This window comes from Salvia splendens, chromosome 5 (genome assembly GCF_004379255.2).
Source record: "Salvia splendens isolate huo1 chromosome 5, SspV2, whole genome shotgun sequence".
NCBI lineage: Eukaryota > Viridiplantae > Streptophyta > Magnoliopsida > Lamiales > Lamiaceae > Salvia > Salvia splendens.
In genome coordinates, this window is record NC_056036.1 from 16,917,203 (window position 1) to 16,988,278 (window position 71,076).

At 39.0% G+C, this 71,076-nt stretch overlaps 6 protein-coding genes, 1 non-coding gene and 1 pseudogene across 8 annotated transcripts; 6 read left to right on the forward strand and 2 right to left on the reverse strand.

Annotated features, from left to right (window-relative positions):
• Positions 1-8,090: 8,090 nt before the first annotated feature.
• LOC121803914 (mitochondrial outer membrane protein porin 4-like) lies at positions 8,091-10,726 on the forward strand. Its single transcript, XM_042203488.1, has 4 exons — positions 8,091-8,209; positions 8,280-8,331; positions 9,858-9,968; positions 10,115-10,726. The coding sequence occupies exons 1-4, from the start codon at positions 8,091-8,093 to the stop codon at positions 10,253-10,255; spliced, it is 423 nt and encodes a 140-aa protein (XP_042059422.1). The 3' UTR covers positions 10,256-10,726.
• Positions 10,727-11,442: 716 nt separating this feature from the next.
• Positions 11,443-12,622, forward strand: LOC121804881 (protein YIP4a-like). Its single transcript, XM_042204584.1, has 3 exons — positions 11,443-11,793; positions 12,067-12,141; positions 12,239-12,622. Exons 1-3 carry the CDS (start codon positions 11,443-11,445, stop codon positions 12,497-12,499), a joined length of 687 nt encoding a protein of 228 aa, XP_042060518.1. The 3' UTR covers positions 12,500-12,622.
• Positions 12,623-18,308: 5,686 nt separating this feature from the next.
• On the forward strand, positions 18,309-21,488 carry LOC121803915. Its single transcript, XM_042203489.1, has one exon. The coding sequence runs from the start codon at positions 18,309-18,311 to the stop codon at positions 21,486-21,488; it is 3,180 nt and encodes a 1,059-aa protein (XP_042059423.1).
• An 8,299-nt stretch (positions 21,489-29,787) lies between these two features.
• Positions 29,788-33,525, forward strand: LOC121804872. The gene is made up of 12 exons (XM_042204571.1): positions 29,788-29,920; positions 30,116-30,184; positions 30,311-30,439; positions 30,847-31,144; positions 31,294-31,412; positions 31,499-31,631; positions 31,809-31,885; positions 32,173-32,370; positions 32,483-32,672; positions 32,793-32,974; positions 33,065-33,165; positions 33,238-33,525. The coding sequence occupies exons 1-12, from the start codon at positions 29,906-29,908 to the stop codon at positions 33,371-33,373; spliced, it is 1,647 nt and encodes a 548-aa protein (XP_042060505.1). The 5' UTR covers positions 29,788-29,905; the 3' UTR covers positions 33,374-33,525.
• A 12,283-nt stretch (positions 33,526-45,808) lies between these two features.
• LOC121804877 lies at positions 45,809-48,931 on the forward strand. 2 transcript variants are annotated; one of them, XM_042204576.1, is made up of 6 exons: positions 45,809-45,943; positions 46,386-46,500; positions 46,588-47,265; positions 47,551-47,656; positions 48,169-48,223; positions 48,579-48,931. In XM_042204576.1, exons 1-5 carry the CDS (start codon positions 45,894-45,896, stop codon positions 48,192-48,194), a joined length of 975 nt encoding a protein of 324 aa, XP_042060510.1. In that variant the 5' UTR covers positions 45,809-45,893; the 3' UTR covers positions 48,195-48,223; positions 48,579-48,931. The 2 variants fall into 2 exon arrangements, with proteins under 2 accessions (XP_042060510.1, XP_042060511.1); XM_042204577.1 differs by lacking the exon at positions 45,809-45,943 and adding an exon at positions 45,953-46,170.
• An 801-nt stretch (positions 48,932-49,732) lies between these two features.
• On the reverse strand, positions 49,733-52,024 carry LOC121804868 (annotated as a pseudogene).
• A 167-nt stretch (positions 52,025-52,191) lies between these two features.
• On the forward strand, positions 52,192-56,189 carry LOC121804874 (3-oxoacyl-[acyl-carrier-protein] synthase 3 A, chloroplastic-like). The gene is made up of 8 exons (XM_042204574.1): positions 52,192-52,800; positions 53,509-53,657; positions 54,374-54,510; positions 54,605-54,710; positions 54,806-54,924; positions 55,256-55,320; positions 55,400-55,625; positions 55,726-56,189. Exons 1-8 carry the CDS (start codon positions 52,619-52,621, stop codon positions 55,945-55,947), a joined length of 1,206 nt encoding a protein of 401 aa, XP_042060508.1. The 5' UTR covers positions 52,192-52,618; the 3' UTR covers positions 55,948-56,189.
• A 6,244-nt stretch (positions 56,190-62,433) lies between these two features.
• LOC121806096 lies at positions 62,434-62,540 on the reverse strand. The gene has a single exon (XR_006051629.1). It is a non-coding gene; the product is annotated as a small nucleolar RNA R71 (small nucleolar RNA).
• Positions 62,541-71,076: the final 8,536 nt, after the last annotated feature.

The following is a 71,076-nucleotide window of genomic DNA, read 5'->3' on the forward strand; positions in this document are numbered from 1 at the left end:
TCATTTTATCATTTGAAACTATCATTTTATCCCCTCAAAGTATCATTTTATGATGCAAAAGTATCATTTTATCATCCAAAAATCTAAAACTATCATTATTAAACAAAAGTATCCTTTTATCATTTGAAACTATCATTTTATCCCCTCAAAGTATCATTTTATGATGCAAAAGTATCATTTTATCATCCAAAAATCTAAAACTATCATTATTAAACAAAAGTATCATCTTATCATTTGAAACTATCATTTTATCCCCTCAAAGTATCATTTTATGATGCAAAAGTATCATTTATCATCCAAAAATCTAAAACTATCATTATTAACTAAAAGTATCATTTTATCATTTGAAACTATCATTTTATCCCCTCAAAGTATCATTTTATGATGCAAAAGTATCATTTTATCATCCAAAAATCTAAAACTATCATTATTAAACAAAAGTATCCTTTTATCATTTGAAACTATCATTTTATCCCCTCAAAGTATCATTTTATGATGACAAAAGTATCATTTTATCATCCAAAAATCTAAAACTATCATTATTAAATAAAAGTATCATTTTATCATTTGAAACTATCATTTTATCCCCTCAAAGTATCATTTTATGATGCAAAAGTATCATTTTATCATCCAAAATCTAAAACTATCATTATTAAACAAAAATATCAATTTTATCATTTGAAACTATCATTTTATCCCCTCAAGTATCATTTTATGATGCACAAGTATCATTTTATCATCCAAAAATCTAAAACTATCATTATTAAACAAAAGTATCCTTTTATCATTTGAAACTATCATTTTATCCCCCTCAAAGTATCATTTTATGATGCAAAAGTATCATTTTATCATCCAAAATCTAAAACTATCATTATTAAACAAAAGTATCATTTTATCATTTGAAAACTATCATTTTATCCCCTCAAAGTATCATTTTATGATGTAAAAGTATCATTTTATCATCCAAAAATCTAAAACTATCATTATTAAACAAAAGTATCATTTTATCATTTGAAACTATCATTTTATCCCCTCAAAGTATCATTTTATGATGCAAAAGTATCATTTTATCATCCAAAAATCTAAAACTATCATTATTAAACAAAAGTATCATTTTATCATTTGAAACTATCATTTTATCCCCTCAAAGTATCATTTTATGATGCAAAAGTATCATTTTATCATCTAAAAATCTAAAACTATCATTATTAAATAAAAGTATCATTTTATCATTTGAAACTATCATTTTATCCCCTCAAAGTATCATTTTATGATGCAAAAGTATCATTTTATCATCCAAAAATCTAAAACTATCATTATTAAATCCCCTGCCGACACCACTGAGGTCATCGTGCTAACCGAGACCGTGGAACCCAACGCACCAGTTCGTGTCTGTATGTATCAATCCCCTGCCGATTCAGATGAAGTTAACTCACCGATGTCCGGCCCTTCCACACGATTACGCCGCAAGCTGTTTGATGTTGGAGCTCCATGCTTCGATGGAACGACGTCTTACAAGCCTCCTAATCGCTATAGCCCCGTGAACAAGGATGTCCTCGCGTCACCCAAAGCTTCATCGTGCGCATCATGGAGTCCGTTCCCGACTTCACGTAAACCAGCCCCGTAGGTTCATGATGTTGTGTGCATGTCGAGGCTCATAGTGTTTTGGTTGTTGTGCACTTTCGTATTTGCTAGTATATGAAGGAATTTTAAAAATATTTTGTCCATGGATGATGCATCAAGTGGGTTAGATGATGTTTTAAAGCACAGGTTATGTCACGACATGTAGTTTTAGCAATGTATTAGTCTATGTAATGGTAATTAGTAAGTTTGAAGCTTCAGATGTCTGATTCAAATTAGAATTTCACTATAAAGATAAAATCCAAATGCACTCCTCAGACCACCATTGTCTTCATCGTCAAAAGAGCTTCGCATGGGTATCTTGCATGCCTCAATCGGAGCCCGGATGAGGAAGTTATAATCATTTTTAGAAAGTCGCGCAATGCAGACAGAAACACGTGGGCGGGTGTTTTACAAAGCCAAAAACACCCGGCCGGGTGTTTTTGCCGAGAAATCATTTTTTTGTCCAGGGACTTCACCCGGGCGGGTGAAATGTTTTATGGAAAACACCCGGTCGGGTGTTTTGTCAGGAAGGTCACTTTTTTTACCAAAAATTGTTTTATTTTGCTTCTTTTTTCACTCTAGTATAAATAAAGACTCCATTGTTTAGCATACCTCAGACAAAGTAAACCTACTGATTGGAAAGAAAGGGGGAAAACATAGTAATGCATAGGAATAGGAGAGTGCGCATGAAAATGAACCCACTGATACTGGGCAGAGTATTATAAATGATTGGTTGCCAATAAAAGTTTGGGAGGTTAGAGTATATCATACACATTCACCTAATACATAAGGTTCGAATGGTTTTAATAGATACAAAAAATGCTACAAAAGAACAGAGTTGTGGTCAAACATATATCATCACCATGTGTAAATGCTTTGACAACTCTACAATAGTATCATTGACAAAAAAACTCCCATGTAGTTATCCAAAATACAATACCCCGTACGAAACCTCCATGCCTTCTTCGACTAAAGCATCCCATCAATCTCCAGTAGGTCAAAGACAAAGGCCCCCCGAGCAATCACTGGCAATCCCCGAAAGAGATCCAGAAGCTCCGGCTCCTTCACTATTTTCTTTGATATATAGAATTGTTGTTTCAAAGTGAGGCCAGGGATGTCTTTCAGTTGATCAAAAACTTTAGTCCGCTTAGTACTAAGATCAAAGTCATAACCAATCCTAGTTGAAATTTCTTTCAAGCGATCATTTGTGTCAGTGTGGATCTGACTCATCAGTGAAAGGACTCCATCAATCTTATCATCCATCTTCCTTTTTCCAACAACTTTCTTCCGCACCTTTGGAGCTGCCACATTAGCAGCACGTGCCCCTGACCCCGAGCCAGCAACAGCCCCTAAACCCGAGCCAGCGCCAGTAACAGCCCCTGACCCAGAACCTGCCCCAACCCCAGCACCGGATCCTGAACCAGCCCCAGCTCCTGAGTTCGAACCAGCCCCAGCCGCAGCTCCCTCAGTAGTGGACTGGCTCTCGTCTATCATCTCTGGGAGAACACCAGGGGGGAAGGCTTCGTCGGGGAATAGCTCCTCAAAGGTCATGGGATGGGATGTACCAGCCTCATCGGGAATGTCAACTTTATTTCCAAAGATTTTTTGAACTGCATCTCCTAGATCTACAACCTTCACACCCTCAGCATGATCATTACCAAATACTTCTTTCCAGTCTTCTATTTGAGGCCAAGCCTTGTTCCCCATGTACCTTGCATTTGAGTCTTTCTGCACAAAGTAATCGTCACAACTATTATAAACATATTTATCAACTGCCTCTTGACAAACAATTACATTCAATCAACATGACACATTTTCAACCTAATCAGAGATGCATTATTATGTAAACTAAACTAGCACCAACCTTAACGAATTGTGCCCATTGCTCATCGTCACATTCTATCTTGTACTGACCATCCGAATTAAAGCCAATACCACTATGATTAAGCATCATCTTGAGGGAGCCATAGTTTCGCTTCCAAGTAGTCATCTTCGAATAGATGTGGGGTGAGGGCAGATATCAGTATTTGGGAATTCACGCTTGATCGCCTCTTTGATACGAGTTAAATACCCAGCTCGATATCCATTATCGCACCTCCATCCATTCGCTGTCAAATCCTTCAATGTTGCCATGAGGATCTCCTCCTCGTGCACGGACCAAACGCGCCTCGACCTGTCCGATTTTATGGTCTTTTCCTACCCAACTCATTGCTACCTGCAACTCATAGTCAGCACAACAACAAAAAACATATGCCACTCATGTAATGTAATCGTACCCTCTGGTATGGGGATACCTTCATCATCACTACCTCCCATCTGTTGGGATGCCATTTTACACAAGTGGAAGGCTCCTTGAAGGGGGACTAATATTGCACCAAAGAATGAATTAGGACGAAAACGAATACGGCAATGAATACAGAAGAAAACGATCTATGTACTATGTATAGCAACTATGCGATGAGCTAATTGTGAATAAGAACTTGAATCATAAATAAATCAGGAAGCTCCAAACAAACTTAACGCAGATTGTGAAATAGATTATGTATAACAAGTATGCAATGAGCTAATTTCCCGATTACGCCCGCTTAAACCCCCAACAAACACAATTCAATACAATTGTTGAACAAACTATCACACCAAAATGAAGGAAAGTCGACAACAAGTACATCGATGTTTCACAAATGTGCCACGATACCAAAAAGAGAAACAACCTAATTTTATATGAAACATTTAACAGCGTTTCTGCGACGAAATCGAAAGAGGCACAGCCACATTTTATATGAACCTTCGGGAAGGAGGGCCGAGGGAAGGAGAACAACACAAGACGTACCTGAGTAGGTCACGACGAAACGGCGGATGGCTGTCAATCTTGCCCGACACAGTAGCTGCAATTGGCGAAGTGGAATGTTGGAGAGAAGCGCGAAATCAATAGACAGCAGGCGGACGATTCTGCTGTGCCAAAATTAGAAATAGGGTTTGCAAGGATAAAAATGTCACTACAATAATCTTAGAAGGACAAATTTGTCCATATATTTTTGTATCAGCAGTTTCTGCAGTCCAAACCAAACATAATATAAGCTATCATGGGGTTGTTGTCGGTACAACCAAACATCAAAGTGAGATACATATCTTACCACACTATCATGTAAAATCAATGTGAGGAGACTATCTCATATAACCCTGTCAGTGTAACCAAACGAGCCCTAAAGGGAGAGAGAAAATATAATTTTATATTCACGTGAGAGAGAACTTTTTCAAAAATGGAAATGTGACATCTTTTGTGGGACAAACCAAAAAAGGAAAGTGTGACATCATTTATGGGATGCATGGAGTATCAAATTAAAGGTAATTTTATAAGGATTCTAACAAGATATCAATTGCATATGTTCCGCGATGATTGGATGATGAAATTTATAATTTTTATTTCAATTTTCGTATATGTTGATAAACAGTTTTTATATCAATAAATGCATCAAAAAGTTTCAAAACAATGCGTGTACAATACCAATAAAATTGTGTTGAACTTTTCGTGCACATATGTTGAAATATCTATATTATTGTGTTGATACTTTTAATATCCTATGTTGATATCAGAAAAATCACGAAAATTATAATATTATAACAGATTGACGATTTTACCTTTTTATTGATATTTTTCTACTACTAGTATTTATTAAAATCCGTAAGTTTTAATTTCATCAACTTATTTTAAGATCTAATGGTGTATGATTGGTCTTAGTTTAGGATTGAAATATTATATGCATTTTAACAACTCGATGTACTAGTATTTAAATAAGTAGCACTATAATTTAACATTTTCAATACTATAATATATCGCACATAAATTATAAGGCCCAATGTTTTGTGGTTAAATAATTAATGCTCAAGGCCCATCACTTAGTGCTTATTTGGCTGCATAATTAAGGTTATGATTATAGGGGTGCATTAGCGTGACATCAGTTTTAAAGTGATAATTTGACAACAACATAGCATGCAATCTATGATATATAGTCAAACAACTCGGTAAATGGTTCCAAGCAATCTGCGATACAAAATCAGAGCACTATGGGGACACTATAATTAAAATGACAATCAAAGCAAGCAATTTGTTATACATAGGCAAGCAACTCGGCATATGTTTCCAAGCAATCTGCGTTACAAAATTAGAGATAATCAAGCAATCTACGATACATAAGCAAGCAAGCCTGCCACGTGGCAGGCTAAGATTGAATCTGCTCCTAAATCTAAAGGTCTTCATTAATGGTATGTTATCATTTTAATACAATCCTATGATTATATTTCTAATCTTGACATAACAACATATTACTAATCTTGACTTAACAACACATTGAGAATATTTCCTTTGCATCCAAGTATATATAATCCATTCTCTAGAGAGACATTTCCATAATATAATCCATTATGAGAAACGAGCATCTGCTGTTTGCAAAATGGAAAGAAAAACTTTCGAAGTCCGACATCGGAATTGAAATAATATTCTTTAAGATAACTCGAACGAAATAACAATTATGTAAATCTAGTCTATGTCCTGAGAGAAGTTTAATCTATAAGTTATTAAGTTGGTCAAACACTTTTGACCATTAGTTTTAATGAAAAAAGTTAAAACTGGACCAAAACATATTGTTTGAGACGACCAAAACGTCACACTCTTAATGTATATGACTAAAAAGTTTTTTAGGGCAAATGTAGGGGACCAAAAATGAAATCTAACCATATTTAAATGTTTATTTATTATTTTAAGTTTGATGCCGACTCTTAATTAATTAACATCATGTGCCAGGAGTGGTCCAGTTCGATGTTCTTATTTATTATTCATGAAACTAATTTCAGTCAGCCGAGAATTAAAAACCTTTTTATGTAAGGTTGGCAAATCGTGTAGGTTGGGTCGTTATTTGGTCAACCTGATAACAACTCAACCCAATAAGGTCTAATCCGAATCGGATCTATTTAAGAAACTGCCAACCCGAATGCGAATCCGACCTACTACCTTCAAACCCGAATACGACTTGCACTTGACACCCGACACGAACTTGTTATAGATACGATATAATATGGGTTGACACGATACGATAACAACATGATAAAATCCGAACCCAATATTACACATTTAAAACCAGATATTACACGATTAAACTTGATTTACACAATAAAACTCCATTTTACACTATTTAATCATGATTTGCAAAAATTAAAGAATTAGAGAATAAAAGTAAAGTATAATTTTTTTTAAAAAAAAATAAAAAAAAACAAGAATAATAACATTATTTTTTAATGGGTTATCCGCTTCCAACCCGAACCCACATGAAATTATCGGGTTCTTGATGGATCAACTCGATAAGGACATGAACCCAATAAGGCTTGACCCAAACCCATTATTTTCGTTCGGATCTTTGTCGTGTCAAAAATTGTCAGTGTGCTTTTACGAATTCCTCTTGAGTATATTATCATAATGATTTTACGACAGCACACGATTTAGTGCAATAATAATCCTAGCACCATCAGATATTAATTATCATTGACTAAAATATTAGGATCAATGTGGGATTAGTTAAACCAATGCATAATTAATATCATATGCTTAATGTTTTCCACATAAATTAAGAAACAACAATTTACCGACACCTCTTGTCTCTGTACATAGCAACATAATGTTGAACTTACTGTTAGATTCTTTTATTGTTATACTTATACCAATGTTGGTTAGTTTACCAAGCTAAGAAAAATTATGGACAAACATTACAACATTTCGTAATATGTAGCTAAAGCTTATCTAGGTAGTAAAATACTTCATATGTTTTAAGTTAATTGAGACATTTTTTTTTAGATATGAAATTTTAAAAATAATATTTAAAGATTAAATTAGTGATAGAAAGTAAAGTATAAGAAAAAAAAATTACCAAAAATAATAACTAAATATTTTAAAAGAACTAAAAATAAATACGACTAACTATGTTATAGGAATACTATTTTTTATCCGGAAGGAACACCTGAGAAATATTGGACTACTCATCGCTGAAAAAAGATAACAAAAGGTCCAAACTCAAGCCCAATAAGCATTAAACTTATTAACATTACTTTGTCTGTTGCATAAAATACCGTAACCGCCCAATAAATGAACAAGTCAGGCTGTCTAAAGATCACAGCCGAGTAACTCTATCAGTTTTTTTTTTTCAATTTCTGACCTGGTTTTTAAGTCTTCCTAAAACCCTTGGCTCTCCCTCTCACTCTAATCGGCATCGTCGCCTCTGGTCGCTGCTAGTCGGCGATCGTGGTCTTCCTCTGTGAGAATCTTTCTCCTTGAGCTCTTGATTTTATCCGTGATTCTTCAGTGTTTATTAATCCGTTTCTCCGCGCTGCTGAATTCTATCCTTTTTCGTCTTGAAATCGGAAAATCTGAAATGTCGCTTTTCGTTTCTTTCCATTTTTCGTTTTTACAAGTAATTCAGATGCGATATCTGATATATAGCGCACTTGTTGTTGATCCTCTCGACTTTTTTTTGATTCTGTTGCTCTATTTGTTGAGCATTGATGTGCATATATGGCAGGAATACGCGTTCGTAAAAGAGTAACTGTGGTGTTGTATTCAATGTTTTGCAGAATTGCAGCTGAACATTTGGTTTTTGTGTGAGTTGGAGGCAATGGGCAACGGTCCAGCTCCCTTTTCAGAAATTGGCAAGCGGGCAAGAGGTGTATTGCATTTTCATTTTTTTAGTGTTTCGTTTTGTATGATTTTCCTATATGTGAATACGTGAATACAAAAAAAGTTCTGAAGCATCTGTTTATAATATGATTCCATGTCATGCAGGGATAAATTTGGTATCTATAGTAAAAATTCCTAATCTCAATAATGTACTCCTGGATAACGAGTTCCTGAATATGTCTTATTATTTGCATAGTTATTTTGAGACAAATATGTGATCTTGGTAATGTCTAATTTGTTCGTTAATATCTTGTTAAGTACAAACTCCATCTCACATCGGGAGTCTGAGGGAAGTTGGAAAGTGTATATAATCATGTCCAACCCCTAATCAGTTTGTGGCCTTTTGGGGAGTGACTCAAAAACAAATCCGTGCGGGTTTGACCCAATGCGGACAATATCAAACTAATACGCCGACAATCCTGACAAGTGGTATCAGAGCGCGTTGGGTCTGGTCTGAGAGACCTATGTTCGAGTGGGGCCGACGATCCTGACAAGTCTGAGTCGGGCCCGTAATGTGTCTCGATGTGATCTCGGGTTGAGGAGAGGTTTGTTGAGTACAAACGATGGTCTGAGAGACCCATGTTCGAGTGGGGCCGACGATCCTGACAAGTCTGAGTCGGGCCCGTAATGTGTCTCGATGTGGTCTCGGTTTGAGGGGAGGTTTGTTGAGTACAAACGATCCTGACAAGTCCGAGTCGGGCCCATAATGTGTCTCGATGTGGTCTCACCTATCCCACATTGGAAATCTGAGGGAAGTCGGAAGGTATATATAATCATGTCCATGTTGGAAGGTGTTTTGACCCAAAGCGGACAATATCAAACTCGTACGCCAATGCCGACAATCCTGACATATCTGTTCTGCAATATACTCTGCCTGAAGAAATTTTACTCCAGTTCGTTAAGCACCGTCATTTGGTGAAAAAGAGGTTGAAGATGCTAATATCCATATAAATTAGTTGGAGATTTAACATGTCATTAATTAATTGCTCTTATATCTTCATTCGCTAATGCCTTCGCCATGCAGTCTTACTTAATATGCTTATTTTTGTGTACAGATCTCTTGACTAAAGATTACAATTATGATCAGAAATTCTCCCTTGCTATACCAATGGCTTATTGCCTTATCATACCCTTCCCATCCATTCAAAGCTTATTTGCACTTACTATGATACACATGGCAGTGAAAGCAATTATTTGACATGATTCCCTTGCATCTTTGGCTTTTTGTTTTGATGGGGTGATATCAATTGGAAATTTAAACAATTCTCTTCTTTTATGAACAACAGTCATTGGGACATGTTTTCCGATTGCATGATTCCTTATACTGACTTCACATGAAAACTGTGCTCCAAGTATACAAAGCCCGCTAGAAAGTTTAGCTGTATAGGGGGGAGGGGGGGGGGGACATTTTTTTCTGACTTGTATTTTGTTTGGGCCTTTTGCATGAAGATTCTTATAATGCAAAGTCCTATGAACTGCTAAACAGTATTAACTATTATTCCTTCTCCGACAGGGATTTACAGCTACTGGAATAAAGAAGGGTCAAATCTTTGTTGGTGATATAAGCACACAGTACAGTAGTGGAAAAACTATTGTTGATGTTAAAGTTGATACATACTCTAGTGTAAGAAGAAATATATACAATATTTCTGCCTGACTACAATTTAAGCAATTTTTTGGTTGATAATATGTAGTGGAGAATTTACTATTTAGCATAGTATATTTACGGAGTATATTTTAAACTATATTCCGCACTACATGTACTTGCAGGTTTCTACCAAAGTGACTTATGATGTAGTGCCTGGGACAAGAGCAGCAGTTAGCTTTAATGTTCCTGATCACAAGTCTGGGAAGGTACTCAGATTTCATATTTTTGGTGCTAAGGACTTAAGGTGGTTTTATTATGCATAAATCAGAGGCAATTAGTGTATTCATTTGGTTTTCTTTTCAATTTTCTTTGCTTTTGTATTTTTAAATTTTATACATATTAAGGCTTTCTTGATGAAGAGATCAGATTTAGAATGATGAAAGTATTTACTTCTATTCGGGTAAGAAATTGGGCAAGCCGGCAAGGCTAAGTTTGTTCTTCCAATGGAGGGTTTTCTAAAGTGCAATGCTGAATAACTTCTAAAGTTCAGATGAACCATCTCATCTTAACTTTTAACTGTTGGAGCTGCGTTATTTTGATGTTCGACCGAAGAGGCATTGAGCTTGAGGCCCTTTAAAATTTTATTGACCTGGTGTGGGAAACAGTACCTGTTGTTTGGCAAACATTAGAATGGTGATGATAATTTTGAAGGAATTCGTTTCATGAAATTTGATAGTATATATTGTATAATTGGCCAGCAAGGCAATAAGCAAATATTCTTTCTGGGATTTTAATTTCTTGTTCTCCTTCCATTGGTAAGAGTAAAACACTCCCGTTGAATATTTACCTTCTGTTATGGGTCGAAGCTGTTATTACAACTGAAACCAGTTATGGTTAAAAAACTATTTGAACTAAAATCAGTGGTTAATTGACTGTTCCGAAAAACCAATTCGGCCGGTTGAGGTTGACCGCCTCTTCGGATGAATACAAAAATTAATTTTGTATGCAAAAATAATTTTATATTTAAAATCAATTTTCATAAATCAATTACGTTAATGAGCTTTGCCATTGCCTCTCCCACCGTCTAGGCAACTTCCAGCAGCTTGGTTAATGTTTTTGCTGCATTATGAATCTCATTTTATGTATCAAAACATAAATTTATCAGTATGGTCCACAATGATTGTTAAGTCACATCTTGACTTTGTCAAATTTTAAGACACGTGAGGAAAAGAAAAATGGAAAAAATAAGTAAAATGCAAGTCTTACTTTAATATAGTAGTTAGATTTATTTTTTTGTCATTAATATATTGGTTATCTTGCATGGCAGTGACGAAAAAACCTAATGCGTAAAATCAATAGACATATGCCTTAAAAATTCATCGATTTTACGAACACAAGAAAAGATGTTTGCATCACTAAATTTAGTTTACAAGCGTGTACTCGGTCAGATTATTTTTTCATCAATCAAAAAACAGAGAATAAGAAAATAAAATCAAAGGCATCGGAGACGATGTCCCAGAACGAGGCTCCTCCATCTCCATTAGCATTGCCTCTGAGCTCGCAATCCGACGACATCGAAGACCTGATCCAATCCTATCCCATCGCCGTGATCCCCCCGTCGCCGCCGCTGCCCTCCTCCATCTCCCCTCCGCCGCGCGGCGCAGACACACTGACAGAGCCCGTGGTGGAGACGATCAAGCGAGATTTGCGGCGGATCGCCAACAATTTGAAGCTGGTTGTGTTTCCAAACCCTAATCGAGAGGATCCAGGTAAGGCGCTCAGGGATTGGGATCTGTGGGGGCCCTTTTTCTTCATCATCTTCCTCGGCCTCATGCTCTCCTGGTCTTCCCCAGTTCAGAAGGTGCCCCAATTCTTTTCGCCTAAAATTTATAAATTGAGCTTAATATATGTCAATTATGTCAACAACTTACACATTTGTATGACAACTAAATGTTGTTGACATACATGTCAACAGAGATCTACGTAGTACGTCAGTTATATTTAGTTGACATATAAATGTTTTTGTGTTGACATCTATAATGTAAGTTGTTGACATAATTGACGGTTATCAATTTAAGATAATAGTTGTCAACCCATGAATTGAATTAGTAATTTCTTCAAATATATTTTGCAGTCTCAAGTGTTTGCGGTGGCATTCGCAATGCTTGCTGCCGGAGCTGTGATTCTCACCATCAACGTTTTGCTTCTGGTAATCTCTCTCTCTCTCTACACATATATGGTTATGTTATTAGTAGATTTGAAGTAGGTAGAGCTAGAGTGATAAAATTGGCGTGGTGTTGATTTAGGGGGGGCATATAATATTCTTTCAGAGCCTGAGCCTTCTAGGTTACTGCATCGCCCCTCTTGACGTAGGGGCATTCATCTGCATGCTGAGGCCCCCGGTGATAGCGAAGGTGGTCGTGGCTAGCGTCGCACTGGCGTGGAGCTCATGGGCTGCATATCCATTCATCAGCACCGCTGTCAACCCACAGAGGAAAGCTCTCGCGCTCTACCCCGTCTTGCTTATGTATGTCTCTCTCGGCTTCCTCATCATCGCCATTGACTGAAAAAACCTGTCTCGGGAGACTAAATATTTGTTAATTTACTCGTCACGATGATGAGTGTATTCTTTTTTGAACTGTCCCAAGGTAGTTGGGCTATTTTATTTTTTTGGCAAAAAAGTTTATTCTCTTTCGCACTTTACTCCATCTTTCTCTCTAATATTTATTCTCTCTTTACTCGAACGAAGATTGAGTAATCAAGTCGGAATCATGTACTCAATTAGCAATTGCTATGGTTTTCAAATCTTCTTGTCCAATCAATCAACACATAATGGGATATTCGGGTACCGTACTCTAATCCACAAACTAAAACACTAAATCAATCTCTTCTTTTCCAGCTCCCAACTGGGCTCAAGGTCTTTGGATTGTCCCTTTTATTTTTTCAAATGTTTCATTTTATCCATGAAATGACTTAAAACATGGAAATCAACAATTTCTTGTCAAATTTTCAGAATTTGGATTTCACACCAAAGGAGGAAACATGTCATCGTGATCATATGAATAAATTCCAATTATCACAATAGTAGTATCAAAGACTACTAGAGATCTACAATTGAACAAGATGTGCTCTATCATCTTATTTTCATCCATGCAAAAGTCACATCTTGCATATTCAAGCCAAGGAATACCAATCTATGCCGTTGACCTTTAGTATTGAATTTTACAAAAATGAATGATAACCAACATAAGTATATCTAGTTTCTGCTGGTTATCCTCTGACTACTCCCTTCATCCCACAATAAGAGTCACATTTGATGTGGGCACAGGTTTTAAGAAATGTAAAGAATAGTGGTTTAAAAAAGTTAGTGAAATATGGGGTCCACTTTTTTTATATTGGTTTTATAATAGAATGGGAGTGAAGTGAGTTAGTGTGTTGGTTCTATGTCCAAGCAAATCACAAGCTGCTGGACTGGTCAAGTGAGCTCGGTGAAACTGGGCTGGGTTGATGCGTTGCTAAAGCCGTGTGTGTCAACACTTGTGCAAGAGGCGCGTGTGTGAGCAAGTGAGGAGCAGAGAAAAGGAACTAGTCGTTGGGAACGGTTTCAACCGATTTTTCTTTTCTACTTCTTCACACATATTGTATATAACACACACACACACATTTTGCAGAGAGACTTAGTTAGCATTCTTGTGAGGATCCATTGATGAGGAAATCTCATCTTGAGAGTAGTTTGAGAGTTCAACATAGAGAGATACACTTTGTTAAAGCAAGATCAATATACACCATTTCTTCTTCCTCCGTGGACGTAGGTGTTTTATCACCGAACCACGTATATTACGTGTCGATCATCTTCTTGTTTCAAGTTCTTTTCTTGTTGTGCGTTTTCACCACCGAATCCCAACAAGTGGCGCCGTCTGTGGGAAATCCTTGTTCGATTGATCGGGCGATTGATTGAGTTTGTGATTGTTTGGGCGATTGAAGTGTTCTTCTGGTTCTGAGCTGGTTTTCTCGATCACAGTACACCAACTGTTCGAAGAATGCCCGCAACAAAGTTTGGGGTGGAGAAATTCACCGGCCGAAATGACTTCGGGTTGTGGAGGCTCAAGATGAAGGCGATCTTGATGCAACAAGGCTTATGGGAAATCTTGAAAGAAGATGGTAATGATGAGAAGAAACCTGAGATGGATGATAAGGAGAAAGCGAGGTCACAAGATATGCAAAACAAGGCATATAGCACACTGATTTTGAATCTTAATGACAGAGTGCTTAGGGAGTTTCTAAGGAAGATACGGCCGTCGGAGTGTGGTCGAAGTTGGAGTCATTGTATATGACTAAATCCCTTGCCAACCGTCTGCATTTGAAGCAGAAATTGCTCACATTCAAGATCTCAGATTCAAGAAGCATATTGTGCATCGATGATTTAGAGAACATTGATAAGCAGATTAAGGATGAAGACAAAGCCCTTATGTTGCTGAATTCTCTCCCAAAGAGTTATGAACATTTTAAAGATGCTATGCTCCTAGGAAGGGGATCAAAAATCAGCTATGAAGAGGTTCACTCAGCCTTGAAGCTCAAGGATTCTCAAAGATCTGCAACAAAACAGGCTGAGCCAACTGCTGAGAGCCTTTATCTGAAGAATGGTGAGAAGAAAAATTCCAAGAAGAAATTCCAGAAGAAACAAGACAAGGAGAAATCTGATGGTGGGAAGGAGACTAGAAGTTGCCACTATTGCAAGAAGCCCGGTCATCTCAAGAAGGCATGTTTTTTCTTGGAAAAGAAAGCAAGAACAAGAAAAGGGAAGTGGGGCAGATACAGCTAATGTAGCTCAGGAAGTTGAGTCACCTGAGGCTCTCAATGTACACAGTGGAACTCCTATTGAAGAGTCATGGTTTATGGACTCGGGCTGCAGTTTTCACATTTGTTCTCAAAGATCTTGGTTCCAAAATCTGGAAAGCTCTCAGGGATTAGTGATGCTTGGAAATGATCAGACTTGTGAGGTAAAGGGAGTTGGTGAGATAAGGCTAAAAATGATCAATGGCTCCATCAAGATACTCACTGAAGTTAGATTCATACCCAAGATCAAAAGAAACCTGATATCACTTGGAATGTTGGAGTCAAAAGGGTATAAGTTGGATTCTGGGAATGGCATCTTGAGGGTCACCAAAGATGCAAGAGTCATTATGGAAGCTAAGAGAAGAAATAGCCTCTACTACCTGTGAGCAGAGACAGTGATTGGATCTGCAGATGTTGCTCAGACAGAGGGCATAGATACTTGGCACTCCAGGCTAGGGCATGTTGGAGAAAAGGGAATCAAGTTGAGTACATCGGAGGGGATTGGAAGGTGTGAGCCATGTATTCTGGGCAAGGCAAAGAAACTACCTTTTGCAACTGGAAAGCACCACTCTACAACACCCTTCATGTATGCTCATAGTGATTTATGGGGTCCTGCTCAGACTGAATCTATGAGTGGAGGTAAGTACTTCATCTCCATCATAGATGATTATTCTAGGAAAGTGTGGATCTCTATTTTGAAAGATAAGTCCCAGGCTTCTGCGAAATTCAAAGAATGGCACACTAGATGTGAGAATGAGAGGGAAACTGTGTTGAAGTGTCTGAGAACAGACAATGGAATGGAGTTTCTGTCTTCTGAATTTGAGGATTTCTGCAAGCTAAAAGGTATCAAAAGGCATCGAACAGCTCCTAGAAATCCACAACAAAATGGAGTTACAGAACGTATGAATAGGACTCTACTTAAGAGAGTAAGGTGCATGCTTTTTTCTTCTGGACTGCCTAAGAAATTCTGGGCAGAGGCACTTCTACTGCAGCAGTGCTCATCAACAAATGCCCCTCATCTGCTATATCAAATGAGATTCCAGATCAGAGATGGTATGGGAGTCTTGGTGATTATTCTGGCCTAAGGAGTTTTGGCTGTGCTGCCTATGTTGCAGCAAAACAAAGCAAGCTGGAACCCAGGGCCAAGAAGTGTGTATTACTGGGATATCAAGAAGGTGTGAAGGCTTATAGGCTGTGGAGTTTGGAGCAAGAGGGTCAGAGAATTGTTGTGAGCAGAGATGTAACTTTCAATGAGCAAGAAATGCCTTTCAATAGGGATCAAGTCACTGGTACTGATAGGGAAAATGATCTGCAGAGTTTTGAGTTTGGTGAAAGTTCTGCTAGGATGAATGATGATGAAAATGAAGAAGCCTTAGATAATGAAAGTGAAGGTGTAGCTCAGCCACCATCTCAAGACATGGATAACCAACAGCCAGTAGCTGGAAATGGAAGACCAAAGAGAAATACTAAGACACCTGCTTGGTTTTCAGACTATGATATGAGCTTATTTGCTCAATGTAGCTGATGGGTTATTATATGCAGAGCCAGCAACTTATGAAGAGGCTATCAGATGCAAAGAAAGTTAGAAATGGTTTAAGGAAATGAGAGAGGAAATAGAATCATTGCTCAAAAATGGAACTTGGATTTTGATTAAGAATCCAGGAACACAGAAGTTAGTGAGTTGCAAGTGGATTTTCAAGAAAAAGGTGGAAGTGGGAGATGTAGAGACCATTCGGTTCAAAGCCAGATTAGTGGCAAGAGGTTTTACTAAGGTGGAAGGTGTAGATTTTACTGTGGTTTTTTCACCTGTGGTCAAGCACACATCCATCAGAATTTTGTTGGCACTCACTGCTTTCTATGATTGGGAATTGCATCAGTTGGATGTTAAAACTGTCTTCCTTCACGGTGATTTGGAGGAAACTATATACATGGTGCAACCTAAGGGATTTGTTAAGGCTGGGGATGAGCAAATTGTGTTTGCTCAAGAAAAGCTTGTACGGCCTCAAGCAGAGCAGCAGGCAATGGAATTTAAAATTTCATGAGCATATGGAAAGTACGGATTTTGAAAGATCAAGCTTTGATAGTTGTGTCTACATAAAGAAAAGAGGTCAGAAAGTTGTGGCATTCTTGTTGCTTTATGTAGATGATATTCTATTGGCTGGAGCAGATAGTGGCGAATTGCAGTTGGTAAAAGATAGGCTGAAAGAAAAATTTGAGATGAAGGACTTGGGGAATGCTAGAAGGATTCTTGGGATTGATATTCTGAGAAATAGGAGCAAGAGGGAATTGAAAATGGTACAAGCTGACTACATCAGCAAAATCATCAAAAAATTCCAGATGCAAGATACCAAGTCAGTCTCAATTCCACTTGCTGCACATTTTAAGCTCAGTAAGAAGCAGATGCCAAAAAACAGACCAGGAAAGGAAGGAGATGAGCTCAGTACCATATGCTAATATTGTTGGAAGTATAATGTATATCATGATATGCACAAGGCCTGATGTATCTCATGCTAAAAGTGTTGTCAGATATATGTCGAATCATGGCAAGGAGCACTGGAGTGCATTGAAGTGGATACTTAGATATCTTAGTGGATCAGTGGATGTTGGTTTACATTTTGGAGGTGGATCTTGGTCAGAAAAGGACATGGTGTTGAGGGGGTTCTGAGATTCAGATTATGCGGCCAATTTGGATAATAGAAAATCTCAAAGTGGTTACATATTTACTCTTTATGGCACTGCAATCAGCTGGAAATCAAATCTTCAGTCAGTGGGCCTTATCAACTACTGAGGTAGAATACATTTCTTTGACAGAGGCTGCAACGGAAGCAATTTGGTTGTAGGGAATTCTTCAAGATTTTGGAGTTCAACAAGATGGAGTAGAGATCTAGTGTGATAGTATGATACGAGACCCCTAACAACAGACACAACAGCAGAGCATCATGCAAAGCCGGAGGCCGCAGCAGCCGAGCAGCACGACGTAGCGCCTCCGGAGCTGACGCAGAGCGTGAGTGGCCGAAGGGAAGAGTTGACGGTGACGAAGAGATCCTTGAGGCCGAGGGACACGCTCAAGGCGCCAAGCAAGTTCAAGAATTAGTCGATTCTTTTAAGTGTTTCTTTAATTTTCTTTTCTTTTATGTTTTAGTATTTTTTGGACATTAAATTATTTATTGTTGAGTCGGGCCTGATTTATAAAGCCCCGTTCGGGTTTTCTTTGCGGTTCTTTCCCGAATGCATTAGGTTACGTCGAACCGCCCTAGGGTCTTTAGTATAAAATAGGGTATTTCATCAACACAATCTTTATGAATGAAATAATTTCCCTACAAACCTATCGTGTGAAACAAGCTATTTCTCTTTCGTTCATTGCTGCTCCGTGGAATACGTCTGCGAATTCAGCAATTCTCACGAACAATTCCGCGTGGTGGACGCGGGACTTGATCGTTGTTCCGTCGAGAAGGAAGATCACGGAGCCGTTACGGAGAACGTCTGTAACATCTGGTGCTTTCATCCCGATTACTCAACTTCTACTTGGTTACACAATTAATGGCGGGGGTATTTCCGCATGCAGAGTCCTCGTCGGGGCTGCAGCTGGGCCCGGCGGGGCAGAGGAATTCAGGCGACGGCGACGGGAGACAACATCACGTCGACCCAGTCACGTTAGGATTCGCGCAGTTGAACGCGCGATTTGATAAGATGGATCGTCGGGTCGATCACTTGGAACGACGACCGACGCCGCAGACAGGGGGCCACGAGGCCGATTGGGACGAAGCCGACCACGCGTGGGAGGACTACCGCGGGAATGGTCGGAGCGGCCGTGAGGAGTATGACCGCCCCTACCGACATCAGGGTCGGGGCCGTGGGCGCCCTAACCGGGGGGGCCGCGGAGATCGCTGTGGGGAGGCGGCGCTTGCAGGCCGAGGGAACCGCCCTGGTCAGCGCCGGGGCGACGCAGGGTATAGAACAGGTCGCCGTCGGGATAGTTGGGACCTACCACAGAGACATGACGATTGGGATGATGAGGGGTACGAGGAGCGCGGAGTAACCTCCTGGGACCCGCCCCATAATCGGGAGCGTTTTAACCGCCAGTCGTCGGATTATTCATCCGGCGTAAAGATGGACGCACCCCACTTTAATGGGACAGACACGCCAAATTGGATCTCTCGTGTGCAATACTATTTTGATCACAAGCGGGTTCCGGAAGCTGAACGTTTGCATTATGTAGTAATGCTATTCGACCCACCCGCTTCGGAGTGGATATTTAATTATCGGGAGACGAACGGTTATTGTACGTGGCCGGAGTTTTTGGACGATGTTAGGCATCGATTTGACCCCCAGAGCTTCAGGAATTATACGGGTTTGATCGCCAAGTTGGTCCAGACGACGACCGTGGCTGACTACCACGCCACATTCGAACGGTATCTCAATAGGGTGACCGACTTATCGGAGTCAGCCTTGATTCCAATTTTTATTCAAGGGCTGAAGCAGCCTCTGCAAGAAAAAGTCGAATTACAGTACCCAGAGTCGTTGGCAGAGGCAATGGCCTTGGCGTTGCGTTTGGTAGCAACACACGAAGAACGACCGCCGCACACGTCGGCATATCAGCGCCGACCGTGGCCCGGCAAGGAGCAACGCGCCACTCCGGCTCCTGGTTCTACCCAAACCGCCATGCCTCAACCACAGGACTCGCTGGTCCGTGAGGCGGACAGATCACGAGCTTATCCAATTAGAGTGTCGAACGCGGAAAAATCGGAGCGAGCCCGCCGAGGGCTCTGTTATCATTGCCCCGAAAAGTGGGTCGCTGGCCACGTTTGTAAGGTCAAATTGCTTTGTTATATGGACGACGAGGCAGACAGCCCACACGAGGCCGGTGTGGGAGAGCAGGGTTCCGAGGATGAACTAATTACTGCAGACTTATCGCACCTGCACGCCTTAGATGGCCGGGGGAGCTCCAAACCGTTTATTGTCCAGGGGACGCTGGGAGACACCACCGTCCGGGTATTAATTGACACAGGAGCGACCCTCGATTTCCTCCATCCACGGATTGCGGAGAGACTTCAGTTGGAACTAACTCAAATTAGACCATTCCGAGTGCTGGTGGGCAACGGTGCATCCTTGCTTTGTACCCATATTTCGCGAGGAACGAAGCTAACTCTGCAGGGTAGTGTATTTGTGGTGGATCTTCACATTCTCGCTCACCATGGCCCGGATGTGATATTGGGAATGAACTGGTTGGAATCGCTAGGGAAAGTGTCGGCAGACTTTGTCAGGAAAACGCTAGAATTCACTCAAGGGGATCGGACGGTGTTCTTGCAAGGGCTGATGCTAGGCCCAAGGCAGATTTCACTACACTCGCTATACACGCTAACGGCACAGCCAGCAGATCACGAGTTCTACGAAATCGTACCTTTTAACAGTGTTTCCGAGGCAGGGGCCATCGAGGGCCAGGAGGGTTTTGCGCCCAACCTGCCAGCCGAGGTACTGGAGGTATTGACGGCACACCGGGCGGTGTTCGAGCAACCCCGCGGCGTTCCCCCGACCCGCTTATTTGACCACCGGATTCATCTGTTACCAGGGACAAGGCCGATTAATGTTCGACCTTACAGATACCCTTACTTCCAAAAGACCGAAATTGAGAAACAAGTGCGCGATATGTTGGAGCAAGGTATTATTCGGCACAGTCACAGCCCTTTCTCGTCCCCGGTACTATTGATCCGCAAAAAGGATGGCACTTTTCGCTTTTGCATCGATTATCGTGCCCTCAATAAAGCAACAGTCCCGGATCATTTTCCCATACCGACGGCGGAAGAACTTTTTGATGAGTTGGGCAGCGCGAAGTATTTTACTAAGTTGGACCTTCGCTCCGGGTATCATCAAATTCGGATGAGCGAGGGTGACATCTTTAAGACGGCCTTCAGGACTCATGACGGCCACTTCGAGTTTCTTGTGATGCCTTTCGGTCTTACAAACACACCTTCCACTTTTCAGGAGGCCATGAATGCCATTTTCCAGCCACTACTCAGACAGTGTGTTATCGTCTTCTTCGATGATATCTTGATTTACAGTCCATCCCTCGAGTTGCATGGCCAGCACTTGCAGGCAGTCCTGCAGCTACTCCACGCAAATAACTTCTTCGTCAAGCTTTCCAAATGCTCGTTTTGCAGTGCCTCGGTGGAGTATTTAGGCCACATCATTGACGACGGCAAACTCAAGGCAGACCCAAACAAAATAGAAGCAATGAAGGCATGGCCTACGCCGGGAACGGTCAGACAGTTAAGGGGTTTCTTGGGTTTGACAGGCTATTATCGCCGTTTCGTAGCTCACTATGCGACGTTAGCCGCACCATTGACGGATTTGCTTAAAAAGGAGGCTTTTCGGTGGTCATCCGAGGCCGAGACAACCTTTTCAGCTCTAAAAACGGCAATGACCTCGGCACCAGTCCTGCAACTACCGAATTTCAATTTGCCCTTTTGCGTCGAGACGGATGCTTGTGACGTGGGGATTGGCGCAGTCCTGATGCAGCTAAATCATCCCATTGCGTTCTTCAGTAAGAAATTGGGTCCTCGCAGGAGAGTAGCGTCGACGTATCATAAGGAATTATACGCTATTGTGGAGGCGGTGCAAAAGTGGCGCCAATATTTATTAGGGCGCGAGTTCATTATTCGCACAGATCAGAGAAGCCTAAAGGACTTGTTGCAACAGGTGGTACAAACTCCGGACCAATAGCTTTATGTCCGGAAACTTATGGGGTACAAGTTCGAGATAGAATATAAACGTGGAATCACAAATAAGGCAGCAGACGCCTTGTCCCGCCAGCACGACACGTCGGGGGGACAGTCCGATGACACCCCCAGGGAGCCGCCCTACGGCACGGACCCGACGCCAGGGACCGACGGCCAGCTGCTCGTCACCCTTGCCCGACCAGTACCGGATGTCATGCGCGTGCTACAAGAGGAGACCGCATCCCTGCCCCATTTGGTCGAATTAACGTCTAAAATCAAGTCCGGTGACGCCCCTCCTCATTTAACTTGGGTAGAAGGCCTCATATATTATCATCGTAGGGTGCTCGTGAGTACGGAGTCAAAGACGAAGAGGACGTTGCTGCGCGAGCACCATTGTGCGCCGTCAGCGGGTCACCCGGGCCACGAGAGGACGTTCCGCCTTTTGGCAGCTGGTTTTTATTGGCCAAAAATGCGCAAGGACGTGGTGACATTTGTGAATGAATGTGTGGTGTGTCAGTCCACGAAGTATTCGACGCGCAAACCGGCGGGGTTATTGCAGCCGCTCCCGGTCCCATCGCAGGTGTGGGAGGATGTCTCGATGGATTTCATCACCGGGCTTCCACAATCCCGCGGATATACGGTCATTATGGTGGTGGTGGAAAGGCTTTCAAAGTATGCCCACTTCGCCCCCTACCTCCCAAGTTCGACGCCCTCCGAGTAGCGCACCTTTTCGTTAATACGGTCGTCCGGCACCACGGTTTCTCTAAGACGTTGGTCTCGGATAGAGATTCGGTGTTCCTGAATGCAACCTGGGAGGAAATGATGCGGTTAAGTGGAACCAAACTTCACTTCTCTACAGCTTACCATCCGCAGTCAGACGGGCAAACGGAGGTCCGTAACCGGGGTTTGGAGCAATATTTGCGGGCATTCGTTTCTGATAAACCCTCGGGATGGACAAATTTTCTCCTGTGGGCGGAGCTCGCTCTCAATTGTTTTCACCATTCCGCGTTGGGCACGTCACCATATCGAGCTTTGTATGGGAGGGAGCCTCTGTCCCTGGTCGCGGCCCCTCTATCGGCAAAAACACCGCCAAACGTGGCGGATATTATCAGGCAGCGTGGGGAGTTATTGGTCACCCTACGACGAAACCTTTTGCGAGCCCAACAGCGGATGGCGGAGGTGGCGAACCGGCACCGTCACCACGTCGAGTTTGAGGTCGGAGATATCGTTTGGCTTAAGCTGCAACCCTACCGGCAACATTCAGTTGCGAAACCGCTATCGGCTAAGCTAGCCCCGAGGTTTTATGGCCCCTTTGAAGTGTTGGCGAGGGTGGGGCCCGTCGCCTATAAGTTGCGCCTCCCAGAGGGGAGTAGGGTCCACAATGTGTTTCACGTAAGCTTATTACGGGAGTTTGTGGCAGGGGAGGGCGATGTTGACGGAGTGCGCCTTCCTCCGGACTTTGTTGGGGATAGGCCAGTGGTACGGCCAGTAGCGTTGTTGGACGAACGCGTTAGTTGGCGCGAGGGCCGACCGGAAAAGCAATGCCCGGTGCAGTGGGAAGATGATGCATCCACACCGACGTGGGAGCCGGTGGAGGCGATTGGTCGGCAGTTCCCGGAGGTTCGCCTTGTGGACAAGGCGATTCTTAACGGAGGGGGGGTTGATACGAGACCCCCAACAACAGACACAACAGCAGAGCATCATGCAGAGCCGGAGGCCGCAGCAGCCGAGCAGCACGACGCAGCGCCTCCGGAGCCGACGCAGAGCGTGAGTGGCCGAAGGGAAGAGTTGACGGTGACGAAGAGATCCTTGAGGCCGAGGGACACGCTCAAGGCGCCAAGCAAGTTCAAGAATTAGTCGATTCTTTTAAGTGTTCCTTTAATTTTCTTTTCTTTTATGTTTTAGTATTTTTTGGACATTAAATTATTTATTGTTGAGTCGGGCCTGATTTATAAAGCCCCGTTCGGGTTTTCTTTGCGGTTCTTTCCCGAATGCATTAGGTTACGTCGAACCGCCCTAGGGTCTTTAGTATAAAATAGGGTATTTCATCAACACAATCTTTATGAATGAAATAATTTCCCTACAAACCTATCGTGTGAAACAAGCTATTTCTCTTTCGTTCATTGCTGCTCCGTGGAATACGTCTGCGGATTCAGCAATTCTCACGAACAATTCCGCGTGGTGGACGCGGGACTTGATCGTTGTTCCGTCGAGAAGGAAGATCACGGAGCCGTTACGGAGAACGTCTGTAACATAGTAATTCTGCGATTTGTCTGGCAAAACACCAAGTGTTTCACGAGAGAAGTAAACATGTTAATGTAAGGAGACACTTCATTAGAGATGAGGTACAGAGAGGGAGGATAATAGTGGTAAAGGTTGCTACGGAGGAGAATGCTTCTGACATGTTGTCAAAGGCATTACCGGAGTCAAAGTTCAAATACTGCTTGAGGCTGGTTAATGTGGTAAAGTGCTGAGAATAAGAAAGGTTGAGGAAGAGGAATGATGAACATGTTTGCTCGGACAAGGTGGAGATTTGTTGGTTCTGTGTCCAAGCAAATCACAAGTTGCTGGACTGATCAAGTGAGCTCGGTGGAGCTGCTGGACTGAGTTGATGCGTTGCTAAAGCCGTGTGTGTCAACACTTGTGCAAGAGGCGCGTGTGTGAGCAAGTGAGGAGCTGAGAAAAGGAACTAGCCGTTGGGAACGGTTTCAACCGATTTTTCTTTTCTACTTCTTCACACATTGTATATAACACGCACACATATTTTGCAAGAGAGAGTTAGTTATCATTCTTGTGAGGATCCATTGTTGAGGAAATCTCATCTTGAGAGTAGTTTGCGAGTTCAACATAGAGAGATACACTTTGTAAAAGCAAGATCAATATACACCATTTCTTCTTCCTCCGTGGACGTAGGTGTTTTATCACCGAACCACGTATATTGCGCGTCGATCATCTTCTTGTTTCAAGTTCTTTTCTTGTTGTGTGTTTTCACCACCGAATCCCAACATAGTGGAATGTTGGACCTACTTACCTTGATGATAAAAATGAAATACGACTCTTATTGTGGGAAAATTGGCCAAAATGTGACTCTTATTGTGGGACGTAAGAAACATTTATTTCTCATTATTCGTTTCTTTCTTGCAACCTGTTCATGTGGATGACACTAAACTATCACACAATTGTTAACAATAATTTGGGATATAACATCGTTCAAAATTCAAATCTTGGCTATATCACCATTCACAGCCTGGCTACGTCACTATTCAGAGCAAGGTATAATTCTCTAACAAGTTCCTCAACTCAGACAAACAGATTTCTCCTACACCACTTAATCTCCACTTCCAATTTTTTTTTCCTATTCCGCCATCACTAAGTCAGTTACCCATATGATCGTATCATTTTTCGAGGAATATAGCACGTCTCTATATTATCGCAATTTTATTGTCCATATACATGTAACATGCTTATTCTTACAAAATAAATCAACTAATTTATCATATGAGACATTTTCTTTCCAACAACAAAAATCCATCATAAAATGCTGATTAATATGCAATACCTATCCGAAGTCTGAATTATTTTAACACCCCAAGATAAATTCACACACAATGAATTCTTTTCTATAATTTATAAATAAAATATTAAAAATTACTTAAAAAACAATTATTCAAAACCCAAATCTAAAAGAAAATTCCCAATCATATTTTCAACAAAAAAAAGTAAAATAAACAAATCTAGAAGTATCTTGCACAAATACATAAGTAGTAGTACTCCTTGTTAGAGAAGCCTGCAAAGCTCAAAGTGGAGTTGCATGGCTTAAAAAAAATGGAGTTGCATGCAATATCTAATTGCATGAAAAGGAAGCGGCTGACTGTCACGACTCACGTGAGCAAACTTGGAGCACAAGATGCAGTCAAGATAGTACCTTTGCCAGCTAGTAATGATTAGGGGGTTGTTGTGGTTTGCCCAAGTCAAGACCACAAGAGTACTTGGAGAGACATAGTTGTTAAATGATTGATAAAGAAAAAGTTGAGCTATTCTATATGATTATGGTCTGTAATCCGTTTGTACAGGGATTAGTGAAGTATTCTAGATCATTCCTAGTCTAGCTATAAGTTCAGAATGTATGTAGCACAGTGAATCGATCATTTATGAAGCTTATCATATATTCCAGCTCAACTCTCTTCTTCATGTATTTCCTTATTTGTTTTTCCTCCTACTATTTATCGCTAAATATTACCAAAAGTTGGAAAATGTCTTGCACAAATACATAAGTAGTAGTACTCCCTCCGTCTCATAAAAGATGTCTCACTTTTCTTTTTAGTTTGTTCCACTAAAGATGTCACAATTCCATTTATGAAAAAAGTATATCTTTCTCACATTAATATAAATATTATATCTTCTCTCTCCACTTACCACACAAAACAAAACCTCCTAAAATCTCGTGCCGTCCCATGTGACATCTTTTGTGGGACGGAGGAAGTACTATTTATCACTAAACATGACCAAAAGCTAAAACTCTTCTATGGCATGTGTATTTGTGGTAAAGGGTGTTTTCAAGCAATGGAAAGGAAATGGGAGAAGAGTTCTATTCTTGTTATATGCGTTAATGAGTTCTTTCTATTTTTGTTCTAGGCCACTAAAAGAATTCCATTTTAATGAAGGAGTTTAGTTTTGTTCCGACTTAGGGAGTGACGCATAACCATCATGCGTCTTTATTAATGAAACGCATAACTATCATGCGTCAGTATGTAATAACGCACAACCATTATGCGTCTTTAAAGACGCATAACCCTTATGCGTCTTTCGGTCGGGTTTTAACAGAACGCAGAAGGCAGAAGCAGCGGACAGAATACACTTTCAATTCCTCTCTCGGGTGTAGGCGATTTCCGGTGATTTCGATCAATTTCCAACGTTTTCTCCATAAGTTCCAGTAATTGTTCTTCAATTTAGCTACATTCATAATTATTCATGTTTATTTTGCTTTCATTTGTTAGTTTTACCCAATTTATTAAATTAGGGCTCGTAGGAAAAATGTCCATAATTGTTGTTTTTTTAAATGTTTTTTATGCAGAAATCATGCAGGTATTTGTGAGTTTGTATTGAGGTGGTAGAGTAGTTCAACTACCACATATGGGTATTGGTTATGAACCACCTCGTGCGAGGAGCTCCATCATATTAAATTCATGTGTTTCCTATTCTGAATTGGTAGCAATGATATGTGATGCGATGAGAATAGATATGAACCAACACAAAATTGAATTATTATGGAGACAATGTATAGTCTTTGCTTCCGGTATGAGTTATACATGTTCTGTGATTTGCAATGATGAAAGTGTGATGTTTATGTTCAACAATGCTCAAAATTCAAGTGGGTGTATTGAATTATTTGTTGAGTATTCACCTGTGAGGAGTTCAGAAATCTCACCAGTTGTTGATTATGGTATTGGATCATCTGCGAGGGTTGAACAAATGAGCTTTGACTGTGGTATTGGATCATCTGCGAGGGTGGAGCACATGAGCTTTGATCGTAGTATGAATGAGCAGAGAGATGTTGCTGATGTTGGTGTTGGATTGAATGCTGAGGTAGATGTTGCAGATGTTCTTGATGAGCCAACGCCACTATCTGAGACAGAGCCAGACCCCGATCTCAGTGATGGTGATGGTGCTGATGATGTTGATGGTAGTTCTGATGATGAGATAGTAGCATGTAAACATGTTATGCAAGCTGAACAACCACTTCCGGAATACAATCCTAGGGGGTTTAGATTCTTTCGCGAATTACCAAGTCGTCCGTCTGGAGTATCTGATAATGTTGTTGATAATGAACACAACCTTTTGTATTGGGATGAGAAAGAGCCGCATCGGATTGTGTTGGGAACAAGTAATATGCTACAAAACACTGAAATATTCACGTTAAACATCCAAAATACTTGCTAAACTACGAGTTTATCAATTACCAAAATCCTATCAAAGACCTATTTCCTCAAAGGCGTGAATTTTGTTGGAGTTTTCCCTTTGTTCTTCCTTGTTGAAAATCCCCTAAATACATTGTGCATAGCCTTCCCAATCTTACTTGATGAACTCTTCACAGTTGGTCGTGAGGATCCCTCGGTGGGTGGTCGAAATATTACTTCATCATCTTCTTCCCCGCCCTCTTCTTCCTGGCCCTCTTCATCCTGGCCCTAACATAACAACAAATAGGCAACAAAACAACAAAAAACGTCCAAGATTGTAAACTCAACTATCCAACTTAAATTGCAACTTCAATTGTAAAACATAACCAAGATTGAATTATATACATGTGAAACACACAAATAGGCAACAAAACAAAAAAAAACGACCGTAAATTCATCAATTTCATCATAAACCCTAACTTTGCTAAATTTGGGAAAACCTGCACAAATGAAGCAATAAAGGATGAATGTAGCCAAATTGAAGGACAATTACCGAAATATGTTTGGAAACTGAAATTCGTCGGAAATTGTTGAAAATCGCCGCTACTACACTCTCCGCTGCTTCTGTCAATGTGAGCGTTCTGCTCCCTTAAAACCCGACTGGAAGACGCATAACCCTTATGCGTCATTCTACAACGACGCACAACTCTTATGCGTCATTACGTGAAGACGCATAAGAGTTGTGCGTCATTAGAAAACGCCAAATGTTTGTGCGTCATTACACAAAGACGCATAAGAGTTGTGCGTTTTATTAATAAAGACGCATAACGGTTATGCATCACTCCCTGAGTCGGAATACATCTAAAACCCTTCATTACATCTAAATCTCTTCATTAAAATGAAATTCTATTAACATGCATTACCAAAAATAGAATTTTTCCATACGTTAATCAAGTTATGCATTAGGTAATGTGTATCCAAGTAATGCATTTGCCAAATGCATGACTTGTCAAATTTACATTTAGGAATGTGTCTTTGGTAATTTTGTAAATAAAAAAAAAAGTTTTTTTCTTTTCTTAGCAAAAAAACGGCATTTGCATGTGAATACATAAATTTTAATATTTTTTTGGATTTTAATAAGAACTTTAATTTTTAAATAAAAATATATGAACTTTGAGTTTTGTTTAAAAAAAATTCACAATAAACAATTCTGGCAAAAATCAAAATTTAGGTGGTGTACACTTGGCATATAATGTCATCTACGTGGTGAAATGTGACAAAACAATATAATATGTTATTAGTCTATAAATACGGGAACTTTTGGCATTTTCTGTTTTTTTTCTAGACTTTCATTTTTTCTAAATTAATTACATGAATTATGATTGTTATCCAATAAATAATTTCAACCAAAATAAATTTATTTTAGGAATTGCTACCATTTTTTTTTCATTTCTAAATTGTGCGTTCAATTTTTTAGATAATTTTATAAATTATATGTCTTGAAAATTTGTAAATTTTTTTATATATTCCGTTCGCCCGTCATTACTTGGCGCAAGTTGATCCAACTAGGGTTTTAAGAATATAAAGAAAAGTAAATGGGGTGCGTGTTCAGTGGGGAAGCCAGAAATTTATTACTGGGAGCCCAAATTATTGTTTACCGTTAGAAGTATTTTCAATATCGTTATCGCTAGAAACAACTACGACATAAGCAATAGAGGTGCGACAAAAATGGATAGTAAGAGTGAAATAATTAGAGGATAATCAATAGAAACTAGAAATACATACTATATTTAAAAGTTGTGTTGCGTCAAAAGAATCTATATATTATACATTTATTCTTATATTGCAAATATCATTATTTAATGATCTTAAATTTCCTTTTTATATAAATTTATAACAAAATTACGGAAACAATAAAAACAAATCATTTGAGAAAATTTAATAAGACAAAGTAAGAAAAATATAAGTATTTTCTGAACTACAACGCTACTATACATTTTTAGTAATTATTAGTTAATAATATAGTCAAGTTAATAAAATTGGTGGGGGACTATGCCCCCTGACCCCCTAATGTGGCTCGCCACAGTGCGTGTTATACTTTTAATATTAGATTATTAATTAATTTTATAATAAAATGTGAGTGTGATGAATTCTCGTGGAAGAGTTTATTATAAAAAGTAAATATGACAAGTATTGGCGGCCGGACCAAAATGAAACTTGTGAATATACATCGTTCATTTTTTTTTGTCACAGTAGCACTTCCGACAAAGATGTCAACTTGTATTTAAAGAAAATTAATTATTTGAAAAAAAAATATTGGAAATTTATCTACTTACATGCTTATTACAACTCGTACTATAAATTTTCCCAAAATGAGGGAAAAAAACTAAGAGAGATTTTGATGGTGTTAACGCGACTCTTCATTACGGTGAGCATCAAAATCAAAGTGACGACTTAAGGCAATTTTCTGTTTCGCTCCATAGGTTCTGCTTCAGTTTCCGCCGCACTCCTCTTTCCCTCTACCATGGAAGTTTGTAAGGTCACGCACAAAACACATCTTATTGCGTTATTTTTTCTCTATTCTGAATTAAGTCTATTCTATACAAGAATTCATTGTAGGCTATTGATTTCTTCTTGCTATTGCACTTCAATATTTTCTACTTTAACTATTCCTTTAATATGTGTGTGTTTGGAATTGGGTGCCTGATATTTGTGTTGGAAATAATTTTAGCAGAATCAGAACGATGAAGAATTAAGATTGCTTCTTCAGCTCCCTCAAACTGACCATTTCCTCCTCAAAAAGGTTTCATTATTTTCTTTACCAAATCTCTACTTTGCCGCTTTTATTTCCTGTCCTGTCCAGTCCAGTCCAGTTAGAGTTATTATTGTTTTTTCCTTCATGCATTTACTTTTTTGTATGTATTGATAGAAATTATTGGAGGATATTGGTCTCAACGTGGAGAGTCCGGTGTGTATAAAGAGCTCCTCTACTCCTGATCAGCTTAATGACTTGTTCAATTTATTGATCAAACGAGCCAGAGTTATTAACTTGAATGAGGTAACATTTTCTGTTTATCTGCATTTCCAACTTATGGAACTTATCTTAAATAAATGATGCTTTGAGGGAACACTGTAAGTGGCACTGTATTTGCCTGTTATTGCTGATATATGAAATTACCGGTGCCCACTAGTTAAAGCAAAGGTTTATATTAGGTCATGAATGAATTTGGTTTTATACTGAGACTGAGAATCTGATAATTTACCAACAACGCTGAACTAACTAAGCAACTTTAAAAGGAGGAGACCTCGTCAACGTGGACCTTTCTGTTACTTGAGACACACATTCTTGATATCATAGTCACAGGCTTTAAGATTTTCATCTGGAGCCTCCCTGGTATATCGTTTTTTAGTACTGAGAACTCCTGCAAGTAACTCTCTTTGTTTTCTGTGATGCTTATCTTTCAGGTAGAACTTTATTTTAGCGGAGATGTTGTTAATCTGGAACACTGTGTTAGCCCAAGGAATGAACTGGAAGCTCTCCATTCAGTTCATGAAGCCATCAATAACGCAGTATCCAGTGAAAACTGCACAATCAAAAATATTAAGTGCAAGTTACAAGAGGAAACTGTAAATAGGATCCTTGAAGTTGGAAACAAATTTAGGGAAGAGACAAGAGTAGTTGGGGATTCCAGTGTTGAGAAAGAAAATAAACTATTAGAGTGGGCCATCAAGAATGGAATGAAGACACAGCTGCATATAGCTTGTGAGTGCATTTTAATACTATGATTTTATTTAGCCATTCTATGATGAGAAGACTAGCATTGTATTTACATGGTAATACCACAAAGTCTTTTGTGTTGTTTTTCTCTCTGTTTCTCTTACTTCTGTTTCTGTGATTCTTTTGCAATTTAGGTGTCGAAGGAGCAGGGAGGGGGGCCATTGCCAAAGAGGACATAAAAGTTGGTGATGTCGCTCTTGAGGTCCCTTTATCTGTCATTATATCTGGCGAGTTTTTACACGAGTCTGACATGGTAATTATTTTGCTGTACCTGAAGTTGGTCCTGTCCTGGCAGACGTATATATCTGCATCTTATTGACGATCTTATCCTGAAGGTAGTTTCCTATTTTTCAAAAAATTGACGGGATTTCTGAGGAGACAATGCTGCTCTTGTGGAGCATGAAGGAAAAGCACAACAATGAGTCCAAATTCAGATTGTACTTTGATACTCTACCTGAAAATTTTAACACAGGTATGCATTGTGCCATCATTCCAAATTTTGGTGTGAACTATGAAGTAGTATCACCCATTCTTCTTTGTCTGTTGGCTGAACACTTGGAGATACATTCTCTTCAATGTCTCTGTTAATTCCAATCTGCTTAAGCATTGTAACATGTCAATTGCAATTTGAACATTTTCCAAACCTCAGGATTGAGCTTTGGATTTGATGCTGTCATGGCTTTAGATGGAACGTTGCTGTTACATGAGATCGTACAAGCCAAAGAGGTAACGATCCTTTGACTTTTGACTATAGATATATACTCTGTGATGACTTCAGAACTTAATGCTCTATTTAACTGAACTATGTCATGAATATGAAAGAGAATGACAAAATTGGTGGTTCTTGGTTAGCAGCTTTTGGGGTAACTATGTGGGAAAGGAACGAAAAGTGTGTGCTTGGTTGAATTGAGTTGTTGAACTTGAATCTAACATCTTTAATAGAATTTACCTTTTAACATATCGAATAGATTCTCGTAACTTTGAGATTTTGAGGTAACTTTCTTCTCTTTCAGCACCTACGCACGCAATATGAAGAGTTATTTCCGGTATTATCAGATCATTTTCCGAGTGTATTTCCCTCAGAGTTGTATACGTGGGAACAATTTTTATGGGCTTGTGAGCTCTGGTACTCAAATAGCATGAAGGTTATTTTCCCTGATGGAAAGCTAAGGACTTGCTTGATACCTGTCGCAAGCTTCCTCAACCATTCGGTAATATAGTCACTATCGCAACATCACTTGATTTCTAGATGGTTCTTTTGCTAATAGGAAGATGATACTCGAGGGAGTTCCTTAACTCGTTTTTCGTTTCTCTTGTTGATAGACTTGCCCACACATAATGCACTATGGCAGGATAGATGCAAGTACAAATTCCTTGAAATTCTCTTTATCAAGGCCATGTTTTTCAGGGGAACAATGTTTTCTTAGTTATGGAAACTTCTCCAGTTCTCATCTACTTACTTTCTACGGCTTCTTACCACGAGGCGACAACCCCTACGACTTTATTCCACTTGGTACTTTTCCTTAAGTTTACCTTTCTGGCTTAGTAGAGATGATGCTAGGTTCTTTTTTTGTTGAGAAGGAGATGATAGAAATTAAATTTCTACTCAATTGTTGTATCATCTCTACATCAGATATCGATGCTGCTAAGGACGAAGATTCTGAGGATGAACCTCCTGCATCGAAATGGAGCTCTCACATGATTCGCGGGACTTGGCTTTCCAAGAACCACAAAATCTTTCATTATGGATTGCCGACTCCTCTGCTGGATCATCTACGCAGAGCTAGAAACCCAACGTGCCAACCAAATACCTCCGTAATTTCTCCATTGCTTGCTCTCAAATTGCTAGTACAAAAATTCTTAGAATAGTAGTGAGTTCTCATTCACCTGCATGACTGTTTTCAGACGCATGAACTCTTGGAAGCTGACCTTGATGTACTCGGTGGTCTGAGCTCCACGTTTGAAGGAATGATGGAAGCTCTCAGTGATGAAAATGAAGAAGACAGGTATCTCTCATTGGCTACGTGCAGGATGTTGCGTGCTAAAAACTCGATCTTGATAGAGACGTCTTTGTGCAGGGAAAGTGCAGGTTGGGACGTTAAGCTTGCAACGAAGTTCAAAAGCTTGCAGAGGAAAATTATGTCATCGATCATGGCGTCGTGCGATTCGGGGTGTAAGATGTTAGAATCTGAGCTGTGCAAGCAGAGAGTGTAGCGCTCTCTCGCCATATCATGGTGGTGGTGGTTGCTACATCAACCTTAATTTGGCTTTGTTTAATGCTTGATGTGTAAAATGACGTCTGATTAATTTGGATTAAGAATTTTAATATTTGAAGTCAGTGGAATGAATAAATCAACCTTCCGATATAGTAGTATTGTTTAAGTTATCATGATTCTTCGCATCTAAACACTACTCTATTCTTTACTTTGATTATTCCGTCTTGCCCGGTGCCTGCTTTCTGGCATTTTTTTTGCTGTGTTAAATATACTTGGAGTAAATTGTTATAACAAGAGTTAATATAGAAATATACCTCTTACTAAAGTTGATATCTTATACTCCCGATAATGTATTTAATTGGAGAGAGAAAATATAATTGTAAGTATTAAATGAAACAGAGTTGAATATTTAATTGGGAAGACAAAAAGTTGTTAGGGCTATTAATTAGAAAAAGAAAGTTTCCAAAAACATAAATGTGACATTTTATTTGGGACAAACTAAAAATGAATGTTTGTTGTATATGGTAAGACAGAGGAGTACTATCAGACTTCGTATTGGAAGATATACATATTTTATAACAGGCTTGTGATCCATTGTTAACTCAATGTCTAGTTGTTAACTTCAACTAATTCAAGACCATAAGATTCTAGAAATCTAGTTGTCTAAAAATTTGTCACGTGTAATTTTCGTTTTTATTAATTAAATCGAAAAAGATAAAAAAAAAACTACCAAATTAGGGTTTTGGATGAAAATGTCAATATAATGTTTTGAAAATATCAACACAATGCTTTGAGAATGTCAACACCTTGCTTTGAGAATGACATTCTACATGTATTATATTGGCATATTTTATATACTATGTTGACATTTGTTACTGTACGAAAAAATTAAATTTTTTTATTTTTTTTCGAATTTTGACATCGGAACATATGCAAGTGAGATCTCGTTAGAGAATCTTTATGAAATTATCTTTACTTTGATATATGTTATGTGAAAAATTAATTTAAATCGAAAAAGTTATATGCGTTTTAAAGTTATGGGATATTTTTCAAAAGTTGGTTACAACTAATTTGTTGTAAATTGACCTTAATACCCTTATTGACGTTTTTTGTTGATCGTATTGACATTTCATGGCTGATGATCTAGGTCTCTTGATTTGAATATCTAATGACTATTATTTAATTATAATTAGCAATTAAGTATTAAATTAGCAATATAACATTCTCCTTTCGTAACGTTACTAATTGTCGAAAGGGTCTTAGCCATTGCCTTTGATACGTGTAATAAAGCCTTTAAATTTAAATTCATTTAGTCATTGAAAAAATTAGTAATTGGATATTATGTTCACTCTAATTTTAGTTAAAACTTCCCCAACCACTAAATTTCAGTGAGATACCGACTGAGAAATTGGATGGTTGTTATTAAAGCAGGGTGGTGGTGTGACTCAGCGTCCATATACTAAGCATTAAATGAGCATTTTCCAATCCAAACATTGCATGTTTCATTAATGTGAAATTTTACTTATTTTAATTTGACTGAGAAATCGTTCAACTGATCCAAATCTTTTTAACTAAGACGTTAGAATTGGAATCAATGATCAATTACATGATCAAAAATGGTAGCCATATATATTTACATAATTGAGATAGTTTTTATCATTTTCATAATTTCCGAAAATAATAGTAGAATCATTCTATTTCAATTGAATTTTCAGTTTACTTTATCACCTTCCAGATTAGTTAAGGAAGAAATAATGATTAATATTTCATTAATATAAAAATACTCATCTCTAAAATTAATTAAAATAAAAAAACATTCACATAATGATCTCTTTTTGGATAGTAAATTAAAAAGATAACATAACACAAGAAAAATAATACAAAAAATAAAAAATGATAAAAAAAATTAATCATTATAACTTTATTATTTTATTATGTAATCTCGATAAGGAAAATGCTTACTTTTTTTATAGTTTAATTTTTCAGATATTGAGATAAATGATTCAACGGTTACTGCTACTATGAGAAAATTTAACGAAAAAAACAATCTATGAAAGAATAGCACAAAATAAAGAAAAAAATTAGAAATTAAACTATAAAACGATTAATTTAAAAATTTATTTGAAAAAACATATAGTACTATGTATAATTTTATATAGTAATTTAATTGTGTACTAGTATGTTAATCAATACTGCAATAATTAATCCACAATATAAATTAATAAAAAATTCTTAAAATAATAGTGTAAAAATATCTAAAATTATATAATAAAAATAAATAGTCATCATTTTATATCGCTAATGTAAATACATTTTAGATAAATTTATCTTTTTTCTCTATCAAAAATTTCTGCTTGTAATGAAATTGAATGTCAAAATAAATCCACCACTCTGGAAATGAAGGTTGGCAGCCAATATGACTCCTAAATTTAACACCTATTTTTCAAAAAACACAGCTGCTTACACCTAATTATTGCCATTATCATTAATTATAATCTAAAACACAAACGAAACTTTTTCATTATATCAGAGATAGGGAGTATATTTTTCGAAGAAAATATTTAATACGAAAAAATGCACTCAATATAAAAAATTGCAGATAGAACTTGCTTCGCCATTAGATAAAGCTAAGAGCATAAGCAATGGCGCCCGTTCCGGCGGAATTTCGACTAGCGTGCCAAAATTCTACGGCGGACGTCCGCCATTGTGCATGGTATGCACGGATACGGAATTCCGCCGAAGACACCGCAGTTCCGCGGCGTTACGCGGAATTCCGTCGCGATGGGCGTGCGGACGTCCGCGCGGAATTCCCGTTTATTGCATTAATTTTTTTTAAAATTTCTATATATACGGCTCGTTGAACTGCATTTCATTCGCACCACTTATTTTAACAAGTTTCTCTATCTACATTTCTTTTATATATCCGGAATGGCTGGTAGTAGTAGTGGTAGTGGTAGTGGTAGTGGTGGGCATTATGAACACATGATGCGTCTGATTCATGCACGTGTGCGGGAATCAGCGGAGAGGGAGGAACAAGCGGCCTTGGCGCCGGCAGTACCTCGGCCCATCCATCGTCGAACTATAATACCCTGGGACCACCTCTCTGCCCACGCTCGGTTGTATGAGGATTACTTTGCGCCGGAGCCACGGTTTGGGGAGAACCTGTTCCGGCGACGGTTTAGGATGCATCGTCCGCTCTTTCTGCGTATCGTGGGCGCTTTGGAGCGTCGATAAGGGTATTTCAGGGTGCGGGAGGATGCCGCTGGTAAACCCGGCCACACGCCGATTCAGAAGTGCACTGTCGTAATCAGGCAGCTCGCATACGGAGGCGCGGCCGACATGTTCGACGAGTACCTCCACATCGGCTAGACGACTGCCCGCGATTGCCTGAAGTATTTTTTCATGGCGTTAGGGAGATATTCGGGGATAGGTATCTTCGGAGGCCTACCCCCGAAGATTGTCAGGCTCTGCTGGATATGCACGGGAATCCGCACGAGTTTCCGGAGATGTTAGGCAGCATAGATTGTATGCACTGGGAATGGAAGAACTACCCCGCTGCCTGGAAATCGATGTACACTACTGGTTTCAAGGCCAAGAGTCCCATGATGATCATTGAAGCGGTAGCTGACTACCGGCTATGGATTTGGCATGCCTATTTTGGAGTAGCCGGGTCTAACAACGACATCAACGTCCTCCAGTCGTCGCCCCTTTTCAACGAGCAGTGCATGGGCGTTGGTCCGGCCGTCAACTTCATCGCCAACGGCAACCAGCACAATATGAGATATTATTTGGCGGATGGGATATACCCTATGTGTCCCGTCTTTGTGAAGACGATCAGATGCCCAACAGATGAAAAGAAGATATATTTTGCGGGTTGCCAGGAGGCAGCACGCAAATATGTGGAGCGGGCATTTGGTGTGCTCGAGGCTCAATGGGCGGCAGTGAAGGGTCCAACACGGCTGTGGTATGTTGACAGCATCGCCGACATCATGTACGCATGTATTATCATGCACAACATTATTGTCGAAGATGAAGGTCCAACACTGACTGATTGGACCAATGATGATGCTGGTGCTGCGGGTCCAAGCCATGGCGTGGCCACTAGCAATGTACGCATGGGGATACCCCATGACGATGTCGGTCGAGTCTGTGCATTTGCCGACATGCGCCAAAGACAAGTCCATGTTCGGCTCAAGAACAATATTATTGAAGAAGTATGGCAGCAGAGGGGTCGTCGTTGATGTAGTTTTTAATTATTGAAATGTTTTTTTAATTTGGTGAAACGTACTTTTCTTTTTTTTTATTTAATGGAATTTTTTTCCCTATTTGTGTCGAAATTTTAATTCCGTAAATTGTTTAATTCCGGAAATTGTTTAATTTGTGAATTTGTGGTTTTTTTAATTGTGGGAAGTCCTTGGGGATGTCCGCCACTGTGCAGTGGGAAGTCCTTATGACATGGCAGTGCAGTGGAAAGTTCGTATGACGTGGCAGGAGGTGTTTTTGGGAATTTCGCGGGGAATTCCGCCGGGAATTCCGCGCCACTGCTGTCTGCTGATGCTCTAAAGCTAAATTAACAAAGATACGTCTCTCTCTACCTTCCGTCGCCTTCTATCTCTCTCTCTCTCTCTCTATCCTTCTTTGCCTCCCCTCGTTAGAGCATCCACAGTGGTGCGGATGTCCCGGCGGACATACCCACGGATATCCCAAAAACACCTTATACCACGTCATAAGGACTTCTCACTGCACTGCCACGTCATAAGGACTTCTCACTGCATTGCCACGTCATAAGGACTTCCCACTGCACAGTGGCGGACATTCCCAAGGACATCCCGACGGACTTTCCACAATAATAAAAATTCACAAATTCACCAAATTAAACAATTTACGAAATTAAATAATTTATGGAATTAAAATTTCGCCACGATTACAGAATAAAATTTTCATTAAATAAAAAAAGAAAGGTACATTTCAACCAAAAAAAACTAAAAAATGTACACTTCAATAAATACAAATTCCATCAACGACAACCCTCCGCTGCCATACTTCTTCAATTATATCGTTCTGGAGTCGAATATGGGCTTGTTTTTTGCGCATGTCGGCAAATGCATGGACTCGCTCAACCTCGTCATGGGGTATCCCGCACACGTGCATGAATTCGCCTCATTATGTCATCATACCCCCACCACTACCACCCGCACCGCTACCGCCAGCACCAAAGCCACTACCACTATCAGTCATTTTGGATATATAAAAGAAACGTAGAGAGAGATACTCGTTAATACAAGTGGTGCGAATGAAATGAAGTTCAACGAGCCATATTTATAGATTTTCGAAAAAAAATATAAAATAATGGGGACGTCCGCACGGACACGGACGTCTGTGGGGTCAACGCAATGGCGGACGTCCGCAAGGACGTCGCGACGGACGTCCCGCGAATGCTGCGAAACTCCGTTGTCCGCAGCGGACGTCCATCCGCGTCACCGCTGCACAATGGCAGACGTCCCGTGCGGAACTCCGACACGCCGGTCGGACGTCCGCCTGGACGGGCGCCATTGTGGATGCAAAGAAGAGTAGCGTGGAGACAATCTCCGACATTCTGTGAAGAGACAAACATAATCAAACAATCATTCCTAATATATTCATTTGTTCTGCAGCTGCTGTTGTGTATTAATTTTGCTGAGAGAGAAAGATGTTGGTCGTAAATAGCTTCGATTTATGGCAAAAAGATACCTTCTTTTCTGCAGCTGAGGAGGTTCAGCAATCTGCCGATATGTAAGTGTGTGTGTTGTTAGCCATTCTTTACTGATCTCTATACCGAAATCACATTCTAGATTTGAATTAATTCAACCATATTAACACACTATAAAGAGGGGATAAAATCACCAACCTCCATCCATGCTTATTAATTTGTTGTAGGGTTGGATCCACTATTTGATGTTTCCCCTTAAGCTGCTATTGATGTTTATCCTCTCCTTGACCTCAAGCCTTTTATTTGATTCCTTCAATGGATCAAGAATCAAGACTACTTTTGTATATATCTATGTATAAATATATATGTATGTATAAATGCCGACTATCTGTAAGCATTTGTTGGTGTGTGTAATCCATGCATAGGCCATCCTTTTATATAGGCTAATATGTGACGCTTCGTGAGGACACAATCAGACGTGATTTTTCATTTTAAATGTTACTGCTTTGTTAAGCAATAGATACGCCGATTCGAAAAGCAGTTAATCAGTTTAGAAACTGATTCATGAACTCAATGCCTTACGCCACATACATGCACATCCTAATACATGCACACTTACAAATATTGCTTTATATACTAAGTAACTGCCATAATTTAATAGTATTACTTTAGTACATTCACGGCAACATACATATTTACACATATATATACTTATTCTTTTAGTATATAATATATATATTATATATTATAATTAGAGGTAGGAGAGGAGGGTTATCAATACACCCGATTCTAATTCTTTAATCGAAACCGATCCATCACGGTGTCGTCTTTAATATTAGAATCCCATTAACACATATGAACTTGATCTTTAATATTAAACCAATCTTTACATAGGTCACATATAAGAATAAATATTCCTACATTCTCCCACTTGACCTTTGTAGCTCTCAATGGTTTAATAACCTTTATGCGCACTTTACAACCAAGTTCATATATCCTTTAAATACCTATAAAGTTAGATTCAATTGGATCATGGCGGTCACACACTCATTTAGTCGACATGATTCCTTCCATGTATCACAAATCAATTCTAACTTTATATGAATAAACCTTTCATTGAGATGAACTTTAATTCTCAATACAACATATGTTATCTAAACAACCATACTGTATACAACTTTAATGATAACATATAAACAAGCAGAAACACAACTTTTATTGAATTCACAAGAGTGTTTACACAATACATGAGTCCACAACTAAAATAGCAAGGCTTTGTCTATAATACCCATACGCTCTACATGGCCAATAAACATACTGGGTGGTAGTCCTTTAGTTAACAGATCCGCTACCATCATATCCGTTCTTATGTGCTCAAAATACACCCTTTGTTTCTGCACTTCTTCTTTAACCGATAAGTATTTCAACTCCATGTGCTTAGCACCCTTCGAGTACTTATCGTTCTTTGAGAAGAAGACAGCTGCGGAATTATCACAATAAATTTTCAGCGGCTTGGCTATGGTGTCGACAATTCCAAGTCCCGAAACAAAGTTCCGCAGCCACAATCCGTGAACTGTGGCTTCAAAGCATGCCACAAACTCTTCCTCCATAGTAGAAGTAGCAATGACAGACTGCTTTCCACTTTTCCATGATATTGCTCCATCGGCTAAAAGGAACAAGTATCCAAACGTCGATTTTCTTGTATCAACGCATCCGGCATAATCTGAATCTGAATATCCAACCACCTCTAGATGATCGGATCTCCTATAGGTAAGCATGTGTTCTTTGGTGCCTTGCAAGTACCTGAGAACCTTCTTTGCAGCCTTCCAGTGGTCCATACCGGGATTACTTTGATAACGACCCAACATACCAACCGCGAAGGTGATATCTGGTCGTGTACATGTTTGAACATAGTTCAAACTCCCAACCACTGATGCATAGGGAATCTTTTCCATTTCCTTACGCTCCAATTCATTTTTCGGACATTGCATTAAGTTAAACTTGTCTCCCTTCTGAATTGGAGCAATTCCTGCGGAGCATTTATCCATTCTATATCTCTCTAAAACTTTATTGATATAGCCTTTCTGAGACAGACTTAACAATCCTTGTGATCTATCCCGGAATATCTCTATTCCGATCACATAAGATGCCTCACCCATATCCTTCATTTCAAAGTTTAAAGAGAGATACTTCTTTACATCATGTAGTAAACCCATGTCATTTGCGGCTAGTAAAATATCATCAACATATAGGACTAATATGATAAACTTGCTCCCACTGATTTTAATGTAGATACATCTATCAACGATGATTTCTACAAAGCCATATGAAACAATGATATCATTAAACTTTATATATCATTGTCTGGAAGCTTGTTTGAGTCCATATATTGACTTTCTCAACTTACATACTAAGCCTTCTTGCCCTTCTATCATGAATCCTTCGGGTTGTTTCATGTATACCTCTTCTTCTAGTACTCCATTAAGAAAGGCCGTCTTTACATCCATTTGGTGAAGCTCCAAGTCATAATGAGCCACCAAAGCCAATACAACTCTTAAAGAATCCTTCTTTGAAACTAGAGAGAAGGTTTCTTTGTAGTCAATGCCATCCTTTTGAGTGAATCCTTTGGCAACAAGGCGAGCCTTGTACCTTTCAATGTTACGTTTCGAATCACGTTTTGTTTTAAAGATCCATTTACAACCAACGGCTTTAAAACCCGTAGGCAATTCTACTAAGTCCCAAACATTGTTATCTCTCATGGATTTCATCTCATCCTTTGTTGCATTTAACCAATTTTCAGAATTGTCACTTTCCATGGCTTGTTGGAATGAGATAGGATCTTTATCAATGCTCAAGTCACATTCACTTTCAACGGAATATACCACATAGTCATCCGATATGGCCGATCGTCGTTCCCTTACTGATCGTCTTAAAGGTTCTATTGGTTCATCATTCCGTTCTTGAATTATGACTGGTTCATCTTCAATCTCAATAGGTGGGTTATGCACTTCATGTTGTTCAATAGGAACAACAATCTTAGGTGCAACAAAAGGTGGATGAACAACCTTTTCTTGAACTTCATTAAAGTCCACTTTACGAGGTTCATCACTCCCACTAATTTCAATGAACCTAGCATTACCCGTCTCAACTATCCTCGTACTATGGTTAGGACAATAGAATGTATATCCTTTCGACTTATCTGGATAGCCAATGAAATATCCATTGACCGTCTTTAAATCCAGCTTCTTTTCATGCGGATTATACAACTTTACTTCTGCGGGGCAACCCCAAATACGTAAATGCCTTAAACTCGGTTTCCTTTCCGTCCACAGTTCGAAAGGTGTCTTTGGAACTGCCTTACTAGGAACACGATTAAGCATATACGTTGCAGTCTTTAATGCATAAATCCACAACGAAAGAGGTAAATTACACCCACTTAACATGCATCTAACCATATCCAAAAGAGTACGATTCCGCCTTTCCGCTACACCATTGTGTTGCGGAGTACCGGGCATTGTATATTGTGCACAAATGCCCTTGCTTTCGAGGTACTTTGCAAATGGACCCGGACATTGTCCAGATTCATTAAATTTTCCGTAGAATTCAGCACCTCTATCTGATCTCACCACTTTAACTTTTCTATCTAATTGTCTTTCTACTTCATCTATGAATATCTTTAAGACATTCACGGATTCAGCCTTTTCACGTAATAGATATATGTAACCATACCGTGAGAAATCATCAATAAAAGTGATAAAATAATTTCTACCATCCCACGAAGGTGCATCAAACGGACCACAAATATCAATATGAATTAATTCAAGAAGTTGAGAACTTCTTGTGGCTTGTTTCTTTACTATGTGTTTAGTTTGCTTCCCCTTTATGCAATCTATACACATATCTAGATCACTAAAATCCAATTGAGGAAGAATATCATTCTTTACCAACCTCATCATCCTTTCCTTGGATATGTGACCTAGTCTTTGATGCCACAAGAAAGCCGAATTTTCACTTGACACACTACGTTTTATGCCTCTACTTTCAACATTAAACAATGATTCAGAAAACTTTGCATCAAGATTGAAACTGTAGAGTGAATCAAACAAAGTACCACTTCCATAGAAGTAATCATTTCTGTACAATGTAAATACACTATTTACAAACTTGATTTTAAATCCTAATCTATCCAACCTACTAACAGATACAAGATTTCTAGCACAATCTGGTACATAGAGACATTCCTTAAGATCTATATGACATCCTGTGTCCAAGATCAGTCTATAGGTCCCGACGCCTTTAATTTGTGCCTTCATCCTGTTCCCCATGAACAAGTATTGTTCACTTCCTTTTATAGGTTGTATCGTACTGAATCCCTGTTCAATGTGAGACACATGAGTAGTAGCACCAGAATCTAACCACCAAGTATTATTAGGCACTTCAATAAGATTTGACTCAAAGCAAACGAAACTATTATGTTTACCTTTCTTATCGAACCATGACTTCCTTTTTGGACAATCCTTCTTGAAGTGTCCCGGTTCTCTACAGAAGAAACACTTCCTTTCCTTTTGGATCTTCTTTTCGGGGCCTTTAGGAAAAGAAGACTCTTTACGTTTGTCCTTTTTACTTGCCTTTACCTTACTGGTGCTTGCTCCTCCATGACCCATTAGATTCACAACTTGGTCACCCATCTTCTTTAGTCTCCCTTCCTCTTGAACCAACATGGCCTTTAGTTCTTTAAGGTCCCATTTATCTTTTATGGTGTTATAATTCATCTGGAACTGGCCAAATTCAATAGGAAGAGAGTTTATGATGAATTGAACCAAGAACTGTTCATGAACCTCCATTCCTAAGGTCGTGAGCCTTGCTGCCAAGTTTGACTTGTGTGTTACATGATCGTGAATCGGCTTAGACCAGTCAAACTTTCTTGTAGTGAGCTCACTCATTAGGCTCCCCACAATTGACTTGTCGGCCAATTCCGATTGTGAACACTCCTTTATCTTTTCAATAAATTCCCTTGCACTCTCTGTCTTAGGCATAGATGGCTTGAAACTTTCTGCCATCGTCATCCTCATAAGATTGAGACTTAGCCTGTTAGAGCGCTCCCAAGTCTCATATCGAGACTTATCCGTTTCGGAGCTTTCTTCCGTAATGGCTGCAGGCTCATCTTCCGTAAGTATGGCATGGTCAAGTGACATAACACCCAGTGAAAACCGGATCTGTTCTGACCATTCACCATAGTTCTGCCCATTGAACTTTACGACGGAGTTTGCAGATGCATATATATTAGATGAAGCTGCAACATTTATACATGCTTACAATTAGTGCTTTGAACTTTAAACACCGATTCAGATAACTGTAATACTTTAAATAACATGCATTCAAGTAACCTTTGGGCAATACTTAAAATACACATACTTTCAATGATGCTAAAAAAAAATTTCTTTAATAATTAATCAAATCATACATATATCAAATAAGCATGTTGCCTTTGGGTATACATACTACATAAGACACAAGTAGACATGATTAATCCCTTTCGTATTATTAAATGTATACAATGATCCACCTTTGGGTGATCTCCAAGTATATAAATAATAATATAATTGATCAATCAAACTTTAATGTCATTTATAGCATCTCTTTAATCATGATCAATTAACTAATATTCATCATGCTCAATAATTAAATGCAATATAACAAGACCACTTTGGTGATTAACAAGTCATATATCATTTAAATATTGAAATCTTTAATGGGTAGAAAACATTATATTTGTTTTATCATTTCATAAAACAATACCCAACACATAAGCGGAAGCAAATTTAACCAAAATCAAAAATTAATACCATTTAAATTTTGATTTTGAAAAACACATAAATGGTGAATTAACCAAATCTAGATTGGCTCTGATACCAACTGTTAGCCATTCTTTACTGATCTCTATACCGAAATCACATTCTAGATTTGAATTAATTCAACCATATTAACACACTATAAAGAGGGGATAAAATCACCAACCTCCATCCATGCTTATTAATTTGTTGTAGGGTTGGATCCACTATTTGATGTTTCCCCTTAAGCTGCTATTGATGTTTATCCTCTCCTTGACCTCAAGCCTTCTATTTGATTCCTTCAATGGATCAAGAATCAAGGCTACTTTTGTATATATCTATGTATAAATATATATGTATGTATAAATGCCGACTATCTGTAAGCATTTGTTGGTGTGTGTAATCCATGCATAGGCCATCCCTTTATATAGGCTAATATGTGACGCTTCGTGAGGACACAATCAGACGTGATTTTTCATTTTAAATGCTACTGCTTTGTTAAGCAATAGACACGCCGATTCGAAAAGCAGTTAATCAGTTTAGAAACTGATTCATGAACTCAATGCCTTACGCCACATACATGCACATCCTAATACATGCACACTTACAAATATTGCTTTATATACTAAGTAACTGCCATAATTTAATAGTATTACTTTAGTACATTCACGGCAACATACATATTTACACATATATATACTTATTCTTTTAGTATATAATATATATATATATATATATATATATATATATATTATATATTATAATTAGAGGTAGAAGATGAGGGTTATCAATACACCCGATTCTAATTCTTTAATCGAAACCGATCTATTACGGTGTCGTCTTTAATATTAAAATCCCATTAACACATATGAACTTGATCTTTAATATTAAACCAATCTTTATATATGTCACATATAAGAATAAATATTCCTACATGTGTGTGTATTCAACTTAATTTTTCCGACCATTTCCCATTTCTTCTCCTTTTTAATGATATAATGATCTGGGTTTTGTTTATCTTGCGGGATCTCTTACTGCATCTTGTAAAGTTGAGTCCTTTATTTCTTGAATGCTTGCGCAATTTGTCACTGATTTTACTTTTCTTTCATTTTTATTTTTCAGTGATGGGGTTTATGGTTTTGGTTTCTGAGATGGTTTTAGCCAGATCCTGGAAATTACCTCTTACATATTCTTCTTTATTTAGCTTTGATTTTTTCAATTATTTAGCCACAATCACATAATTGTTTTGGTTGGAGATAATATTAGTTCAGTTAGGTGAGCTGTTGGTTGAAATTCTTTTTCAACAACTGAATAAAACAATAAGTGGAAATTTTCATTGATATAAGCATGAAATAGTTTCTCTTTTCCTATTCTGAACAATGAATAAGAAGTGTATATCATTATTGTTCTTGCTATTTGTATGATAAAAAAAGTAAACGGAGAAGTACTTGTAGAGAACTGTATTCCATTTTATGCATTTCTTTTGGCAGAATGGAATCGGCTTATAGGGCATGGCTCAAATCAAGGAAAGAAAGGTTGATATCACAGCATTTAGATAAGCTTAATAGAGAGCTTCAGATGGCTTTAGGCACTGCAAAATGGCAGGTCAGATACTTTGATTGTTGAATTTTACTCCTTAGTATATATCTGACCCAGTTTTTGTTTCTCGAAATCTCCATTGTTACTATATAGTTGGAAGAGTTTGAAAGAGCTGTTTGTCTAAGCTACAGAAATAAGGGTGATGATATTACAATCACCCGGCATAGGGAATTTGTTTCTGCCATAGGGTACCAAATTTATCGCGTTGAAACATCATTGAATGTGTCACTGAAAGTTGAAGGGAAGAAACCATTTCGGTGGGTGGATTTGGACAAGGAAGAATCTGATGACTTAGCTCATTTTCTGTCCGGAACTCCAGGGACATCACAGACGATCAAAGATGGTCGTATAAATGTGGGATCACCAGTCACTAACTCACTTTGTAAAAGTAATATAGAGGAATTAAACAGTCTTGGTTCTCCAGTAAGTACCAAAATCCCAAAACAGGGTTGGGAAGGAGTTCATGCAGGTGTTAAGGATATAAACTGCTCCGTTGAGCTACAGGAGAGAAAAGTTCGTGACACAGAGGATGAAATCAGCAACCGAGCTGATCAAAGTATTAGTACTCTAAGAGCTTGGAGTTCGCCAGACGGGAACACTTTGGAGATAGTTGTTGATATGGATGATGGAGAAACCAATGAATTAATTGAAGCAATGCCTAAAGAGGAAGGTTCAAAACCTTTGATTTGGAAGTCAAGGGGTGATATATTTTGTAGAGCTAAAGAAGTGAAAAGCCACACTCAAATGAAATTGATAAATTGGATAAATAATGTAAGTCCCAAAGGTCATATCTCATTTTTCATTTTTATAAGAAGGATAAGGAGCTAGTCGAAGATATCATTTTGTAGAATGCTTTATTTGCCATGTCTTTTTAGCATGGTTCATAAATGACTCTGTTTCCTACAAACTACAAAAGAATTTCCATTCCTTATTTATCATTATGAATATTTTCTTATGATATAGATGGATTTTCTCCATAGAAATCAATGCCCTTTTGACTGTCAAATATTTTTGAAATGCTATATAATTACTTGAAGTATGTTCACTGTCTTGCAGCACTTTAGAGGGCGCCAGGGAAATCAAAGACAACGTCTATCACCAGGGGTGCCAGTTAAATCTCTACGTTTCGTACTAGCTTTGATGCTAACCATTTTTTTATTTGGTGAGTTTGCTATTTATATCAACTTCTATAGATAGTGCTCATGGCGAAACTATTGAATGATATACATAGAAAATATGGAAATGTATGTACATCACTCTTTAGACAATATTATATTGTATTGTAGTCCATTATATAGAAGCTTCATCCGCTTCTAGCTCCATACATGAAGCTTTAACTAATCTCAGCTAATCCAAGCCTTCCACTTGATAATGCTAGTGTAAAAATTAAAGAGGGGATCTATGTAATCAACGAAGCTTGATGACATTATGATTAATCGTATTGTTCTTTTAAAATGCATCCCTGTGGAACCATACAGAAGGTTACATATTTTAGCAGGAGGCAAAAGCAACTAGTAATAGACACTCCTTGCATGATTAAAGTCGATAACCCCTTTAATAACATATTTTAACTTTTGTATAGTATATGATGCATGGAGCATTCACTCAGTTGTTAAATGTTTGAGGCAAAATTTGATAATAGAAACCACACTGACTCGTCTGTTATTCATGCAGTCCCCTTCGTGCTCCACTCAACTTAAGCCTTGCTGAAGTACCATGTCTAATAGAGGTATGTGTACAGTTTTTGAACTTTTGGATGCTGTGGTAGTTTGATTAATCTGAGGTAAATTATCTATCTATCTGTGTGTGTGTGTGACCCGAAAGGGTAATTTGCACCTTAACCCCCTTGTGTTTATCAATTAATTGCTAAAGAAAATTTACTTGATTTTGGTTTTTGACATGTTTTAAAATCGTTGCAATAGTACACCACTTTTTTCGATATGTAGCAAAACAGACATGCCCCCAATCACTGCAAAGATTGTTTTGACTCTTACACTTTTTGTGAATTGTGAATATGTCATGACTGAATCATGTTGCCCTCTTAAGCAAAACATAATTAAACAATGACTGCACCCTGCATACAGGTCATGGAGTAGGAATAGTGATGGGTTAGGGACGGCTTCTTTAGTTCAACTGTGGATAAACATGGTGGAGGTCCGAGATTTCCCAGTTTGAGGTACATCTCAGAGGCATATCTCTGAGAATATAGATTGTAAAACATGCAGCATCCGATCTTGGACAGAAAACGAACATCTGAGACGGCTGTTGTATAGTTGTGTGCAAAATGGTGGTGTGAGTTCTTCAGCCTTGAGTTCACAAGAAAAGCGTGTAAATGCTTCTTATTGATGATGCAGACAAGACATCCTTAACTGTGATAATAGTATGTAGATAGGTTGATTGATTTAGACAACCTTGAGTTTACAATCAACTTTTATCATTCTATCTCTCTCCTATTTCTGAAACCAATATTTGTGGATTGATGGTGCTTATGTTACATAAGGTATGTGATTACTTTACAATAAGGATATCTTATAATCTGAATATATCCATCCCTATATACATTGAGTTATTCTTTCAAAAGAAAATAAACAAGGATATTGTAGTTCAAAAGGATCCTTGTAGTAATAAACACTATGGGCTATTCTTTTTCAAAGTTATATCTCATGGTTAAATATTATAGTATATGTTTCGTATATGAGATTGAATATCACAACTTATCTTAAATGGATAATCCTACGATAATAAGTCATAGTCACTCCTTCCAACTAAAATTATCCAAGTTATAGCCACTCTCTTCAATTAAAATAATCCCACAACTTAATCCCGATGAATAATTATATAATAATAAATCATGGCAACCGAATTAGTTATTTCTAATTTGTACACCTCCAAGTTGCAAGGTTAAAAAACTTAGTAGTAAACACATTTTAGACTTTGTACAACAAATCAGGTTTTTTATTTATCTCAAGTTACAATGCAGATGATTATCTCTTACTTTAGCGATAAATGATTCTTCTCTATAAGGGTTGACTGATCAAGTTCACCAAGTGAAAACAAAAGAAGAGAAGCTTATCCCACATTGATCAAAATGTGAAACAGTTTCTACAAATTCTTTGCACATTGCTAAAGAGTAGTCAATAAATTAGCTACCCTAGAGTAGTCACCACAAAATCTCCTGAACTTTACTGTGTTATAAAATCATGTGTAAGTGCACATTGCTTCAACTTGAACAGGGATATACAAATCAGTTTAGCTTCAATTTAAGCTACTGAACAAAGATATAAAGGTACAACTGGTCGTATAAAACACTGAATCAGAACACATACACATCAGAGTATAAAGAATGCTAGAAAGTTTCCAAACACCAAAAACTGATGAAATAAGATAAAATGGTACAAACTCAATACATAGTGGCCAGTTTTCATTCTCAATTGCACACATAAATCCCACTTTCATACCTGTGGTCAGTCTCATAGAATTCTGTCTTACCCTCAGAAGCAGGTCTTAGTGAGATTCCAGACAGAGACCTATATCCTTGAGCAGAAAACTTGACATAAGCGACGATATCAAGCTCCGATCCATCATCATCTTCGCCTATTTCAACTGGCATTCTTGCCTTGAGTATACCAGGATTGTCCTTCAGTGGAATCTCATCAATATGCCATTTTAGTTCTCTCTCGGACCTGTTCAACACTGCTTTAGGCGTCACTTTCAAAAGGGTCGGGTCAACAGGCAATTTGAGAACAATCGTCACATTGTTCAAGGGAGCTGGCGAGTCTGGATTTGAGACATATTGCACCATAATAGAAAGTAATGATCCACTGAGCCGTTTAGCTAGTCGAACCCTCAAAGGCAATGGAGTCATACGAGGTTGCAAGCTGTACTTTGCAATGGGTATAGGTTCCTCTGATGCAGCCGTCCTCACATGAAACAAACCATTTCCTAGGCTGCTCACCTTAGAGCCTTCCACTGCAAATCTCTTAATACCTTCTGCGCCTTCCAACTTGAACGAGAATTCAGTTTCTTTGTCTTCTGAAGAGGATTTAAAAGGCACTGTCTTAAGGTACACAACACCCATCAACCCCACTCTAGCAAGTAATGATTCTCTAAACTCTGCACTTATCTCTTCAACAATATACATCTCTGGACCCTTCATTTCAGTCTTCTTCACCAATATATCTTCAATCCTATCCCCAGCAGCACCACCTTTAGCAACAGTTGCAGAAGGCGGCTCACTGGTCTCCAAAAGCTCCAAACCACCAAGGCCCTGGTCCTTTGGAATCTTCTTAGTACCCACAAACTCAGATGCATCCAATCCGCCACCCCAGGCATCATTAATACCTTCAAAATCTTCTGGCAACGTCGACCCATCATTAGAAAACTCAATGCCACCATACTGCCCTTCGAATCCTTCCACACCAATATGAGTGGACTCAGTCGCTGCAGCTGGAGGCAGACTAGTCACATCAAGTCCTGCCAGCGCCTTGCTTACATCCGAGAGCCCCATATCCTTATCCTTCTTAAACCCTTCCATCAGCATTTCTTCTGGCTTACCAATCCTATCACTAGCTGCAAACGGATCCTTCTCCACCTCAGTTTCCTCAACCTTAGGCAACTCCTTCTCCTCAACCGGTTGGATAATCGCCAAAGTGGCAGCCACCTCATCTCCAGCCTGCAATGTCTCCGCAGGCAGCTCAAACGATGCCTGCGAAAACGACACCACGCTGGCCTCATGGTCCACCGCCTGCGGCTCCACGTTGCCCCAGCTATCCGCTCCACGGATCTTACTTTCAGTCTGAACAGCCGAATGCACCATTTTGGCTATACCCTCGCCATGCATCGACGCCAGCATGGCCGCAAGCCTAATGCCACTAACGCCCCTCAACACAATATCCAAAGCCATGTACACCTCCACGTATTTCTTCCCAATTTCTCCGGCGTCACATCGACGCCACGGCACGCAGTCACAATCACTGAAACCGCTTGATTAACGATATGGATGCACTCAAACACATTATTATGCGAATCATCAATCGTAGTAACACCTAGCACGTAAATTGAATTAACTAGACGGTACACAACTCGATAGCGCGACTCAGCGCCGACAATCACCTGACCGGATGAGGCAGCCAGCGGGTCGTCGCCGAGCGAATCGGCCGATGAATCGGCGGATTGCTTAGCGAAGGAGTGACGGGTGCCGCGGAAGGAGGAGAGAGCCACGAGCGCGCGCGAAGGAGGAAACCATTCCCTGGTCTGGAGAAGTATGTCAGGGCCATTTACGGGTTGAAGAGCTAGGGCTAAACACGACATCTGTGGATCGATCGGTTCAGATTGGGGCAGGCTAAGAATCAGGGGTTGGGGTTTTGGTTTTTCCCGGGGAGAGAATCTTGAATTCGAAATGTGAGGATTGGAGTGGCGGAGGAGTCTTCGGAGCTGGAGCTAGGTGATTTTCCGACGATATTTGCGTTGGCAGATCGGAGATTAGATATTCTGCTGATGCAGATGAATGAATCTGGCGATGGTTTTTGCAGACAAGTCCCTTGGCTTTGGCTGATTTATAAAGTGAGGCATATACTTTTGCAAAAGAGCCGCTGCTGATTGTAGTGATGGGTATATTAGTCATTTCCATTTGAACAATATAAATCGATGAGAGAAAAAATATAAGGGGCAAAATAAAAGAAAGGAATGAAAAGAAAATCCACTGCACTGTGAATCTGTGATAAATTTGTTGAACAAACACGACAAAGACAAGTAGAAGTGTTGAAGTTTTTAATTTTAGCATAATCAAGGCGATAACGAGGTTGAGCGCAGCTGATTCTCTTAAACCAGGAAAAAAGGTCCACAACCACATGGCAAAAGAGTAATTTTACAAAATGCGATGAACACTCTGTATTAAGTGTCAGAAATCTATTTCATTATTCAGCACTGTCGAAAGATTCAATCTTGAAAATGCCTGAATCAGCATGCAGCTGCATGTGATGATATAGATACAGGGTTTACAGATAGAGACATGGTTCTTTTTTCCTCTTCGAAAGATTAGTGAATTTGTTTTTTGCTTTCTGGGATTCGTCGTCTCTTGAATTTTATTATTTGGGTTCGAATTCTTTTGGTATTAAATTAATTGATGGCGAATGCATCTGGGCTGGTTGCTCCAACAGTTCCCAGTTTGAAGAGGAGATTTTCTCCTCCATTAGGCATTTATCGATCTGCATTTTGGTTCTACGACGGCGTTTCGAGGCGAGCATTGTGTTTTAGTGCGGCGCAGGCCGCAGAGAAGCTTTCCCCTGCTCAACCCCAATCGCGCAGGTAGTTTATTCTTTCCAAAGATTAGATTTTTTTTTTGCCGATTTCTGATGCTTGCTTTTTGTGGGTTTGTATTCTTCTTTATTTGCTCAAATATTTCGATTCTTAGCTTCATGATTTTGGGAAGTGTGAGTCTTCAATGAAGAGATTTGGTGGTTTCTAGTTAGTGAGAAGTTGTTGGTGCTAACTTTGAATGAGGTAGGGTTAGTGTTTTGGCTGATTCGAATCTGGATGGTTTTGGTCAGTATTTAATTGAAAATAACCTAAGAAACTAATGTTGCAAAGATAAATATGTATTGGAGAGATGAACTTTTTAGGAGAAAAGGAGAGATTCTTGTAGGGTCTCATGTGGTGTCTGCTGCCATATCCTATTTGAAAACATGCTCTACGATATCTCAAGAGGTTTAGAAGCCAATCTGATTTTTGAAAGCTAATTATGGAATAATCTTGATTTGTGCTGCTCGTGTGGATTATGATATACATATTCTCTCTTGGTGGATATGAGTTTAGTTTTTATGTGCGATGTGCTGTATATTGTTTTTCGTTTAAAATGTATTTACCATGCATAATGGTATTGTAATTATCTTTTTTCACTATTCCAAATTCAATTGATATCTCATATGTATATTCGGATTCTTCTTTGACAAAGTGAATGCAGAATTGGTTGATGATTCTGATTCAATTTGGTTTTACTAACTGAAATTTGTAAAGACTTGTCAGCAAAGGGTGCAAGTTAGTTGGATGTGGCTCTGCAATACCAAGTATTCAAATATCCAATGATAATCTCTCAGAAATTGTCGATACTTCGGATGAATGGATATCTGTCCGGACTGGAATTAAAAATCGGAGTATACTTTCTCGTGAGTTGTTTTTCCACTTAATGCTCAATCATTCCTGAACAAAGTCATGCATATTGTGATCAAATTAAGACTTTGGTACATCTGAAGAAACTCTGCAGCAGTAGTTAGGGAAAAACTAGGAGATTAGGCCAAAGTTGCATGTTGTTTCTGTGAGAGAATAACACTATAACTAATGGATTTCCAATTAGATTATTGAATAATATGGAGAATATTGATGAATCCAACTAACAGCATTGGATTTGGCTGGCCAATAAAACACCGATGTGATTAAGGGGATCTCTGTCATTTACTTTCTTCTACTCGAAAGCTGTTTTTTTTCTTTCTCATTTGAATCTTGAAGGCTGAGATGCTATGCTTATCATTCATTTTGGTTTAAAAAACAAATCATCTATTAATAGTAGCAATGAAGAATGAAGTCTCCCCAGATATTATGATGTGTCTCAAGTTAGCATGCGAGGTTCAGACACGTTTTCACATTATGATCCATGATCTCGACGGTGTCTTTGTGGTCTCTAGACAGCATGAATATTCTGGAATTTACATGCCTTCCGTGCTTCATAAGATTATTAGTAGCATGAATTTAGCATTTATTATGCCCTTTGAAACTTGGATAGTGTACCTATTATAGTTGCAAAGTCCTTTCATATAATTCTGTGCATTGTGGATTTCACATTTACCTATTAAACAAGACTTATGTTTTGTGAGTTCTATTGCAGGACAAGACAGCTTGACAGCTCTGGCTACAGAGGCTGCGCAGAAAGCTCTCCAGATGGCTGAGGTTGAACCCAATGACGTTGACCTTGTGTTGTTGTGCACTTCAACTCCTGAAGACTTGTTTGGGAGTGCTCCTCAGGTAATGTTTCCAGCAATATACCATGTTACGGCAATCTTTGTAAGTTTCTTTGTTCTTTTGTCTATGATTTTCCACTGCTTTTACTTATTTCCAGATTCAAAAAGCGCTTGGCTGTGGTAACAATCCGTTGGCTTATGATATCACGGCTGCCTGCAGCGGCTTCCTGTTGGGCCTAGTTTCAGCTGCTTGCTATATTCGAGGTAAATCCTACAAATATAAAAAGAGACAGAAATTTGTATTCGTTAGCTATAGTTATTTGTAGATACGAATAAAATTTGACGTGTTAATAATTCAGGGGGCGGCTTCAATAATGTTCTTGTGATTGGTGCTGATGCTCTATCTCGCTACGTTGACTGGAAAGATAGAGGATCATGTATCCTGTTTGGTGATGCTGCTGGTGCTGTTCTACTACAGGTTAATCCCTTTTCATATATTCTTGTTTTCATATTGTTTCAAAAGACCGGGATTTGCTTAATCTCTCTAAAAATTAACTAAAAGTTTATTTTGTGAATTTACGTGGAACTGCCATAGTTAAATTATCAAGCCTTTTTCTGCAAGCTAAATAGAATATAAGAGTGTCGATTGTCTCTATCTGATAAATGCCTCTACTTTTGATATCGAACCAATCAATGGATATGCATGTGTTGTGTAGGTTTGGCTGGTGTGAGTGTCATGCATGTCTTTCTTGCTCGCAATCTCAAAATAATCTTTCGAACAAAATGATATTGTTGTCGTCTTTCTGCAGTCATGTGATAGTGAAGAAGATGGTTTATTTGCTTTCGACATGCACAGTGATGGTGAAGGTCAGAGGTAAATAAAACCTGCCCTTTGCAGAAACCAATTTCGTGTTTTTTCCAGTCGCGCAATGAGCATAGCTTGTGTTTTTCAGGCACTTAAAAGCCAGCATGAAGGAAGACAAAACAGATTCTGAGTTGGGCACAAACGGTTCACTTCTTGGCCTCCTGCCCAAAGGCTCCTCCTCTTACTCGTGCATCGAGATGAACGGTAAAGAGGTCTTCCGCTTTGCTGTCCGCGTCGTTCCACATTCGATCGAACTGGCCCTAGAGAAGGCAGGTCTTGCTGTGTCAGACATAGACTGGCTAGTTCTGCATCAGGTATGAATTTGTTTATAGTAGTCCGCGTCAAGTAAACGAGACATTCATAGCTATACGTGCCGAACAGTTGGTAGGTGGCCTAATAAATGGGTGAATGCAGGCGAACCAGAGAATAATCGATGCAGTAGCGACGCGCCTGGAGGTTCCCCAAGAGCGAGTAATATCCAATTTGGCAAACTATGGCAACACGAGTGCTGCCTCGATTCCGTTGGCGTTGGACGAGGCTGTGAGAAGCGGGAAGGTCCGAGCTGGTGATACCATTGCGACTGCTGGTTTTGGAGCTGGCCTTACATGGGGCTCTGCTATCGTTAGATGGGGATGATCATCGGCACACTCGTTTCTGGTTTTTTGAGTTCCGTTTGCATGTTCTTTCGCAGCTCGTGTTGCCCTTTGCCTTCCTTAGTCGTGCTCTCTCTCTCTCTCTCACTTTGATAGCTATGGAAATGAAGGAAATGTCTTGTTGATCAAGTGTTATTTGATTTGTTGAACAGTGATAACTGTTACTGTATATTAGCAGTAATAATCTTTTCTGATTATGGCAAAATTTTCTCTTTTTTTTGTAAATATTGGTGGGCATATAGTACCATAATACCAGGTGATTTTTGCTACTGAATGCTGAAATATGGAACCACAGATGGGTTGAAAGGAACAGGATGATATGTATAAAAATCATGTCTTACCGAAATTTATAATGACTAAATATTAATATGTTTTTATACATAATTTGTATGACCAACCTTTGATACCTATCGGATTTCGATACAGCATACCAACCTTTGGTACTTAGTTCCATTTTTATTCGACCCACAATTTTTCACATTTCACTATGCCCATTTTGGAAATAGATCTTATATTCCACTAGCTCACTCAAATATTATTATAAAATTAATATATTATTCCTTCCGTTTTATAGTAGTAGATGCATTTCTTTTCAGTATGTAAATTAAGAAAAAAGTGTGTAACATATTAAATAAAAAGATAATAAAGTAGGAGAGAGCAAAAATTAGAAATAATAAAGTAAGCGAGTAGGAAAAGCAAATTCTCCGACTCAATAAATACCGTTCTATTATTGAGGTGATAATTGATGAATTTAAATGAAATTAAAATGAAAAGTCATTTCTTTTTAATTAAGATATATAGTGATATTTTATATAGTAATATGACAATATAAACATTTATATTTGAATAGTTATTTTAATAAAATTGTGTATATATCGTTATAAGGGAGTGATCAATTGTTAACTCATCATTTAATTGCTAACTATAACTAATTTAAGACGATGAGATTTTAGAAATCTTGTGGTCTACAATTTGCCATGTGTAATTTCATTTTTCATTTTTTTAATATTAAAAAAATAATAGCAACTGTCAAATTTATGGTTTAGAAACACAATGTCAATACAGTGAATGAAATACATCAACACAAAGACATAACAATGTTAATACAATTTCATATTGACATTGTACAAGCAATGTATTGACATATTATGTGGCGTGTATTGATATAAAGCTGTTAACGAAATTTATGAAAATTTTCAAAAAAAAATTCAAATTTTAACATCGGAATATATGCAAGTGAGATCTCGTTAGAATCCTTATGAAATTATCTTTAATTTAATATATGCTATGCGAAAAAATAATTTAAATCGAAAAAGTTATATGCGTTTTAAAGTTATATGATATTTTTCAAAAATTAATTACAACTAATTTGTTGTAAATTGACCTTAATACCCTTAATGACGTTTTTTTTATCGTATTGATATTTCGGGGCTGATGATCTAGGACTTTGATTTGAATATCTAATGGCTATTATTTAATTATAGTTAACAATTAAGTATTGAGTTAGTAATATAATAATCTGAAATGGTTATATACATATATACGTGTGTGAGTATAAAAAAAAGAAGTATGGGAAAAGCATCCCAATTATTACATGAAGTTGTAGATAGTTATATGTAAAAATCAAAAATATGTAAATAAAATAAAATGACTAATAATTAGCTATGTGATTATTAAGATTTGACACGTACTAGAAGAGACACGCATCCTTTCAAAATCATGAGCTATTTACATATTAGAGTACCTTTCTATTATTCACACTTCTAAGAATTGTAACTATACAACATGCCACAATAACATATGTTGTACTATATACGTATGACACTATATAATTTAAGGAGTATTTATATTTATATGATAAATGATCAAACATTTTCATGCTCTAGCAATGTATCTTAATTATCGTGCCATGACATTTCTAAGCTAAAACTGTATGCTTTAAAAAAAAAGAAGTTGTAAACTTGTAATGAACGTAATGGTACACGTGTTGTGATGTAAAGAAATATTAGATAAACCGCCTCTTTTAATGAATGTATTTTTATAGTACTGTAGTATCATTGTAGGGGAGGAAGAAAAAAGAACACGTAAAATAGTAGCATAGTTCTTATAGTTGTAAAGAGACGAGGAAAAGAAAAAGAAATGAAAAAGATATTTTGTTAGGGTTGATGATCGTTGAACGGGAATAAGGGTTCATGCTAGATTACTTATCAGCAATAAGGTGGGTACTCAACGAGAATAAGGGTTCATGCTAGATTACTTATCAGCAATAAGGTGGGTACAAATTACACTTTTAATTTTACATGTATTGTATAGTTGATTGCTATGTGTTGTCTTGATATGAATATTTAGATTATATGATGTTAACTTTACAGGGCTATATGCTATATGATATTGATGGCAGAATATGATACGTATATGCTATAGATGCAATGAATATGTTTTATATGCTGTATTGAAATTATTTGGTGGAATATGACTTGGATATGGGTGTGGTGCAATAGATAAGTTTTTATATGATATTGGAATTATTCGAATTATGGGATTAAAGAAGATATGTGACGGTCTTGTCATGGATCTGATATACAATGGCAATAGATCTACGGGTCATATACAATGATAATAGACCTACGGGTCAAACAAAAAAGCAAAGAGGGGCCTTCGTGGAAAGGTCAATACAAAGAGGGGCCTTCGTGGAAAGGTCAAATCAAAGAGGGACCTTCATGGAAATGTTAAATAAATAAAAGGGACCTACGGGTCGTATACAATGGAAATCCCGGGCAGATACCAAACTTGATCCGTCACATAATAATAAAAAGGAACAAAGAGGCATATGCATATTTATATGAAATTATTTATGATATATGTTTTGTATTGTGTATGATTATATACGTTATTTTTGTGAGTTAATGAAGAGATAGTAAAGTAAGAGAGATGAAAAAATAGAGATGGTGTTGTTTCTATTTTTATGAAAAAATAATTATGGAACATAAATAATATTTATTTATTATAAATGTGTACGTCATAAGGGTTGAGATGTGGCAGTAAAACTATTTGATCTTTTACAGCAATCTTTTCCAAGACATTCAAGAAAAAGGTCAAGCATAGTCACTCCACTTTTGAGCCTTGAAAGCAGTCCTATTTACAGTGATGAATATAGGGGCCTCCTTCACAGAGGCTAATATCTAGAGTACCGGTAACATTCTAAGCCCCATATGGGATGGGAGTGCTTAATCCAAGGCGCGAAGCGCTATTGGTTATGTTGAGAATAGGGGTTGAGGTGTGACAGTAAAAGTAAGAAAATATGTTATTTCTTAAAACTCGTGTTGAGTAAAAAAGGTGATAAATTTTACGGAACGAAGGGAGTATTGTTTGATATCATTATAGTAGTATATAGTATGCAAATTTGTCATATACCTATATTAACGTATTTCACAGTCTTGATCCAAAATTTGGTATATACTACCCTTTCCATCTCCCAATATATATCTTACTTTGATACGATTTTAAAAAATTGTAAAGGATAATGAGTTAGTTGTATATGAATTTTATTTTTATATATTAATTTTATAATATAATATAATATAAAGGGAAAGAATCAGTTAAATGTGAGGTGTATTATGAAAGTAGTGATAGAGTATTCTTTTTCTTGAAGTTTGATTCACCTACTTTTTGGTTGACAGAAGAGTGGTCATCTACTTCAAAAAAAAAACAAATTAGAGCATCTCCAATAACTAGTGGACAAGCAATAGTCAGCTATAGCCCAGCCACAAACTCATCTGCCACATCATCAACCCTAAAATCCTCCTGCCACGTCATCAGGACAACAACTGGACAAGCAATAGCCCAGCCATAGCTTAGCCACATCATCAACGCTAAAAACAAATAATTAACAATCACACAAAATACGGAATTCTACTTACGACACAGACACGGGAAAATGCAATAATTTCATTTAAATTAAAAAGGTACATTAAAAAAATTACATAATTAAAAAAACCCTAACGTCGTGCAGTCCTCCGTGCCCACAACTCTTCAATTAAATCCTTTTGGAGTCGAATATGAGCTTCCACTTGGCGCATGTCGGCATATGCTTGGAGGCGGCCGGCGTCATCGTGAGGTACCCCACTTCGTACGTTCAGGGTGGCCACACCGTGGCTTGGACCGGCTTCGTTATCGTCGTTGGCCCAACCAGTCAGTTGTCCACCTTCATCTTCGACAATCATGTTGTGCATGATAATACAGGCGTACATTATATCAGCAATGCAATCGACATGCCACAAACGCTGATGTGAATCAAATTGTACATTCTTATTACCCTAACTTTACATGATTTATATAGTTTGATGCTTACAAAAGAATGTTTTGTGGTGTAGGAAGAGGAATAAATGGTGAAACAAATAAGGAAGCTCGGATGGTGGTAATGTACGCAGGAAGCTATGAAAATTGGCCACCCGGCCGGGTGATTTTCATGCCAAATAATCCACCCGGCCGGGTGATTTCCGAAACGCATGAGGAGTCCAGAAAGTTCACCCGGTCAGGCGATTCTATACGACACAAAACGCCCGGTCAGGCGTTTCCCGCGAAGCCATGCAGAAGCCTTTCGCCCGGTCGGGCGTTTCGGAGCATAACTGCAATTCGGCAGTTGGATGATTAAAAGAAGAAAAAAGAAGACAGTTGGGGGGACGATTTCAGACGGAAAAAAAAAAAAGAAAAGGGAGAAAGAGAGGAGGAAGAAGTTCCGGCCAACATTCCGACGATCCGTCTCCAAATCCCAATTCCACTCAACGAGAGCATGCTTTCTATGGTTTTTATTGTTAATATCACCATGTTTTTAGGCTAAGCTCTTTATGTTGCCCCAAGTTGTAATCTAGGATTTGTATGGATGTTTTTACACCATTGAACTCATGTGTTTGTTTCCAACAATTATTCACTATGTTTTTTGGCTAATAATGTAGTGTAGCTTTGTCATTTGCTATTGTCTCTTTAACATAGTTTAGGATTGACTGATTGTTGGATTGCTATTGAATTAGAATTGTTCAAATGATAATTTGATAGTGGATTAAGTATGTGATTATAGTAGATGTTTATTTCTCTAGCGCTTCCGTAGGAGTTTATAAACATTGAAGATTGGTTTATGGAATAAGTGTTCAGCTGACTATGAACTATACGTCGCAAACATGTTCAGTGCAAGCGATTGGGTTGATTAATTAATCTCAAATATGTGCTTTTGATATAGGTGTAGAACCATACAAACCTATTGAGCAACTTGGAGTGGCATATCTTTCCCATTTGAATAGTCTTTCTTTAGTTAATTGGTAGCTCTATTTTGTCTTTAGCTTTTGGAAGTCAAACCTTCAAAACAATTCATCCTTTTGTACGTCTTTCCTTTGTTTTAGAGTTAAGTAATCAATTCCTTCCCTGTGGATCGACACTCAAAGTATTACAATCGACACTGTTTTCTTGCAGTATTGCTGTAATATTAGAGCTAATTAATTAAACTTGATTGATCTTGCATATAATGTTTAATCTCTAAAATTACACATCAAGTTTTGGCGCCGTTGCCGGGGAAGGCAATAGATTGTTTAACGTCTAGTTGTTTATTTGTGTTTTATTTTATTTGATCTTTCTTTGTTTTGTGTAGGTACTCATTTCGTTTTCTTTGGAGGTGATAGCCATCTACCACGTCTGGACTTGAAGACGAAGGAGTGTTTTTTTTTCTAGGTGACATTTTCCTAACTCTTAGTTTAGGTAGTTTAGTTTTCTTTTAAGCACACACTGTTTATAGAACTTACCCCGAAGTTGTCGAGAGGTCTCGCTTTCGGTAATAGGGAAATATAGTGTGTTTGTGCTTGGTGTATTTTCTGTTGCGCAGGTTTTAAAAATAAAAAAATATATAAAAAAACAGTGGATGCACACACGATCACAGAGTACACCACCGTTTGGACTACTCTGTTATCAAAGAAGAAGAAGGGTCAGAGGTTCAGAGTTTGAGATTTTTCCGGACTATCTGAGTCCAATCAGAAGTAACTCACTCTTTGGGTTAAGTGCAGAAAGAGATCAAGAGTTAGACATTGAATCAATGGCAGAGAATAGCAATGAGATACCACCACCCGTGGCAAGGTTTGGCGACACTCTTAGATCGGGAATCGAGAACCCAGGGGAGTTTGCTTATGCAAATGATAACGTCAACATTCCACCTCACTACATTAGTTTGGTGAATGGAGGAAATCTTTTCCACAGACGGGATGATGAAGATCCGGTGAGTCACCTCAATGCCTTTTATGAGCTTACCAACTCTCATAGACCTCCAAATGTGGAGCACCATCGGATTAAGAGGGCATTGTTTCCGTTCTCATTGAGGGAGAAAGCAAGAGGGTGGTATGATTCTTTACCGGGTTACAACATAGCAATATTCCAAGAGCTGAAGACATTGTTCCTTTTGGAATATAACTCCCCAATGAAGATCGAGAAGTTGAGAGAGGAGATCACCTCATTCCGACAGAAGTATGATGAGTCTTTCGCAGAAGCATGGAAGAGATTCACAGAGATGCTAAGGAAATGCCCAAGTCATGGTTTAGCTCCGGGGCATGACCTTTTGAAGTTCTACAACGGGCTCAACAATGAAGGTAAGGGATTAGTCACTGCAGGCTCGAATGGGAACTTAGATGATTTGACGCATGATGAAGTGAGAGCCGTGTTTCAAAGGTTGGCCAACAATCAAAGGAATTGGCATAATCCAAGAAGAGCGGCTGAGAAGGCAGGAGATACATTTGGTGCTACCAAAGATGCGGAAAGGGTGACAGCCATTGAGGCTCAATTGGCGGATATAAGCACACAAATGTCTTCAATGACAAAAGCAGTTAAAATCTCTTCAACTAACTCCTCAACCTCAAGCAGTGACCGTGATGAAGTGTGGGTTGTGCCAAGGTGGACATCATACTGATCAATGTCCAAGTCTTCAAGGACACCAGTGGAGGATGTGAACTACATTGGTAACAATCGACAAGGGTCAACCAAGGAAACCAATACAACAATCAGCAGAATTGGAGGCCTCAACAAGCGAACTGGAATCAAGCTGGTCCTAGCAACAGCTCGGGTAATCAATGGAGGAACAACATTCAACCTCCGGGTTATGAGAAGAAGCCATCGGTCGAGGATCAATTGGGACAGATTCTCTCTTTCATGACTAAGAGTCAAAAGGAGAATGAGAACTTCAAAGATAAAACGGTGGAAAAGTTTGGACAGATCGATGCTACAATGAGGAACCTTGAGACTCAAATTGGACAGCTTGCCACGGCATCGCACACGAGGATTCCTAATACCATCCCAAGTAATACAGTGCCCAATCCGAGAGGCAATGAACAGTGTAAGGCAGTGGTTTTGAGAAGTGGTCGTGAGTTGGATTCGACACCATCAATGGACGGCCAAGGTACTTCCGGCATCTCACACGCAGGGGCGGATGAGATGTTAGGCTTGCATTCCTCGCACGCAGGGGCGGACGAGGCATGTAAGGGAAGTCCCGCGTTGGTGCATGGGGCCCAACATGGTCAAGAACAGGCTGCATCCGGCAGCAAGGAACATGGTGTAGAATCCGAAGTAAGTGAAAGGGTGTCAGCAGAAGAGAATGGAAAGCAGAAAGTGGAACTGGAACTACTGAAAAAGATGACGATAAGTTCGGCACAAGATCCCAAAAGTAAGTTTAACTTCCCCGATCACATGCCTCCTCCACCATATCCACCCAAGAGGAAGAAGAGGGTCCCTAAAGAGAAAAGCTTTGAGTGGATGATGAATGTGATCCGCAAAGTGAATGTGGATGTTTCACTAGTAGACCTCTTCACTAACTTCCCCAAGTTCTCCAAGTTCTTTAAAGACATGATGGCAAACAAGGAGAAACTTCAAGACGAGGGAATAGTGGCTTTGAGCATGAATTGCTCACAATTGATTTCGGGAATGATGCCAATGAAGAAGAGGGATCCGGGAAGTTGTGTGATTCCTTGTGAGATCGGTAATACAATCTTCACAAAGTGCTTACTTGATCAAGGATCGGGAATCTCACTGATGGCTCTGAAAACGGCACGTGCTATTGGACTGGAGGATAGAATGGAGCCCATCGACATTGCTCTACAATTGGCTGATCATTCGATAGTGAAGCCAACTGGAATAGTAGATGATGTCATGGTCAAGGTTGATAAATTTGTCATCCCCGTTGACTTCATAGTCTTGGACATGCCCGAGGACAAAGAGGTACCAATTCTGTTTGGTAGACCGTTCCTCGCCACGGGAGATGTTTTGCTTGGAGCGAAAGACAACTCTGTCACGTTCAGAATTAATGGTGAGCAAGTGACCATTAATGTAGAGAAAACGATGAAGCATCCTAGTGATGCAAAAGCGTGCTTTAGAGTTGACGTCCTCGATAAGTGCATTTTTGACATGATGCATTGCTCGGCAACAATGGAAGGAAATGTGTATGATAAAGGGAGTTTGGAGAGAGACTATGGTTCGACTCTTAAAGTAGATTTTGATGAAAGTGAAGATTCTCAAGTTGATCAACCAAGTTTCGAGAATGAATGTATGGTGGATACTTTCGTGGCGGATGTGAAGCCTTCAATTGAAGTACCACCAAAGTTAGAATTGAAGCCACTCCCAACGAATCTGAAATACGTCTTTCTTGGTGAGGATGAAACTGTACCGGTTGTAGTATCGGCTTTGTTGAATAATGAAGAGGAATTCAAATTAATAGAGCTACTCAAGTCACACAAGAAAGCTCTAGGATGGTCCATTGGCGACATCAAAGGAATTAGCCCCGTAATTTGTATGCATAAAATCTTGATGGAAGATGGAGCTAAGCTGGTAAGAGAGAGACAAAGACAATTGAACCCACTTATGCAAGAAGTGGTGGAAAAAGAAGTGAAAAAACTATTGAAATTTGGGATGATCTATCCCATTTCCGATAGTGAGTGGGTCAGCCCGGTGCAATGCGTACCGAAGAAAGGAGGAATAACCGTGACCGTCAATGAGAAGAATGAAGTGTTAGCACCTCGATTGGTAAACTCATGGAGAGTTTGCATGGACTATAGAAGGTTGAACACGGCAACAAGAAAGGATCATTTTCCGTTGCCATTTCTAGATCAGTTGCTTGATAGGATTGCGGGGTATTCTCACTATTGCTTCTTAGATGGATATTTGGGGTATAATCATATTGCAATTGCCCCGGAAGATCAAGAAAAGACGACATTCACATGTCCTATTGGTACATATGCCTTCCGCCGGATGCCTTTTGGGTTGTGCAATGCACCGGCTACAATCCAACGTTGCATGATGGCAATTTTTTCCGACATGAATGAAGACATCATGGAGATCTTCATGGATGATTTCTCCGTCTTTGGATCCTCATTTGACTTGTGCTTAGAGAACTTGAGACGGGTCTTACAAAGATGTGAAGAATAGAATCTCGTGCTCAATTGGGAAAAATGTCAATTCATGGTCAAGGAAGGCATAGTGTTGGGACACAAGGTGTCGGAGTTGGGGTTGGATATGGATAAGGCGAAGATTGATGTGATCTCGAAGTTACCTCCCCCGACGAATGTGAAGGGCATCCGTAGTTTCCTTGGTCATGCGGGATTCTACCGACGGTTTATAAAAGATTTTTCAAAGATTGCAAAGCCACTTTGCAACTTACTTGAGAAGGATGTCAAGTTCGTCTTTGATGATAAATGCCTTGAGGCATTTGAGTTGCTTAAGAAAAAGCTAGTCGAAGCTCCTATTATTATCACACCCGATTGGTCGAAGCCATTTGAATTGATGTGTGATGCTTCGGACTATGTTGTGGGGGCCGTTTTAGGCCAAAGGAGAGATAAGGTCCTACATGCCGTCTATTATGCTAGTAAAGTACTCAATGAAGCTCAATTGAATTACACCACGACGGAGAAGGAAATGCTAGCAGTAGTGTATGCCTTTGAGAAGTTTCGTGCATACTTACTTGGCACGAAGGTGGTAGTGTTCACGGACCATTCAGCTATCAAGTATTTGATGAATAAGAAAGATGCAAAGCCTCGGTTGGTGAGATGGATCCTCTTATTACAAGAGTTTGATGTAGAAATTAAAGACAAAAAGGGGACCGAGAACTTGGTAGTTGATTTGTCTAGGCTAGAGGGCTTGGAAGAGACGGAAGATGAGAAACAGAAGAGGATCAATGAAAAATTTCCCGACGAGCAAGTGTTGCAAGTGGAAGCTCGGGAAACATATGTGTCGTGGTTTGCTATTATGGCGAACTACCTTGTCACGGGCATTTTACCAGAAAGGTTGTCTTCTAACCAAAAGAAGAAGTTTTTGAGTGACACCCCCCGCACATATGTTTGGGAAGATCCATTTCTCTTCCGTATTTGTAGTGATGGAGTGATTCGAAGGTGCGTTGGAGAGCATGAGCACCTTCAGATTTTGTCTGCATGCCATGATTCTGTGTATGGCGGCCACTTTGGAGCACGTCGAACTGCATTTAAAGTGCTTCAATCCGGATTCTTTTGGCCATCAATCTTCAGGGATGCAAAAGCCTATGTCGAGAGATGTGACAGTTGCCAAAGAACCGGCAATATCTCGTGGAGAAATGAAATGTCGATGAATAACATTCACGAGGTAGAACTCTTTGATGTTTGGGGAATAGACTTCATGGGACCGTTTCCCAAGTCTAATGGGCAGCAATACATTCTCGTTGATGTTGACTATGTTTCTAAGTGGGTAGAGGCAATGGCCTCGTCAACCAATGATGCCAAAGTGGTGTTGAAATTCCTTAAGAATCACATCTTTAACTGCTTTGGGACACCACGAGCTATAATCAGTGATGGAGGAACTCATTTTTGCAATAAGTTGTTTGAAAACCTCCTAGGGAAGTATGGTGTCCAACACAAGGTTGCTACCCCTTATCATCCCCAAACAAGTGGTCAAGTTGAAGTCTCCAATCGTGAGATAAAGCGGGTACTTGAGAAAGTGGTATGGCCGTCTCGAAAGGATTGGGCTCAAAAGCTAGATGACGCTTTGTGGGCATATCGAACGGCATATAAGACCCCGATTGGAACTTCGCCATACAAATTGGTCTTTGGAAAAGCTTGTCATTTGCCGGTAGAGCTTGAGCATAAAGCTTTTTGGGCTTTGCAAAAGCTTAATTTGGATTATGATGTTGCCGCCGAGAAGAGGATGTGCGACATGAATGAGATGGATGAGTTTAGGCTTCATGCATATGAGAGCGTTGATCTCTACAAGGAGCGTGCTAAGAAAATACACGATGCAGCCATTAAGCCTCGTCAATTCCATGAGGGACAACTGGTCCTTTTGTACAACTCTCGGCTCAAATTGTTTCCGGGCAAGTTTAAGTCAAGATGGTGGGGTCCTTATGTGGTGCACAAGGTATACCCCTATGGTGCTGTGGATGTTCGAGATCAGAAGAGTGACTCTATTTGGAAGGTGAATGGCCAACGGTTGAAGGCCTATGTTGGAGTTGAAGAGATCATGGAGGCAAGAGAGGTGGTCACACTAGAGAGTCTGAAAGTGTAGACCAAGGATGAAGAAGGTCGAGCCAACGACTATAAACAAAGGCGCTGATTGGGAGCCAACCCAAGTTTTTATTTTTATTTTATTTTTTATTTCATATGTGGGAGGTTTTGTTTGCTCAATTCTTTCCTCTAACATTTATTTTGAATTGAGTGTGTCTTTTTGTAGGTTTTGTTTCTTTTTGTAGGAGCAACATGGAGTTAGGACTCATTTGGAGCTTAGGAGGAAGCACACCCATAAAGGAATATACACCCACCCTATCACCCAAATGCACTATGGATTTCATGCCAAGTTTGGGGGAGTTTTCTTTCCCTTTACTTTTTATGTTCTTCTTTGCATGCATTGAGGACAATGAAGCATTCAAGTTTGGGGGGATTGTCAATGATTTTTATGTTTGATGCATGTTTTTTGGGTGTATTGTATGATAAAGGAGTTTTGAATCATGTAATTGACGGGTGCATGCTTTATCTTCGGCTTTCTGGTTGGGAAATCTTGCTTGAGTTTACTTGATCTTTGAAGCTTAGGATGAATGGAATTTGTGCATGATTTATTTGAAAGAGCATGTTGTGATTACATCCGATTTCTTGAGTTGAGGAGAGTATGAAAATTACATGTCTTGTGGAGATTATCTTGGATTGAATTGTTTTATCGAGTTGAGTGCTTGCATTCAGTTGTGTTAATGATATGGGAGGATAAGGCACTAGGATGAACTCCATGGCCAAATGATCACATGCCTAGTCCAACAAATGATCCCCTAGAAGCCACTTTGAGCTTAATTCCCTACTATTTGTGTAAACACTTAGCCAATCACTTAGCTACTGAAATAAGCCTCATCAATAGACCTTGCTACTATTTGGGTGCTAAATATAAGTTTGAGCTTTGTGGTTTGAGTTTGAGTGTTGGGTGGTGAATTGTAAAGAGTAGACATTTCTAGACTTGATGTAATGCATAGGTGAAAAGAATGAAGTTCTTAGAGAAGAAAGAAAAGGAAAAAAAGAAAAAAAGAAAAAGAAAAAGACGACCTCCAAATTTGTAAAAGTCGAGGTCTTTTCAAAAAAAAGAAGAAAAAGTTTGATGAAATAAAGGTAGAGCTTCTATATTTGTATGATGTAATCTTGTCTAGAATAGATATCAAGTTTGGGGGAGTGTGAGTTTGGTTGTAAAATTTTGTTATTCGATCTTTGGAAGGAAGTTGTAGGAGGGAAGAATTTGGCACTCAAATGTGTAGCCTTTGAGCTCACTATCCATATCTATCCTACCTCGTCCCTAGCCCCATTACAACCTTGAAATAAGACCTTGGAACTTATCGTTGATGCTTGTGGATGTTTTGTAAACAGCTTGGTAGAGTTAAAGTTTGATTTGAAATCCGCGAGTCTATGTGGTAAGTAATGCTTGATGAGTCGATGATGACGGTTTGAGTTGTATAATCACATGTTTGGACTTACTTTGAAATGCACTTTGACTTGAAGTTCTAGGTTGATAAGTGATGGTTCATGAGAGTGGGAAATCTTGATTGGAGATGTTGGGGATTTAGATTTTGTCATTCATGTCTCCACGTGATTCACTCTTATGAAAACTTTTGGGAAAAAAAACTTTTGTGAGCTGAGCGTTAAAGTTTTGGGTTGGATGTGATCTTGCTCGAGGACGAACAAGCAGATAAGTTTGGGGGTATTTGATGTGAATCAAATTGTACATTCTTATTACCCTAACTTTACATGATTTATATAGTTTGATGCTTGCAAAGGGATGTTTTGTGGTATAGGAAGAGGAATAAATGGTGAAACAAAGAAGGAAGCTCGGATGGTGGTAATGTACGCAGGAAGCTATGAAAATTGGCCACCCGGCCGGGTGATTTCCGAAACGCATGAGGAGTCCAGAAAGTTCACCCGGTCAGGCGATTCTATACGACACAAAACGCCCGGTCAGGCGTTTCCCGCGAAGCCATGCAGAAGCCTTTCGCCCGGTCGGGCGATTCCCTCTTTCAATTTCGCCCGGTCGGGCGTTTCGGAGCATAACTGCAATTCGGCAGTTGGATGATTAAAAGAAGGAAAAAGCAGACAGTTGGGGGGACGATTTCAGACGGAAAAAAAAAAGAGAAAAGGGAGAAAGAGATGAGGAAGAAGTTCCGGCCAACATTCCGACGATCCGTCTCCAAATCCCAATTCCACTCAACGAGAGCATGCTTTCTATGGTTTTTATTGTTAATATCACCATGTTTTTAGGCTAAGCTCTTTATGTTGCCCCAAGTTGTAATCTAGGATTTGTATGGATTTTTTTACACCATTGAACTCATGTGTTTGTTTCCAACAATGTGCTTAATATTATTCACTATGTTTTTTGGCTAATAATGTAGTGTAGCTTTGTCCTTTGCTATTGTCTATTTAACATAGTTTAGGATTGATTGATTGTTGGATTGCTACTGAATTAGAATTGTTCAAAGGATAATTTGATAGTGGATTAAGTATGTGATTATAGTAGATGTTTATTTCTCTAGCGCTTCCGTAGGAGTTTATAAACATTGAAGATTAGTTTATGGAACAAGTGTTCAGCTGACTATGAACTATACGTCGCAAACATGTTCAGTGCAAGCGATTGGGTTGATTAATTAATCCCAAATATGTGCTTTTGATATAGGTGTAGAACCATACAAACCTAGTGAGCAACTTGGAGTGGCATATCTTTCCCATTTGAATAGTCTTTCTTTAGTTAATTGGTAGCTCTATTTTGTCTTTAGCTTTTGGAAGTCAAACCTTCAAAACAATTAATCTTTTTGTACGTCTTTCCTTTGTTTTAGAGTTAAGTAATCAATTCCTTCCATGTGGATCGACACTCAAAGTATTACAATCGACACTGTTTTCTTGCAGTATTGCTATAATATTAGAGCTAATTAATTAAACTTGATTGATCTTGCATATAATGTTTAATCTCTAAAATTACACATCAAACGCGTTGGACCCCTAATTGCCGCCCATCGAGACTGGAGCACACCAAATGCGCGCTCCACGTCCTTGAGTGCCGACTCCTGCCGTTCCGCAAAGTATGCCTTCCTCTCATCCGATGCGCATCTGATCGTCTTCACAAAGACGGGCAACCTAGGGTATATCCCATCCGCCAAGTAGTAGCCCATATCATGCTGGCTCCCGTTGGCGACAAAACTGATGGCCGGACCGATGCCCTGGCACTGCTCGTTGAAAAGGGGCGACGAGTTGAGGACGTTGAGGTCGTTGTTCGACCCGGCTACCCCAAAATACGCATGTCAAATCCACAGCCGGTAATCAGCTACGGCCTCGAGGATCATCGTGGGATTCTTTCCCTTGTAGCCGGTAGTGTAGAACCCTTTCCAGGCAGCGGGACAGTTCTTCCACTCCCAATGCATACAATCTATGTTGCCTAACATACCCGGGAACCCATGCTTCTCCCCGTGCATCTGCATCAGCTCATGGCAGTCTTCGGGGGTAAGGCTTCGAAGGTACTGCTCACTGAATATTTCAATCACGCCCTGACAGAAATACTTCATACATTCAAGGGCAGTCGACTCGCCGATGTGGAGGTACTCTTCCCACATGTC

What these genes read in the sequence shown, in the direction of transcription:
- LOC121804881 (XM_042204584.1), top strand. Translation starts at nt 11,443, where the DNA reads ATGTCCCAGAACGAGGCTCCTCCATCTCCATTAGCATTGCCTCTGAGC. An exon ending in GGTCTTCCCCAGTTCAGAAG is followed by an intron (nt 11,794 to 12,066) that starts GTGCCCCAATTC and finishes TATATTTTGCAG; the next exon opens with TCTCAAGTGTTTGCGGTGGC. An exon ending in CCATCAACGTTTTGCTTCTG is followed by an intron (nt 12,142 to 12,238) that starts GTAATCTCTCTC and finishes GTGTTGATTTAG; the next exon opens with GGGGGGCATATAATATTCTT.
- LOC121804877 (XM_042204576.1), top strand. Translation starts at nt 45,894, where the DNA reads ATGATCTGGGTTTTGTTTATCTTGCGGGATCTCTTACTGCATCTTGTA. An exon ending in TAGGCACTGCAAAATGGCAG is followed by an intron (nt 46,501 to 46,587) that starts GTCAGATACTTT and finishes GTTACTATATAG; the next exon opens with TTGGAAGAGTTTGAAAGAGC. An exon ending in GCTAACCATTTTTTTATTTG is followed by an intron (nt 47,657 to 48,168) that starts GTGAGTTTGCTA and finishes TTATTCATGCAG; the next exon opens with TCCCCTTCGTGCTCCACTCA.
- LOC121803915 (XM_042203489.1), top strand. Translation starts at nt 18,309, where the DNA reads ATGGCGGGGGTATTTCCGCATGCAGAGTCCTCGTCGGGGCTGCAGCTG.
- LOC121804874 (XM_042204574.1), top strand. Translation starts at nt 52,619, where the DNA reads ATGGCGAATGCATCTGGGCTGGTTGCTCCAACAGTTCCCAGTTTGAAG. An exon ending in AAATCGGAGTATACTTTCTC is followed by an intron (nt 53,658 to 54,373) that starts GTGAGTTGTTTT and finishes GTTCTATTGCAG; the next exon opens with GACAAGACAGCTTGACAGCT. An exon ending in AGCTGCTTGCTATATTCGAG is followed by an intron (nt 54,711 to 54,805) that starts GTAAATCCTACA and finishes TTAATAATTCAG; the next exon opens with GGGGCGGCTTCAATAATGTT.
- LOC121803914 (XM_042203488.1), top strand. Translation starts at nt 8,091, where the DNA reads ATGCGATATCTGATATATAGCGCACTTGTTGTTGATCCTCTCGACTTT. An exon ending in AATTGGCAAGCGGGCAAGAG is followed by an intron (nt 8,332 to 9,857) that starts GTGTATTGCATT and finishes CTTCTCCGACAG; the next exon opens with GGATTTACAGCTACTGGAAT. An exon ending in AAGTTGATACATACTCTAGT is followed by an intron (nt 9,969 to 10,114) that starts GTAAGAAGAAAT and finishes ATGTACTTGCAG; the next exon opens with GTTTCTACCAAAGTGACTTA.
- LOC121804872 (XM_042204571.1), top strand. An exon ending in GACACAGCTGCATATAGCTT is followed by an intron (nt 31,145 to 31,293) that starts GTGAGTGCATTT and finishes TTTGCAATTTAG; the next exon opens with GTGTCGAAGGAGCAGGGAGG. An exon ending in CAAGCTTCCTCAACCATTCG is followed by an intron (nt 32,371 to 32,482) that starts GTAATATAGTCA and finishes TCTTGTTGATAG; the next exon opens with ACTTGCCCACACATAATGCA.